The sequence below is a fragment of the Hemitrygon akajei genome, chromosome 3 (assembly GCF_048418815.1).
Source record: "Hemitrygon akajei chromosome 3, sHemAka1.3, whole genome shotgun sequence".
NCBI lineage: Eukaryota > Metazoa > Chordata > Chondrichthyes > Myliobatiformes > Dasyatidae > Hemitrygon > Hemitrygon akajei.
This window is the reverse complement of record NC_133126.1, coordinates 134,368,026-134,428,847: the sequence shown is the minus strand read 5'-3', so window position 1 is coordinate 134,428,847 and position 60,822 is coordinate 134,368,026. Positions and strand designations below refer to the sequence as shown.

At 41.6% G+C, this 60,822-nt stretch overlaps 1 long non-coding RNA gene across 1 annotated transcript; it reads right to left on the bottom strand.

The window, feature by feature from the left end:
* Window positions 1–30,876: 30,876 nt before the first annotated feature.
* LOC140723965 (uncharacterized) lies at window positions 30,877–54,985 on the bottom strand. Its single transcript, XR_012098018.1, has 3 exons — window positions 54,887–54,985; window positions 42,686–42,805; window positions 30,877–30,984 (listed from the first exon to the last, which is right to left on the bottom strand). It is a non-coding gene; the product is annotated as an uncharacterized lncRNA (long non-coding RNA).
* Window positions 54,986–60,822: the final 5,837 nt, after the last annotated feature.

Below are 60,822 nucleotides of genomic sequence, written 5' to 3'. Positions count from 1 at the left end.
CTAAGCATGGTGTAGCATTTAATGGCCGTATAAGTGTACATGACTGACACTAGTAAGAAACTGTTTGTCAACAGTTTCCAATCCCAAATAAGCTGCATGGTGTCCCAAATAAACGAAGGGAACTCGGCTATTATCTTGATTAGCTTTTGTTCTTTAAGAGTTGAAGATAAAATTATAGTAATTGGGGAAAGTGAAAATAAATATCAAAATTATTTTGAACTCCATGGAACATGTGGGGATCCTCCGATATCCAGGCAATCTTTCTTCTCTTTTCTTTCTTTCTTTCTTTTTTTCTTTAGATAAGGATTAAGGGGGGAGGGTTAAGGGGAGGGGGGAGGGTTAATATCACTTTTCTTACCATTTCATTATTACATTTATTCTTGTAATTTCTAAAAATTCAGTAAGTAAATAATATTTAAAAAAAAGAGTTGTCCCAACTAACCAGCTGCCACAATTAACCAATGGCCTAGCTAACTGGGATTCACTGTATATCCAGATTATATTCTGGAGAAATGGTTAGTCAAGAAGGGCTAGTGGACGTGGCTACAGGTGAGAAAGGTATGAAAATAGAAGATGCCATTGAAGGAGGCTCTAGCCTTTGCCATGTCAAATAGGTACAGGGCTCTTGCAATCTGGAAGCAGAGACTGCAGGAAATGCTGGATATTTCCAGCAGGTGAGGCATCATCTCTGGGAAGAGAAACAGAGACAGCCTTACTAATCAAGAACCTATCAACCTCTGCTTTAAGTATACCCAATGACTTCAATTCCACAGCTGCCTGTGGCAATGGCAATGAATTCCACAGATTCATCACCTTCCAGCTAAGGAATTCCTTCCTCATCTCTGTTCTAAAGGGACATCCTTTAATTCTGAGATGGTACCCTTTGATCCTGGATTCGCCCATTACTGAAAGCATCCTCTCCCCGCCCTACATATGCAGGCTTTCTAATATTCGGTAAATTGCAATCGAGGCCATTGAAGTCTGGAAGTGAATGGGAAGGTAGTGCTGTTTAGTGATAGCTCAGGGAATGGATGCTGTTCACTGCAGCTGAGAGCATGTCTGCTGAGCTGTGTTGTCTCTGACAGATGAGGATCTATCTTTAGGACTGGAGAGGAATGTGGAGTGGGAGGGGAATAACTCAGGCATCTTGGTCAGTAGGGGAACCGACAACACAGACAGAGCTAACGAGGTCTGGTAAAGGCACATTAACAGAACTATAAATGGAGAACCACAGAGGTAATAAAGATTATTGTTGGAGCCATTTGCAGATAATGGCAGAATCTATGCAGATGTAAATTCATTCAAGAACTTCTTATTGCTCCCTTGCTAATCAGTTTGCAACGTGGTATGATGAAGCAGGGCACTGAAATCTTTGCCCTGCCTGCATCAACTCACATTATTGCATAATGACAAACTTCCCATAGTATCTTATTTCTGTGCCCTGATTTGACTTGCTCTATCTCTCTAGGTTGCCCAATTCCTGAATATAACCCATTAGGTACCTAATGGTTGGTGCAGTGTTGGTGGGCTGAGGGGCATGATTTCCTGACTCTGAGAAAGTGACACTTGGTGTAAACAGGATCTGGGACGGTAATGAGCTGCCCATTCCAGATCAGTTATGTTGAGATGGAGCTCCACCTGCAGTGATATCTATCGGGAGTCTGGAGCTGCCGTCCAGTTTCCTGCTGGCATGGCTGGATTGTCTATCCGCAGCAAAGATGTGGTTGAAGTTTCCAGCCATGATGACTGTTAGGGACATCACCAGCAGTGGTGTGAGCTGCTGGAGGACAGATACCTGCTTGTTCAACATGGGAGAGGCACACACATTGATCAGCCAGAGCTGACTGGTAGATACTTTATTAATCCCGGAGGAAATTACAGTGTCACAGTACAAGTGCACAGATATACAAATATTAAAGAAGTAAGAAAGAATAAAAAATAAGTTACCTCAAACAGTCTAACAGGAGGGAGTCATCACTTCTCTGGCTATAGGCTGACTCATTATAGAGCCTAATGGCCCAGGGTAACAGTGACTTCATATAGTGTTCTTTGAAACAGTGCAGTAATCTTAGTCTATTACTAAAAGTACTTCTCTCTTCAGCCGAAGTGGCATGCAAAGGGTGAGAAATATTGTCCAGAATTGACAGGATTTTCCATTGTCCTTTGTTCTGCAACAGCTTCCAGTGTGTCCAGTTTGACTCCTATAACAGAGCCAGCCTCTCTAATCAGTTTTTTTGAGCCAGCTAGCATCACCAAAGTATATGCCATTGCCCCAGTACACCACCACAGAGAACTTTGTACTGGCACAACAGACTGGTAGAACATGTGAAGGAGAGGACTGCATACTCCAAAGGACTTCAGTGAAAACAAACATCAACAATTTGAATGACCATCGTCCAGTTGCCCTCACACCAATAATAATGAAGTGCTTTGAGAGATTGGTCCTCTCCCACATCAAACTCACTATCCCTGCTACACTAGACTCAAAGCAAATAGGTCTGAGGAGGATGCCATCTCATTAGCTCTTCACACTGTCCTGACACATCTGGATGGAAAGGGCACAGACGTGAGGATGTTGTTTGTTGATTATAGCTCTGCTTTTAATACTGTCATTCCCAGCAAGCTCATCTCCAAACTGCACCAGCTAGGCCTCGGCTTATCACTCTGCAAGTGGGTCCTGAATTTCTTGTCAGAGCATTCACAGGCGGTGAGACTGGGCCCTCATCTGTCCTCCACTACTATCCTGAACAGTGGTACACCATAAGGTAACCGGCACTTAACACCAATACCATCGTCAAATTTGCAGATGACACAACAGTGATCAGGTTGATCTCTAACAGAGACGAATCAGCGTACAGAGCGGGGTACAGAACTTAGTGAGCTGGTGCTCAGAGAACAACCTATCTCTTAATACAGCAAAGATGAAGGAGCTAATTAGCAACTTTGGAATGTCATGGGATGACAAGTCCGCCCTAGTCTACATTAACGGAGACATAGTGGAGAGAGTGTCCAGTTTCAGGTTTCTGGGAATACACATCTCAGAAGACCTTACACAGTCCACTAACATCACAACAATAGTTATGAAAGCACAGCAATGCTTGTTTTTTCTCAGGATGCTGAAGAAAGCTGGTTTACCTGAACAGATGTTGGTGACCTTTTACCGCTGCACTATAGAGAGCACCTTAACATACTGCATCTCTGTGTGGTATCTCAGTTGTACAGCAGCTGACAGGAAAGCACTTCAGCGGGTCGTCTCCAGCGCACACAAGATCATCAGGACACAGCTCCCAGCCCTGGAGGACACCTACAGCTTACGCTGCCTAAGGAAATCTACAAGCATCCGTAAGGACAATACAATCATCTGTTTGAACTTCTTCCATCTGGCAGACATTATAAGATTTTCTATGTCTGCACTTCCAGACTGAAAAATAGCTTTTTCTCCAGAGCTATAATTGCTCTGAACCAATCAATCAAGCATCATCCATAAATTTATTATATTGCTACTTTTAATACTGGTTTTATGGCTGTCATGCATCTGAGTTGCGCTTTTGTACTGCTGGACATTGCTTGTACTGGCTGGTTACTTGATTTTATTTATTATTTATTTATTTTATTTGATGTTTTATAGCATTGAATATGAGAGTTGCAAACTCATTTTCGCTGTATTGGTGCATGACAAATTGTACTATGCAATGACAATAAAGATATTTCATTTAATTTCTTCCTAGAAAGTAGAGGCGACTCTGGCCCTTCTTATCAGAATGACACACAAAATGATCAAATATCACTGTTTTTTGAATTAGCATCCGTTGGATAACAAATGGATAACATAACACAGGAACATGCAACTGACTTTGTTTATAAACTCTTTGCTCAGGCTGTTTCTGGCATCTCCAAGCCTGAAACCACAGTGAGAAAAATGGTTCTGAATTGCCTTACTGTTTGCCAACTATCAGTGACCCAAATCACAGCTTTTTGGTCACAAACACTTGTAACTGACACTATTTAAAAACCATTTACTCTAAGCATTCTGTAGCCTTTAATGGCCGTATAAGTGTACATGACTGACACTAGTAAGAAACTGTTTGTCAACAGTTTCCAATCCCAAATAAGCTGCATGGTGTCCCAAATAAATGAAGGGAACTCGGCTATTATCTTGATTAGATTTTGTTCTTTAAGAGTTGAAGATAAAATTATAGTAATTGGGGAAAGTGAAAATAAATATCAAAATTATTTTGAACTCCATGGAACATGTGGGGATCCTCCGATATCCAGGCAATCTTTCTTCTCTTTTCTTTCTTTCTTTCTTTTTTTCTTTAGATAAGGATTAAGGGGGGAGGGTTAAGGGGAGGAGGGAGGATTAATATCACTTTTCTTACCATTTCATTATTACATTTATTCTTGTAATTTCTAAAAATTCAGTAAATAAATAATATTTTAAAAAAAGAGTTGTCCCAACTAACCAGCTGCCACAATTAACCAATGGCCTAGCTAACTGGGATTCACTGTATATCCAGATTATATTCTGGAGAAATGGTTAGTCAAGAAGGGCTAGTGGACATGGCTACAGGTGAGAAAGGTATGAAAATAGAAGATGCCATTGAAGGAGGCTCTAGCCTTTGCCATGTCAAATAGGTACAGGGCTCTTGCAATCTGGAAGCAGAGACTGCAGGAAATGCTGGATATTTCCAGCAGGTGAGGCATCATCTCTGGGAAGAGAAACAGAGACAGCCTTACTAATCAAGAACCTATCAACCTCTGCTTTAAGTATACCCAATGACTTCAATTCCACAGCTGCCTGTGGCAATGGCAATGAATTCCACAGATTCATCACCTTCCAGCTAAGGAATTCCTTCCTCATCTCTGTTCTAAAGGGACATCCTTTAATTCTGAGATGGTACCCTTTGATCCTGGATTCGCCCATTACTGAAAGCATCCTCTCCCCGCCCTACATATGCAGGCTTTCTAATATTCGGTAAATTGCAATCGAGGCCATTGAAGTCTGGAAGTGAATGGGAAGGTAGTGCTGTTTAGTGATAGCTCAGGGAATGGATGCTGTTCACTGCAGCTGAGAGCATGTCTGCTGAGCTGTGTTGTCTCTGACAGATGAGGATCTATCTTTAGGACTGGAGAGGAATGTGGAGTGGGAGGGGAATAACTCAGGCATCTTGGTCAGTAGGGGAACCGACAACACAGACAGAGCTAACGAGGTCTGGTAAAGGCACATTAACAGAACTATAAATGGAGAACCACAGAGGTAATAAAGATTATTGTTGGAGCCATTTGCAGATAATGGCAGAATCTATGCAGATGTAAATTCATTCAAGAACTTCTTATTGCTCCCTTGCTAATCAGTTTGCAACGTGGTATGATGAAGCAGGGCACTGAAATCTTTGCCCTGCCTGCATCAACTCACATTATTGCATAATGACAAACTTCCCATAGTATCTTATTTCTGTGCCCTGATTTGACTTGCTCTATCTCTCTAGGTTGCCCAATTCCTCAATATAACCCATTAGGTACCTAATGGTTGGTGCAGTGTTGGTGGGCTGAGGGGCATGATTTCCTGACTCTGAGAAAGTGACACTTGGTGTAAACAGGATCATTGGAACCCGAGTCACCCCAACCGCAAACTGTTCCTGCTGCTACCATCCGGGAAACGGTACCACAGCATAAAAGCCAGGACCAACAGGCTCCAGGACAGCTTCTTCCACCGGGCCGTCAGACTGATTAATTCATGCTGACACAACTGTATTTCTGTGTTATATTGACTGTCCTGTTGTATGTACCATTTATTATAAATTGCTATAAATTGCACATTGCACATTTAGACGGAGACATAGCGTAAAGATTTTTACTCCTCATGTATATGAAGGATGTGAGTAATAAAGTCAATTCAATTCAACTGGAAACTCTATTGTCTGTGTTTCAGAAGATTGCGAGTTTGAGTCCACTCCAAAGACCTTGATTGGCACATTACTGAGGGAGTGCTGCAGTGTCAGAGCTGCAAATGTAATCTCAGGTGGACATGAACGATCCCCTGATTTTCCATGTCTGAAGAACTGTGATTGGATTCTATTTGCGATTATTAATTGTCATTATTTCACTGAAGTTTGTATATACTTTGTGTGTGCACATCGACTGCCCTATTTGTCTACTGGCAAAAGTGACCTTATTTCATGATCAAAGTGATTTTCTGGGATGTAAGATGCTTTAGAATGTCCTCCAAGGAACCACTCTATGTAAGCAATGGTTATTTTCCTTCCTTTGGACCATCCTCTCTCTGTACAGCCTGTGTCTTCTGTACTCATTTTATGTTGTAACTCCATTGGTGTAGATATTTCAGAATGATTACTCATGTAGAACATACCTTTGTTTTACATATGGTTCTGAAAAGCACCGTTTTGCAGTTGCTGGAAACCTCATACAGAAGCAACATATGCTGGATTTCCTCAGCAGGACTGGCAACTTTTGTGCAGCATGATGCAATGAGTCCTGAAGGAGGGTTTCAGCCCAAAATGTTATCTGTTTATTCTATTTCCTTAGATGATGCCTGACCTGCTGAGTTCCTCCAGCGTTTTGTGTGTATTGCTTTGGATTGCCAGCATCTGCAAACTTCGTTGTGTTCATAGTAAGGTGCACAGTTAATGTTAATTCCAGTGGCTTTTAGTCAGAACTATGAAACATTTGAGGTTAAAAACTGTTTTCTGATTTTGCACAATAGGATGATGAGCAGAGAACATACATCAAGCATCATAGGACATACATCATGGGAAAACCTCATGTTCTTTGGAAACTCTGCCAGCTACACTATCATCTCACCACCATAAGACCATAAGATATAGGAGCAGAATTAAGCCATTTGGCCCGTCGAGTCTGCTCTGCTATTTTATCATGGGTGACCCATTTCCCTCTTAGCCCCAGTCTCCTGCCTTTTTTCTGTAACCCTTCATGTCCTGATGAATCAAGAATCTATCAACTTCCGCCTTAAACATATCCAATGACTTGGCCTCCACAGCCACCTGTGGCAACGAATACCATAGATTCACCACATTTGTCTAAAGAAATTCCTGCTCATTCCTGTTCTAAATGGACATCCCTCTGTTCTGCTCCCAGATACCCCCTCAATAAAAAACATCCTCTCCACATCCAAACTATCAGGGCCTTTCAACATTTGATAGATTTCAATGAGATCTCCCCTTATTCTTCTGAATTCCAGTGACTACAGGCCCAGAACCATCAAATGCTCCTCATATGATAAGCCTTTCAATCCTGGAATCATTTTTGTAAATCTCCTTTGAACCCTTTCTAATGTCAGGACATCCTTTCATAAATAAAGGGCCCAAAATTGCTCACAATACTTCAAGTGAGGCCTCACCAGTGCTTTACAAATCTTCAACATTACATCTCTGTTTTTATTTTCTAGTCCCCTCAAAATGAATGTCAACATTGCATTTGCCTTCCTCACCACCAACTAAACCAGCAAATTAACCTTTAGGGAAACCTGCAAAAGGATTCCCAAGCCCCTTTACACCTCAGATTGTTGGATTTTCTTTCCATTTAGAAAATAGTCTACATTTTGAAGTTTGAAGAGGTTTGGTATGTCAACAAATACTCTCAAAAACGTTTATAGGTATGCCGTGGAGAGCATTCTGGCAGGCTGCATCACTGTCTGGTATGGAGGGGCTAATGCACAGGACCAAAATAAACTGCAGAAAGTTGTAAATCTAGTCAGTTCCATCTTGGGTACTAGCCTACAAAGTACCCGGGACATCTTTAGGGAGTGGTGTTTCAGAAAGGCAGTGTCTATTCTTAAGTACCCCCAGCACGCAGGGCGTGCCCGTTTCTCACTGTTACCATCAGGTAGGAGGTGTAGAAGTCTAAAGGCACACACTCAGTGATTCAGGAACAACTTCTTCCCCTCTGCCATCTGATTCCTAAATGGAAATTGAACCCTTGAACCCCACCTCACTTTTAAAATATGTATTATTTTCATTTTTTGCACTATTTTTAATCTATTTAATATATGTAATCTATTTATTTATTCATTTATTTATCTATTTATTTGTTCACTCACCATTATTTATTTATTTATCTTTCTTTCTTTCTTTTATATTATGTATAGCACTGAACTGTTGCTGCTAAGTTACCAAGTTTCCCGACACATGCTGGTGATAATAAACCTGATTCTGAGTTATTCTTTTATCTGTTCTACCAAAGTGCATGACCATACAGTTCCCAGCACTGTATTCCATCAGCCATTTCTTTACCCATTCACATAATCTTTCTAAGTCCTACAGATAGCCTTTTTACTTCTTCAACACTATCTGCCCCTCCACCTATCTTTGTATCGTCCATTAAGCCATCAATTCCATCATCTAAATCATTGACATATAACACAAAAAGGAGCGTTCCCAATAGAGACCTCTGTGTAACACCACTAGTCACTGGCAGTCAATCAGAAAAGGCTCCCTTTATTCCCACTCTTTTCCTCCTGCCAGTCAGACAAAGCTCTATCCATGGTAGTATCTTTCCTGTAATATCATAGAGAAATATAGAAAGATAGAAAACCTACAGCACGATACAGACCCTTTGGCCCACAATGCTGTGCTGAACATGTCCTTACTTTAGAAATTACCTAGGGTTACCCAAAGCCCTCTATTTTTCTAAGCTCCATGTACCTATCCAGGAGTCTTTTAAAAGACCCTATTGTATCTGCCTCCACCACCTTCGCCAGCAGCCCATTCCATGCACTCACCACTCTGCGTAAAAACTTATCCCTGACATCTCCTCTGTACCTACTTCCAAGCACCTTAAAACTATGCCCTCTCAAGATAGCCATTTCAGCCCTGGGAAAAAGTCTCTGACTATCCACATGATCAATGCCTCTCATCATCTTGTACACCTCTATCAGGTCACCTCTCATCCTCTGTTGCTCCAAGGAGAATAGGCCGAGTTCACTCAACCTATTCTCATAAGGTATGCTCCCCAATCAGGCAACATCCTTGTAAATCTCCTCTACACCCTTTCTACAATTTCCACATCCTTCCAGTAGTGAGGCAAACAGAACTGAGCACAGTACTCCAAGTGGGGTCTGACCAGGGTTCTATATAGCTACAGCTATATATTACCTCTATATATTACCTCTTGGCTCCTAAATTCATTTCCACGATCGATAAAGGCCAATACACTGTATGCCTTCTTAAACATAGAGTCAACCTGCGCAGCAGCTTTGAGTGTCCTGTGGACTTGGATCCCAAGATCCCTCTGGTCCTCCACACTGCCAAGAGTCTTAACATTAAACTTTGTGTCATAAAGCAAATTTTCTAACCCATTCCTCCACTTCTTCATCCAGGTCATTTATAAAAATCACGAAGACAAAGAGTCCCAGAACAGATCCCTGAGGCACAGCACTGGTCACCAACCTCCATGCAGAATATGACCCGTCTACAACCACTCTTTGCCTTCTGTGGACAAGCCAGTTCTGGATCCACAAAGCAATGTCCCCTTGGATCCCATGCCTCCTTTCTTTCTCAATAAGCCTTGAATGGGGTACCTTATCAAATGCCTTGTTCTTAATTTGTTAAGCAGTCTTATGTCAGCACCTTGTCAAAAGTCTTCTGAAAATCAAAGTACACAACATCCACTGATTCTCCGTTGTCTATCCTGCTTACTATTTCTTCAATGAATTCCAACAGATTAGTCAGGCAAGATTTTCGCTGAAGGAAAACATGCTGACCGACCTATTTTATCATATGCCTCTAAGTACTCCAAAACCACATCCTTAACAATTCACTCCAACATCTTTCCAACCACTGAGGACAAGCTTACTGGCCTATAATTTCCTTTCTTCTGCCTCTCTCATTTCTCGAAGAGTGGAGTGACTTTGCAATTTCTAGTCCTCCAGAACCATACCTATTGATACTTGAAAGATCACTACAAATGCCTCCACAATTTCTTCAGCCACCTCTTTCAGAACCCTGGGGTGTAGACCATCTGCTCCAAGTTGCTTATTACCTGCAGACCTTTCAGTTTCCCAAGCATGTTCTCCTTAATAATAGCAACTACACTCACTTTTGCCCCATGACACTCTTGAACTTTTGGCATACTACTGGCATCTTTCACAGTGAAGTGTAATGCAAAACGCTTACTCAGTTTGCCTGCTATTTCCTTACCCCCAATACTACCTCTCCAACAACATTTTCCACCGTTTGATATATGCTCTCTCCTCTCTTTTACTTTTTATATAGCTGAAGAAACATTTTGTATTCTCTTTAATATTATTGTCTAGCTTACCTTCATATTCCATCTTTTCCTTCTCTATGACTTTTTAGTTGCTTTCTCAAGTCAAGTCATCACATTTTATTGCCATTTTGACCATAACTGCTGGTACAGTACACAGTAAAAATGAGACAATGTTTTTCAGGACCACGGTGCTACATGAAACAATACAAAAAACTACATTAAATACGTAAAACAATACAAGAACTACACTAGACTACAGACCTACCCAGGACTGCATAAAGTGCACAAAACAGTGCAGGCATTACAATAAATAATAGACAAGACAATAAGCACAGTAGAGGGTAGTAAGTTGGTGTCAGTCTAGATTCTGGGTATTGAGGAGTCTGATGGCTTGGGGGAGGAAACTGTTACATAGTCTGGTTGTGAGAGCCCGAATGCTTTGGTGCCTTTTCCCAGATGGCAGGAGGGAGAAGAGTTTGTACAAGGGGTGCATGGGGTCCTTCATAATGCCGTTTGCTTTGCGGATGCAGCGTGTGGTGTAAATGTCTGTATCGGCGGGAAGAGAGACCCCGATGATCTTTTCAGCTGACCTCACTATCCGCTGCAGGGTCTTGCGATCTGAGATGGTGCAATTTCTGAACCAGGCAGTGATGCAGCTGTTCAGGATGCTCTTATTACAACCCCTGTAGAATGTGGTGAAGATAGGGGGAGTGGAAGATGGACTTTCTTCAGCCTTCGCAGAAAGTAGAGACACTGCTGGGCTTTCTTTGCTATGGAGCTGGTGTTGAGGGACCAGGTGAGATTCTCTGCCAGGTGAACACCAAGAAATTTGGTGCTCTTAATGATCTCTATCAAGAAGCCATCAATGTTCAGTGGAGAGTGGTCACTCCGTGCCCTCCTGAAGTCAACAACCATCTCTTTTGTTTTGTTCACATTCAGAAACAGGTTGTTGGCTCTGCACCAGTCCATTAGCCACTGCATCTCCCCTCTGTATGCTGACTCATTGTTCTTGCTGATGAGACCCACCATGGTCGTGTCATCAGTGAAATTGATGATGTGGTTGGAGCTGTGTGTTGCAGCACAGTCGTGGGTCAGCAGAGTGAACAGCAGTGGACTGAGCACACAGCTCTGGGGAGTCCCCGTGCCCAGTGTGATGGTGTTGGAGATGCTGCTCCCGATCCGGACTGACTGAGATCTCCCAGTCAGGAAGTCTAGGATCCAGTTGCAGAGGGAGGTGTTCAGGCCCAGTAGGCTCAGTTTTCCAATCAGTTTCTGAGGAATGATTGAGTTGAATGCTGAACTGAAGTCTATGAACAGCATTCAAATGTACGTGTCTTTTTTGTCCAGTTGGATTAGGGCCAGGTGGAGGGTAATGGCAATGGTGTCATCTGTTGAACGGTTGGGACGGTACGCAAACTGCAGGGGGTCCAGTGAGGGGGCAGCAGGGTCTTGACATGCCTCATGACGAGCCTCTCGAAACACTTCATGATGATGGATGTGAGTGCAACAGGACGGTAGTCATTGAGGCAGGACACTGAAGACATCTTTGGCATGGGGACAATGGTGATGACCTTGAAGCACGTTGGAACGATGGCGCTGCTCAGGGAGATGTTGAAGATGTCAGTGAGAACATCTGCTAACTGGTCTGCACATCCTCTAAGCACTCTGCCAGGAATATTGTCTGGTCCAGCAGCCTTCTATGGGTTGACCCTGCATAGAGTTTTCCTCACATTGGTCATGGCAAGACACAGCACCTGGTCATTGGGAGGAGGAATGGTCTTCCTCGCCACCATGTCATTTGCAGCCTCAAAGTGAGCGTAGAAGCTGTTCAGCACATCTGGGAGGGAGGCATCTCCCGCACAGTCAGGTGATGTTGTCCTGTAGTTGGTGATGTCCTGAACACCCTTCCACATGCGCCACGTGTCACCGCTGTCCTGGAAGTGGCTGTGGATTCGCTGGGCGTGTGCATGTTTTGCCTCTCTGATGGCCCGGAACAGTTTGGCCCTCGCTGTTGTTAGGGCTGCCTTGTCGCCTGTTCTGAAAGCGGAGTCACGGGTCCTCAGCAGCGCACACACCTCCGTGGTCATCTATGGCTTCTGGTTAGCACGTGTAGTAATGGTCTTGGACACAGTGATGTCATCAATGCACTCGCTGATGTAGCTAGTCACTGATGCCGTGCACTCCTCTAAGTTGGTAGAGTCGCCATCATTTGCAGCCTCCCTGAACATGTGCCAGTCAGTGTGCTCAAAGCAGTCTTGACGAGCAGAGATGGCTCCTGCTGGCCAGGTTTTCATCTGCTTCTGAACTGGTCTGGAGGGCCTGACGAGTGGTCTGTCTGCTGGGATTAGCATTACACAGATGTGGTCTGAGTATCCGAGGTGGGGGGGGGGGGGGTGGGTCTCCACCTGGTACGCATCGGGGATGTTTGTGTAAACAAGGTCCAATGCATTCTCCCCTCTCGTTGCAAAGTCCACACACATACTGATGGAATCTGGGGAGCACTGACTTAAGGTTTGTGTGGTTGCAATCACCAGCGACAATAAACAGTTCATCGGGGTGTGACTTAATTCAAAAAACTTCTGTTGTTTTTTTAAAAGTTTTCTGACACTTTCAACCAACTCTCTTGCGCAAATCATCTTTTCACATTACCTGCAAAAATAAAATAACTAGATTTAACCTGAACATACAACATTGATATTTAAAGGCCCACAGAAAACGTCAGAAGAAAAAAACAATGCCAGAGTGAGCAAACAGAAAGAATGGTCTATAGCATATGCTATTAGACTTACATGAGTATTGTAATAATGATGAACATTTGTACTTATTCAAAGCATGGGGCAAATACTTTTCAATGGAACTGAACTTTGCCTACAACATTCAATGGTTCGAGGTTCCATTAATATCAGAGAATATATGCTGTATACAACCTGAAATTCTTATTCTTTGTAGACATTCATGAAATAAAAGAATACCATAGAACCATAGAACACTACAGCACAGTACAGGCCCTTCAGCCCTCCATGTTGTGCCGACCCATATAATCCTTAAAAAAAGTACTAAACCACACTACCCCATAACCCTCCATTTTTCTTTCATCCATGTGCCTGTCCAAGAGGCAAAATACCCCTAATGTTTTAGCCTCCACCACCATCCCTGGCAAGTCATTCCAGGCACTCACAACCCTCTGTGTAAAAAACTTACCCCTGATGTCTTCCCTAAACTTCCCTCCCTTAATTTTGTACATATGCCCTCTGGTGTTTGCTATTGGTGCCCTGGGAAACAGGTACTGACTATCCACCTTATCTATGCCTCTCATAATCTTGTAGACCTCTATCAAGTTCCTCTCATTCTTCTACGCTCCAAAGAGAAAAGTCCCAGCTCTGCTAACCTTGCTGTTCTCCAAACCAGGCAACATCTTGGTAAATCTCCTCTGCACCCTCTCCATATCTTCCACATCCTTCCTATAATGAGGTGACCAGAATTGAACACAATACTCTAAGTGCGGTCTCACCAGAGATTTGTAGAGTTGCAACGTGACCTCTCTACTCTTGAACTCAATCCCCCTTTTAATGAAGCCTAGCATCCCATAGGCTTTCTTAACTACCCTATCAACCTGTGCAGTGACCTTGAGGAATGTATGGATTTGAACCCCAAGGTCCCTTTGTTCATCCACACTCTTAAGTAACTGACCATTTATCCTGTACTCAGTCTTCTGGTTTGTTCTTCCAAAATGCATCACCTCACACTTGTCCGGATTGAACTCCATCTGCCATTTTTCTGCCCAACTCTGCAGCCTGTCTATATCCTCTTCTAACTTTAGAATGAATGACAGAAAAATGTTAGAAACCCAAGGCTGCCTCTCCCCCATTCACAAGCAGCAACAAAGCATCAACCCTCTCCTTCCCTTCCCCCCCCACACATATTTCAGTAAAAAAAAATCTCCCTCCAACACCCACCATGCAATCAATAACAAAACCCCTCAAGAGACCACAATCTAGAATTATAAACAACCATCATAGCAGATAGGGAGACAGATTCGGGAAAGGAGTAATAATAACAGGGTTGTTGTGGTGGGAGATTTTAAGTTCCCAAATATTGATTGACATCTCCCTAGAGTAAGAAGTTTGGAAGGGGTAGAGTTTGTTAGGTGTGTTCAGGAAGGTTTCTTGACACAATATGTACATAAGCCTACAAGAGGAGAAGCTATACGTGATCTGGTATATGGTCAGGTGTCAGGTCTCTCAGTGGGAGAATATTTTGGAGATAGTGATCGCAATTCTATCTCCTTTTCCATAACATTGGAGAGGGATAGGAACGGACAAATTAGGAAAACGTTTAACTGGAGTAAGGGGAAATATAAGGCTATCAGGCAGGAACTTGGAAGCATAAATTGGAAACAGATGTTCTCAGGGAAACGTAAGGAAGAAATGTGGCAAATGTTCAGGGGATATTTGCACAGGATTCTGAGTAGGTATGTTCCAATAAGACATGGAAAAAATGGTGTTCCCTTATTCAAGAAAGGGAGTAGGGATAGCCCAGGAAATTATAGGCCAGTGAGTCTTACTTCAGTGGTTGGTAAGTTGATGGAGAAGATCCTGACAGGCAGGATTTATGAACATTTTGAGAGACTTAATATAATTAAGAATAGTCAGCATGGCTTTGTCAAAGGCAGGTTGTGCCTTACGAGCCTGATTGATTTTTTTCACTAAACACATTGATGAAGAGCTGTAGATGTAGTGTACATGGATTTTAGCAAGGCATTGGATAAGGTGCCCCATGCATGGCTTATTGAGAAAGAAAGGAGGCCTGGGATCCAAAGGGACATTGCTTTGTGGATCTAGAACTGGCTTGCCCACAGAAGGCAAAGAGTGGTTGTAGATGGGTCATATTCTGCATGGAGATCAGTTACCAGTGGTGTGCCTCAGGGATCTGTTCTGGGACCCCTACTCTTTGTGATTTTTATAAATTACCTGGATAAAGAAGTGGAGGGATGGGTTAGTAAATTTGCTGTGGATAGTGTGGAAGGCTGTCAGACATTATAGTGGGACATTGATAGGATGCAAAACTGGGCTGAGAAGTGGCAAGTGGAGTTCAACCCAGATAAGTGTGAGGTGGTTCATTTTGGTAGGTCAAATAAGATGGCAGAATATAGCATTAATGGTAAGACTCTTGGCAGTGTGGGGGATCAGAAGGATCTTGGGGTCCGAGTCCATAGGACACTCAAAGCTGCTATGCAGGTTGACTCTGTGATTAAGAAGGCATACGGTGCATTGGCCTTCATTGATTGTGGGATTGAGTTTAAGATCCGAGAGGTATTGTTGCAGCCATATAGCACCGTGGTCAGACCCCACTTGGAGTACTGTGCTCAGTCTGGTCACCTCACTACAGGAAGGATGTGGAAACCATAGAAAGGGTGCAGAGGAGATTTACAAGGATGTTACCTGGATTGGGGAGCATGCCTTATGAGAATAAGTTCAGTGAACTTGGCCTTTTCTCCTTGGAGTGATGGAGAGTGAGAGGTGACCTGATAGAGGTGTATAAGATAATGAGAGTCATTGATCATATGGATAGTCAGAGGTTTTTCCCCAGGGCTGAAATGGCTAGCATGAGAGGGCATAATTTTAAGGTGCTTGGAAGTAGGTACAGAGAAGATGTCAGGGGTAAGTTTTTTACGCAGAGTTGTGAGTGCGTGGAATGGGCTGCCAGCGGCAGTGGTGGAGGCAGAAATGATAAGATCTTTTAGGAGACTCTTGGATGACTACATAGAGCTTAGAAAAATAGAGGGCTATGGGTAAATCCTAGGTAGTTCTAAAGTAGGGACATGTTCGGCACAGCTTTGTGGGTTGAAAGGCCTGTATTGTGCAATATGTTTTCTCTGTTTCTATGTCTATAACCCAGCACTTTAACATATGGTTTAACCAGAAATTTATAGAGCTGCAACATTAGTAACAGTAGCTTAGTTAGGTTTTAATATACATCACATAATGGATTTTTACAGCAAAGAGGCAAGACCTCTACTTGCTAAAAGGTACTTACAGAAGTCGAGGGAGGTATGGATGGATGGCTTGTGTTTTGCTTACCACAGTTGCTGCCTAACCTACAGAATGCTTTCAACATCTTTGGTTTGCATAATGTTTAAGAGTAAAATTGGTCTCTGAAAATGACAACTTTTCAGCATCTTCCTGTATTCGCTTTTATAACCAATTAAAGAAGGAAACCAAAGTCATAACAGATATATTGCATCAGTTTTTACAGATAAGCAAACAGGACGTCCCACAGATTAAATCATACATCGAAAGTTAGCAAAGTTATCAAAAAAAATTAACAACAATAAGGTAAGTGCTGGTGCAAAAAGAATGAATGAATGGATTTCATCTCTTGCTCTAAATGAAGTAGGTAAGAGCAATGCTGATGCCCTAACAGAAACTATTCACTTAGGCATGAAAATTGAACAGTGCTCTTCTATTCATGGGCAGTGTGAGAGGTGAATAGGAAGTTATGGAGCAGTTAGGCTATTAATTGGAGAGGGTTCGACAAGGTTCACAAGGATGTTTCTGGGAATGAAAGGGTTATTATACAAGGAACGTTTGATAGCTCTGGGTCTGTACTTGCTGGAATTTAGAAGGATGCTGGGGGATTTCTTTGAAACCTTTTGGAAGTTGAAAGGCCTAGAGAGAGTAGATGTGGAAAGGATGTTACCCATGGTAGGGGATTCGAGGACAAGAGGGCACAGCCTCAGGTTAGAAAACAAACCCAGAACAGATCCCTGAGGCACACCACAGGTCACCGACCTCCATGCAGAATATGACCCATCTACAACCACTCTTTACCATGCTTTCAAAACAGAGATGTGGAGAAATCTCTTTAGTCAGAGGGTTGTGGAATTTGTTACAGCTGTGGAGGCCAGGTCGTTGGGTGTATTTAAGGCTGAGATTGATAGGTTCTTGATTGGACATGGTATCAAAGGTTACAAGGAAAAGGCTGGGGATTAGATGTGAAAAGAGGAGAAAAGGATGAGCTTAATTTCTGCCTCTATGTCTTATGGTCTAAATTAGTAAGGGTTCTGGATTTTCTGCTTTTCAAATGGGAATGAACTGCTGTCATCTACTTAATTCAATGGAGATCAGAGCTCATTCTGTTTTGGTGTCAGATGACTGCTGAGTCATACAGGCTGTCCCCAGCACATCCTTGGATTGTGTTAGTTGTCAAAGCAAACAACACATTTCACTATATGTTTCAATGTACATAAAATGAATATGACTCCTGAGCATAAGAGACATGCTTTCCACTTTGCTCGTCACTGATCCCATTGCTTGGCAAACAGGTGTTGCAGATCACCCGGAGACTTGCTTTCCACTGAAAGACAACACCTGAAGACTCACCTGAACATATAGCAGGCTCCATGGTCAGGGTCATTTCACAACAGTGTCGCTTGCATATTGCATTCAGCTGCCAGCATGATTGCCTCATTCTGCTAAGTCCCAAGCACTTTCAGGGCCAGATGATGTTCTACATCCATCAAATTTGGCTTGGAGGCTTTTGTTTGTTGAAACTTGTTGATAAGGTAGATTGAAAAAGTTAGTGTTCTATCAGTGCTGATGTTTTGAGGTATCTCTAGAGTTTGTAGTCTCTGTAGGCACCATCTTGGCCATGCTGGGGGAGACTGGGAGGGCAAAAATTAAGTGAAGAGCATGAGGGAGGGAACTGAATAATATGTTGGACTAGGTATGCCTGTGCATTTGCACTTTAGATAACTGTATGCACATTACGTTAGACATCAATATTTCAACAAGTTATAAAAATTGAACACAAGAAAATCTGCCTGTGCTGAAAATCTGAAGTATGCATGCAAAATGCTGGAGGAACTCAGCAGGTTGGGCAGCATCTATGGAACAGTTGACATTTTGAGCTGAATCCTGATGGAGGGTCTTGGACCGAAACATCAACTATTTACTCTTTTCCATAGATGCTGCCTGGCCTGCTGAGTTCCTCCAGCATTTTGTGTGTGTTGCTATAAAATTGAAATTTTAATTACAAAATTAGGAAATTGTTATCTTCCGTATTCAAGTAAACATACTGTACTTTAATTGAAAAGTTTTCAGCAATTGTTTACTAGTACATACGACACTTTCAGCTGCAAGCTTTATGGCAGAGTTAGTAAGTAAGGTAATAACTGAAATATCAATGCTTCGTCCAGGTGTGTATTGAAATAATATCCATACAAGCAGCTTTCACCTAAGAACAAGTGTGCAAAGAACTTGCTACTTAGACAAATGGTCTTCAAATCATGCTTATCATCTTCAACTCTATTGTTGGACTTCTGAATTTAATGAGAGTCAAAACAATCTTTGAGGATGGTTTCACTCCAGCTCCTCAGTGCCCAGTGATGACAGGACCTTAGTTTGCAATCCTTCTCCATGACGCCTTTGCATTGGCTATATCAAACTTTAATGCATCTGACAGCATGTGATCCTGCAGCCTGGAATGTGCCAAGTGGCAGGATTCCCTGACAGACGTCTCGTTGCATTAGATGACTAACAAGTTTCAGGCTGATGGGGTAGACCTGCAGTACTTCCAGTTCTTAATGTCTCGCAGGATCTTGCGGTCATTGAACATACATCTAAAAAGGACAATGGCAACTTTAGTTGACTCCATAGAAGCCACTTTGATCAAATATGCTGCCATCTTACTGGAATGGGGAAAACTGTGATTTAAGTGACTTTGACCATGGAATGATTGTTGGTGTCAGAAGGTGTGGTTTGGTAAACTGCTGATCTCCTGGATTTTCATGCACGCTAGTGTCTTGACTTTACAGAGAAAGGTGTGAAAAACAAAAAAAAAATCCAGTTAGTGGCACTTCTGTGGGTAAAAATGCTTTGTTAATGAAAAAAGTCAGAGAAGAATGGCCAGAGGAATGGTCAAGACAACAGGAAGATGACAGTAAGTCAAATAACCATACATTACAACAGTGGCATGCAGATCAGTATCTCTGAATGCTCAACATGTCGAACTTTGAAGTGGATGGGCTACAGCAGCACAAGGTACCTAATAAAGTGTCCACTGAGTGTAGGTTTATGTTAATATCAGCATGTAAAGTTAATGGGAGTAGTGGAAGAGGGAAAAAAGTGGAAGGATTGGGAATAAACACGTCTTTTTCCTAGGGCGGGCTGTTATTAGAGCATGCCCATGGGGTTTAGTACTGGGTTGTCAGCCATTTAATATTTATATTGTTAACTTAGATGAAAAATCAGAGTGTAACAAATTTAATCTGTTGACAACATAAAGTGAGGCAGCAAAGCAATCCCTCTGTCAGTTTGATCCATTTCCTCTCGCCACCAGCAAACGTGACAACTAAGGATTTATCTTCTGTGGGTTGTTGCCCTAATTCAAGATAGGAGTGTTCTTTGTGATCGCAGTTTGGGAGTGAGGGCCGATACAGGGTTGGTGCTGCAGCAACTGCCCTTGAAGTGACTGAACAAAACTTTAAAATCCAGCATAGCTATGTTCCTTGCTTTTGCATTTTCAAAAGCTGTCAAGGACACTGAATATTCCTGACATTCAAAGTTCAAAATAAATTTTATTATCAAAGTACATAATGGTCACCACATACAACATACACCACATACAATCATTTTCTTATGGGTATACTTAACAAATCTTTTGAATAGTAACCTAACAGAACCAATGAAAGACTACCCAACTAGGCCATTCAACCAGAACGCAGAAGAAAAAAAAATGTGCAAATGCAAATATAAATAAATAGCAATAAATAACGAGTGCATAAGATGAAGAGTCCTTGAAAGGGAGTCCATTGGCTGTGGGACAATTTCAACGATGGGGCAAATGAAGTTGAACAAAGTTATCCCCTTTTGTTCAGGAGCCTGATGATTCCCATGACAACATTTCATGTAGAAGTGCTCAATGGTTGGGAGGGCTTTATCCATGATGGCCTGGGTTGTATCTACAAGGGCACTGGTGGTTCCAAACCAGGCTGTGATGCAGCCAGTCAATATACTCTCCACTACAGAGCTATAGGAGTTTTTCAGAGTTTTCGGTGTCATGCTGAATTTCCGCAGACTCCGAAGGAAGTAGAGGTACTGCTGTGCTTTCTTCGTAATCGTATGTTCAAAAACATTCTAAAAATTATTTTAAAATTCATTCATCAATTAAGCATTTGCAAGTATATTACCAGCCTATCCCTGTGTTATTGCAGTTCAGGTAGTAGATTCTCTGCAAAAAATATTCCAAGGTAAGGATTAAAATTTATTTTTATGAAATTGATTCAAAGTTCAAAGAATATTTAATACTGAAGTACATATATGTCACCATATATAAACCTGAAATTCATTTTCTTGTAGGCAGTCACAGTAAATACAAGCAACACAATAGATTCAGTGAAATACCATACCCTGCAGGATGGACAACACCCAATGTGCAAAATAAAACAATGAATTGTGCAAACACAAAAAGAAAGATAAAAAATAACAACCATAATGATAAACAAATAAGCAATAAATATTGAAAACATGAGATGGAAAGTCCCTGCAAGTGAGTCCAGTTCAGTGATAAGTGAGTGAAACAGAGTGAAGTTATCTCCTCTGGTTGAGAGGTAATAATTGTTCCGGGCACCACAGTAACGTGGCAGTTAGTACAATGCTATTACAGCTCGGGGTGCTCCCGAGTTAAGTGTTCAGTTCTGGCACTGTTCTACAAGGTGTCACTGTATTCCTGGCCATGGAACATGTGCATTTTCTCCAGGTCTTCTGCTTTCCTCTCACAGTCCAAAGATGTACCAAGTAGCTTAATTGGTCGTTGTAAATTGTTGAGTGATTAGGTTTGGGTTAATCGGGTTTATTGTGTTGTGCTGGGGCAGCATGGCTCATTGCGCCAGAAAGGCCTACTCCCTGCTGTATTGCTAAATAAATAAAGGAACCTGGTTGTGCATGACCTGAGGCTCCTGTACCTTCTTCTTGGTGGCAGCAACAAGAAGAGAGCATAGTCTGGGTAGAAGGATCACTGATGATGGATGCTGGTTTCCTGCAACAACGCGCCATGTAGATGTGCTCGGTGGTGTGGAGGGCTTTACCTGTGATGGACTGAGCCCTATCCACTACTTTTGTAGGATTGTCTGTACAAAGGCATTGGTGCTTCCATCCCAGGCTGTACAGGGCCCTGGTGAGACCACACCTGGAGTATTGTGTGCAGTTTTGGTCTCCAAATTTGAGGAAGGACATTCTTGCTATTGAGGGAGTGCAGCGTAGGTTCACAAGGTTAATTCCTGGAATGGCTGTACTGTCATATGTTGGAAGATTGGGGCGACTGGGCTTGTATACACTGGAATTTAGAAGGATGAGAGGGGATCTGATTGAAACATATAAGATTATTAAGGGATTGGACATGCTGGAGGCAGGAAGCATGTTCCCGCTGATGGGTGAGTCCAGAACTAGAGGCCACAGTTTAAGAATAAGGGGTAGGCCATTTAGAACAGAGGTGCGGAAAAACTTTTTCACCCAGAGAGTGGTGGATATGTGGAATGCTCTGCCCCAGAAGGCAGTGGAGGCCAAGTCTCTGGATGCATTCAAGAGAGAGTTAGATACAGCTCTTATAGATAGTGGGGTCAAGGGATATAGGGAGAGGGCAGGAACGGGGTACTGATTGTGTATGATCAGCCATGATCATGGTGCTGGCTAGAAGGGCCAGGTGGCCTACTCCTGCACCTACTGTCTATTGTCTATTGATGCAACCATTCAATATACTCTCCACCACTCATCTATAGAAGTTAGTCAAAGTTTTATATGACATGCTGAATCTTTGCAAATTTTTAAGAAAATAGAAGCATTACATGCTTTCCTAGTAATGGCACTTACATACTGGACCCAGGACAGATCCTTTGAAATAACACGGAGGAATTTAAAGCTGCTGACCCTCCCCACCTCTGATCCCTCGATGATGACTGGCTCATGGATCTCTGCTTTCCTCCTCCTGAAGTCAATTATCATCTCCTTTTTTAAAAACTTTACCAAGCATAGCTTTACTTGTTATATTGATTCCCCAATAGTTTGTGCAGTGCAGGAAGAAGCCTTTCCTGAATCTCTGAAACCCCACATCAGGTGCCTCGTGTGACCTGTGACTGTTGTGTTTCTCCTTTCGGCTTTCACTCTCCAGTTACACTGCCTCTTTCTCTTGGCAGGATCGGAACATTTACCCAGGTGAAATGCTTTAGCCTCACACCATCGGCAAAGAGTGTGAGTCTTGTTCCACATCTTACCACATGACCATGTTCGCTTTCTCATTTCCCCTGAATACTCAGACTTACTGAGAGGCTGTTTTTGTGGCGTCACCCATCCAGATATTCAATCTCCCTCCTATATACTGATTCATCACCATTATTGATTCAGCCTGCTACAGTGGCATCGTCGGAAAAACTTAAATCTGGCATTGGAGCTGTGCTGAGCCTCACAGTCATAAAGATAAAGTAAATAGTATGTAAGAAAGCTAAATAAAGAAACATTTTTGAACTCATATTTCTTGATGCAGTGCAGAGAATGTGACTTCTTGTTACGGAAAATCATGACACAGACTGTTCTCCAGGAACTCAAGTTCCTGGTAATGCAGGGGTTGCTGGAACAACATTCAAAAAACAAACTATTTAAAACACTTTTAACGCAGCAGAAACATTAATACAAAGTCAATTTGTTCTCAACTCTAAATCATGTTGTGCCTTCATCTCAACCATCACTTTCCATTCAAGTTGGCTGCCTTGGTTTACCTGCAGCCAGCTGGAATGCAGCTGGGAAATCAGCTGTCGATCTCAGCAAGTAAGCTCCGTTCTCCTGGACGTACATTTCAGCAATGGAGAACAAGTTAACTCGTTACATCAGCAACACACACAAAATGCTGGTGGAATGCAGCAGGCCAGGCAGCATCTATAGGGAGAAGTACAGTTAATGTTTTGGGCCGAGACCCTTTGTCAGGACTAACTGAAAGAAAAGATAGTAAGAGATTTGAAAGTAGGAGGGGGAGGGGGAAATGTGAAATGATAGGAGAAGACCGGAGGGGGTGGTATGAAGCTAAGAGCTGGAAAGGTGACTGGCGAAAGGGATACAGAGCCGGAGAAGGGAAAGATGTTTCTCCCTATAGATGCTGCCTGGCCTGCTGCGTTTCATCAGCATTTTGTGTGTGTTGCTTGAATTTCCAGCATCTGCAGATTTCCTCGTGTTTGCTTATTACATCAGCATCTGGTACGGAGGGACCACTGCACAGGAGAGGAAAAAGCTGCAGAAAATTGTGAACACAGCTAGCTTCATCACGGGCACTAACCTTTCCGGCACTAAGGACATCTTCACAAGTTAACAAATTTCAGAGCATGTGCCATTGAAGTGAAACCTGATTCTGCTTCTGATCCATTCTTCTTGGCTGCTGGGATGACTGGCGTTGCCGACGGGCTCCACTCAACCATGGAAAGTATTCCTTCAGCCTCCATGTGATCTACGTAAATTAGTATCACAGCCAGCATGGACACGATGAGATGGAAGTACCCATTTCTGTGTTGTATACTTTAGTAATTCTATGAATGGTACAGGACTTTGACAAGACTATATCTGGACTGCAGAGTGCATTACAGGAAACAACGTAACAACATTATCAGTTAAGGCAGATTGTTTACTGGGGTGAAGAGGATGTTATTTGAGCAGAAGTTAAGTCAGATTAGCCTGTACTCACTGGAATTTAGGTGAATGAGAATTGATTTCAATCAATGATAAGATCCGGACAGGATAGAGAGGTTAGGTAATCCTCGGGCTAAGCAATCTAGAATTTGAAGCATTTTAATTGGAAAAAGGCCATCCTTCCTGGACTGAGATACAGAGGGATTACTTTACTGAGGGGTTGTAACTCTCTGTTATTCTCTGCCTTGGAACTGGATGCTGAGTCAGTGAAGGAATCAAGGTAAAAGGGGAGTAGACAAGATAGAATTTTAACGCTGATCGTGTTCAAAGTTGGAGCAGATTCAGGGGAGAAAGTGCTTTCAAAAACAATCTTTACTCATAATGATATACACAGGAAATACACTGCAGTTACTACATGCCTTTCTTTACACTCATTGCATCATCAAACCAATACATCTTTGCACAAAGTACCAATACCACTCATGTGGCCTCTTCCAACAATACATCCATCAGTACTTGACCGGTCCCTCAGTATCCGGTTTAAAACAGCCATGGATTGCAACCCTTCTACACAAAGCTTTTGTGTTGGCAGCATCAAGATTCATTGCACATTCTCCAGGATTTGATGAAGGGCCTTGGCTTAAGATGTCTACTGTTTATTTCCTTCCATAGTTGCTGCCAGTCCGGGTGTTGTTCCAGCATTTTGTATGTGTTTGTTAATATCTCCTTGTTTATGTTCCTGTAGTGGGAGCTACTGCACTTAGTGAACACTCTTGGGGGATCTGTTGGTGCCTTGATAGCTATATATGTGTAGTAAGGACACCCTACTTCAGTGAGGCTTAACTCCTCCCCACATTGCAATCTGGCTTCATCACAAGCATAGAATATAGAGAAAAGATTGAGGGAATGTTCCTCATTAGGAAGGAGATAATTTGTTTATTGTAATTGCAACAACCCGTCATACAAATAGGCCAGCTGTAACTAAATGTGCTCCAATGCCTCTTATTTCAGATCATCGTAACACTTGCCTCCTTGTCACTTTGATTCCAATGCCTCTGTGTCAGCAGTGTCAAAATGAACAGCTTTTTCTACAGCAGGACTTACCCGATCAATTTAATTAGCAAGCGTATGAAGAGTTCTTTGTAACCTGCTCTTGCAGTGTACTGGAAGCAAGTGTGTGAATCATTGTAAAACTAATGAATACTGCATTAAATATATTTAAAAAGACACCAGGAATTTCAGAGCTTGAGCTAACACATCATTGAAAATTAACAACTAAGAGAACCAGAGGCTGAAAATGCAAATACCAAACTCTTCGGGCACAGAACTGCTTTCCTTCAGATCATGAAAATAACTGTTCTTTTTAAGCCTAAGTTATCCTGTGGGACATTTCAAGTGAAACTGAAAGAGGGATTAAATCAAGTTTTTGAGGGGTCAACGCAGAACTGCGAATGGATAAGTGAATTCTAGGAAAGCCATAACGTATGAAAGAACCCAGACCTCAAAGACAGGAAACGGAAATTTTACGAATTATGCAATGGAAATTCAGTGAAAAGTAAATTCATTCCCTCTCCTCATACAACTTAAGAAATAAACACTGTTCTTTAACTCAGCAACTTGCAGTCATTTACAATCAGTGTAAAGATACATGTCTTTTCCTTGAGAGCATAAGTGAGTTTGTAGGCAAATAGGATGTTTATGATCCTTAGGCCAGTGGTTTGAAGGACTGAAAATGGCAACATTGTGTGATAAGCACAAGAGATTCAGCAGATGCTGGAAATCAAGTGCTAACTACACAAAATGCAGCAGGAACTCAGAAGGTCAGACAACATCCCTGGAGATGAATACAGTCAAAGTTTTGGGCTGAGACCCTTCTTCAGGACTGGAAAGGAAGGGGGAAGACACCAGAATAAAAAGGGGGGAGGGAAGGGGAAGGAGGACAAGTGAGAAGGCGATAGGTGAAACCAGGTGGGTGGGAAAGGTAAAGGGATGGAGAAGGAGGAATTGGATACGAAAGGAGAGTGGATTATGTGAGAAAAGGAAGAAGGAGAGGCCCTAGGGGCAGGTTAAGTGCAGGTGAGGGGAAGAGGTAAAAGACCAGAGTGGGGAATAGAAGAAGAGGGAAGGGGGAAGAAAAAAAAAGATGGAGAAATCAATGTTCATGTCATCAGGCTAGAGGATACTCAGATGGAATATGAAGTGTTGCTCCTTCAACCTGAGAGTGGCTTTGTCATGGCAGAAGAGGAGGCCATGGACCCACACGTTGGAATGGGAATAGGGATTGGAATTAAAATGTTTGGCCATCTGGAAATTCTGCTTTTTATGGAATGAGTGAAAGTGCTCAATGAAGTGCTCCCCCAATTTATACTGGGTCTCGTCAATGTAGAGGAGGTCGCATCAAGAACACTGAGTACAATAGATTACCCCAATAGATTTGCAGGTGAAGTGTTGCCTCAACTGGAAGAATTATTTAGGTAAGGAAGGAGGTGAATTGATAGGAGTAGCCATTCTGTTGTTTGCAGGGTTATGTGCCAGGAGGAAGATTAGTGGGGAAGGACAAATAGATGAGGGAGTCACAGAGGGAGAGAACCCTGCAGAAAGCAGAGATTGGAGTGGGGTAAGACCTAGTTGAAGATCGCAGAAGTTATGGAGAATGATATATTTGATGCAGAAGCTCATGGGGTTGTAGGTAGCACAAGAGGAACTCTATCACTGTTAAGATGGTGGGAAGATGGGGGAGGGATGTCTGGGAAATAGAGGAGATACAGGTGAGGGCAGGAATGGTGAAGGAGGAAGACATCATTGATGAACTGGAAAATAAAGCTTCATCCCAGGAATGGATCCAGCAGAGACAAAGGAACTGAGAAAAACGAATAGTATTTTTAAAAGAGACAGGGTGGGAAGAGATATAGTCAAGATAGCTGTGGGAATCTGTAGGTTTATAAAAGATGTCGGTAGACAGTTTGTCACCAGAGCTGGAGACAGGGAGATCAAGAAAGTGAAGGGAGGTGACAGAAATGGACCATGAATTTAAGGGCAGGCTGGAAGTTGGAGACAAAGTTGATGACATTGACGAGCTCAGCATGAGTGCATAAAGCTGCAGTAATGCAGGCATCAATGTTGTACAAGAAGAGTTGGGGAGCGTTATCAGGGAAGGCTTGGAACGCGGATTGTTCCATGTAGCCTAGGAAAGTGAAGGCATAGCTGGGGCCCATACAGGTGCCCATGGGTACCCTTTCAGTTTGGGTAACGTGGGAGGAGCCACGTGAAGACTAGTTCTACCAGTCAGAGGAGGGTGGCGGTGGAAGGGAACTGGTAGGGTTTTCTGTTGAGAAAAAGCAGGGAGCTATAAGACCACCTTGATGGGGATAGAACATCCATGGTGAACACGAGGCAGTTAAAGTCAAGGAATTGAATGTTGTTGAGGAGATCGAGTCTCACCGATGTAGGTGGGAAAGGATTGAAACAAGGCAGGTAGAACGGAGTCGAGATATGTGCGCATGAGTTCAGGCAGAGACAATGGGTCTATCCGGTCAGTCGGGTTTGTGGATCTTGGGCAAGAGGTATAAACAAGCAGTGCCTGGCATGTGGTGGTGGAAGGGAGTTCCCCACAGTTCATGAGGAGACAATTTTCTGGTAGCTTGTGAGGTAAGAGGAGGTGTCTGAGAGCTGCCACCTGGCCTCAACAAGGTAGAGGTCAGTGCGTCATACTACAACACCATCCCCTTTGTCTGTGAGTTTGATGGTGAGGTTAGGATTGGTGCAGAGAGAGTGGAAGGCAGTGCGTTCAGTGGGAGTAAGATTTGAGGAGGAGAGAAGCGTGCTGAATTTGAGTCGGGTCATTGTCTCTTTGGTAATTTGAGATGAAAATATCCAGACGAGGTGGAGAACCAAGCTGGGTGTCCAAGAAGAGGAGGATGGTTGGATACAGTAGAAGAGGTCTTCAGTGCAGGGTGGGGAATTCTTGCCAAAGAAGTGGGCCCGGAGATGGAGGCGACAGAAGAAGAGCTCGGCATCATGGTGGGTGGAGGCGAAGGGTGACAAAGGTAAAGCCACTGCTGAGGACAGAACATTCTACCTCAGCGAGGGGAAAGTTGAAGAGTGGTGAAGACACAGCAGGGATTAGAGCTGGGATCAGAGGACCAGGAGAGTGGGAGGCATTGAGGGGTGGGAGGGCTGGGGTGTTCAGGGAAGATAGGATAGGAGGAAGTTAAAGGTTCTGAGGACCCAAGAAGTGACAGGGGAGCCTAAGTGATCGGGGTTTGGAGAGTGGTGGTAGGGGAAGGGCCCAGTGGCAGTGAGGAAGGTTTTGGCCTGAAGCTGATGGCAGCAGAGTCTGGGCTGGAATCAGAGCTAGAGGCCACGTAATTCGAGGTTTGAAGGCTTCCAGTATCGTTGGAACCAGAGTTGGAGATGGCAGGATCCATTGCCTGGAGACAGGTGATTCTTTTATCTTTCCTGGATGTAAAACAGGTGAAAACTGGCAATTGAAGGTGTGGATCCAGCAGTGGATGAAATTACTCCATTGTGTAATTCTGCTTTCCTTTTCAGAATTATACATTCCCTCTATATTGTCACTATTTTGCCTTGCAGGTTTTAAAATTAAACACAGTAAAATGTAATTCTTGTCGAAGTGGACCACTATCAATCATCTTTCATCTGATCTTCCTTATCTAAATGAAACTGAGAAATAATGCCTGAACTGATGTGTGACACTGAAATATTACTAAATATTATAACATGTGAAATGAAGCTTCAAAGCAATGGTTGCCGTAAGTTTCATATTACTGTTTTTATTTTCAGGTTTGTACAGCTTAACATGAATCCTTTCTGAACTGAATTGTGGTAACAAGACTTCCTGGTTCGTTCTGTGACACTGGAAGTGTGATGTAGTTGTCATAGGCGTGAGTTACTGAGCATTTCTATACAAAGGTCACAAGGTGCGGCATCACCCGTGCACTCTTCTCTTTTTAGACCATGTGGACCATTATGTCTGGCACTTCCCAGTCCCTGGTCTTCTCAGTGTATCACTGGGGTAGTCATCTGCTCAGGCAAAATCTTAAAACCCGATCTGACAACAGACAATCTGAAACCTTACACTTCCTCCACCCTGCAATCGCCACTCCAACCCATCACCCTCCATCTCCAAACTTCCACTCCAATACCCCTCCCTCCACATCCAATCCACCAGTTCAATCACACTTCCTCCACCCTTCAAATCAACACTTCAATCCCCCTTCCTCCACCCTGAAAACTACCGTTCCAATACCTCTAACTCTACTTTCCACCCTCCCCATCACTCCAGTCTTCTTATCTCCACCCTCCAAACTACTGCTCCATACGTCCTCCCTCCACCCTCCAAACTACCACTCCATATGTCCTCCCTCCACCCTTCAACTCACCACACCGCTCCACTTTCTGCCAATCTTCAAACTACCACTGAACGCCTTCTGTCCTTCCTCCAATCCTACTCTAATCCCCCTCCCTCTGACCTCCAAACCAACACTCTAATCACCTTCCCTCTACCCTCCAAACCATGACTTCATTACTCTCCCTCCAACCTTTAAAACAGCACTTGAAACTTCTTTCCTGCAAAGTTCCATCTGTGTATATTGTCCCATGCTTGCCTCTCTTCAGATATTAAGTAGTTTCCTTCAATTTATAATAAAACATGACATCATATGATGTCATAAAACTTCTACGTTACATGCACAGATGATGTGTTTCATTAAGCAAGAGTAACATGGTTACAGGATAAAGCTACAAGACCATATGACAAAGGAGTAGATTTAGACCATTCGGCCCATCGAGTCTGTTCTGCCATTCGTTCATGGAGGATTCATTGTCCTTCTTAACCCCAATTCTCCTACCATCTTCCCTTTCTTTTGAAGCCCTTCCTCATCAAGAATCTATCAACCTCCACTTGAAATATCAGTTGGCCTCCACCTTCATCTGTGGCAATTCACAATTCACCTCCCTCTGGCTGATGAAATTCCCCCACATGAAGATGCAGAGATGATTGAAAGAAATGGATTGGAGTCATGATCTAATTACCTGGTAGAGCGAACCTCAGGAGAAGGCTTACTCCAGTCATTGACTACCTCAGTTATCATGAGCTCCTTGCTTCCTGTGGGGTTGAACACTGAGTTATGATGCAAAGCTCATGCTCTTTTCTACAAGTTTTCTTTGGTCTAAAATAATTACGAATTTCTACAGAAGCAAAATAATAAACAACTGCATCCAGACAACAGTTTCCATTAGCCAGACAAATAGATATACGAACAAAAGTGCGAACAATATCCTGCTTTACACAATCTTGTCCTGAGTTCTCAAACACAAATTGAAGAAAATATCCTAAATGAAAGGGCAAATTGCAAATGAAAAAAGTGGCTAGGTTTGTAGCAATGATTGCTATGGTTTTGCTAAACCGAATACTTCCATAAGATTCTATTTTTCTTTTGCGAAGTGTTGTGATAATCTGAAATGAGCAGAAACTCAAAATGATAGCAGGAATTATAAATCCAACCAGCTCAATGACGACGACAATCCAGGTGCTGGAAGGTTCCTGGGACTTTTTGTTAAAGCATTTGTGGTGGTCTTGAGCTTTTATGGTTAACTGTATTTGCAGAGAAATTCTTATCAGACTCACCAAAGTCCAGGTTATACCACATGCAATCGCAGCTTTCATTGGTGACCTATAACGAACTGCATTTAATGGGTACTTTATTGCAATGTATCGATCCACGCATATGCAGACGGTGGTGTAGATACTCACATACATGTTCAGAAAATAAAGACATTCAAGAAATGCACAGAAGTCTAATCCGAGATTCCAGTCATGCTTGTAGCTGTATACCTTGAAAGGTAAAGATAGGAGCACCAGCGTATCAGCCACAGCCAGGTTGGTCATGTATATTGTGGTCTCTGTCCACCTCCTGAGCTTCCAGCAGAACACCCACAGGGCCATTGCATTGAACGGTAATCCCAGTAGAAATATTGGGATATACATGTAAAACTGAAAACTGTTGTTAGTCTCTGTAAAATTGCACGACATTTCTTCCAAACTGCCAAACTGTAAGAGAGTAACACAATATATATACAAAGTAAGATGTGTATTCAATGAAGCTTTAAATACTCACAACTTCTTAACTGAGTTTCTTCAATAAAGGCTTCCTTTGACAACATTAATTGAACTGTATGCATGAGATCCTTTACTAATAACAGAATATCCATTCAATACATGCTCATACATTTGAAATTGCCTGTCTTGTTAAGGATGTTTTAGGCAGTGGGGTATAGTTTATAGACAGTTTATCAGAGAAGGCATTAGGAACTAACAATTATAAAATTCTGAAGTCTCCAGGTCTGAAACCTGGGCAAAAAATAAATTGCTGGTAGAACTCAGTGGGTCAGGCAGCATCTGTGAAGGCCTTTGCTCTGCCCATCTGGTCAAAAGCTGATGACTACTGTTAGGGTTAATTCGAGACTGCCATTACAGGTCAGGAGTGGCTCACGTAATATTAGGAGGCCGGAATGCCGAGGGAGGGGGGAAGCGAAACTGGGGATTCCGCTACACCGAAACTACTAGTGTCACGCGATTCAGTAAACAAAAGAAACTCGTGAGTGTATGGCATCGGGCCAATAAGATGGACACAAGTGCCCGATATTACCTAATATGTAGCGGGGGGTTGTGCTGGGGGGAAAAGGGATATAAATAAGAACAGATTGTAAGGGGAAGTCGGAACGCGCCTTCTCCAGTGACTCCGTGGATTCGCTGTGCCAGTTACGGATTCTGCAATAAACCCAAGTTTTGTAATATTCCGGTGTTGGTTGTCTCTCTTCCTAAACGAACACAGGGCAGAATTTCAAGCCCAACACTACCCTCCTTAACAACAAGAGCACCATCAGTGTTAACGTCATCTGCACCCTTACTGATCATATTTTTTCAGATTCACATCCAGATGGTTAATGTAAATGACAAACAGTAAGTGTCCTAGCACAAGTCCCCATGGTCATAGGCTTGCAATCATTAAAACAAACCTCAACTGTCCCCCCCGGGTTCCTATCACCAAGTCAATTTTGAATCTAGTTGGCTAAACTGCCCTGAATCCAGCAGGCTCTCAATTTTTGTTTTTTATATTTTATTTTTTATTGAGGTACAGTGTGGAATATGCCCTTCTACCACTGTGAGACACACCACCCAGAAATCCCCTGATTTAATCTCAGCCTAAATCACGGGACAATTTACAATGACCAATAAGCCTACCAAGCGGCCATGGGAGGAAAGTAAACTGCCCTGAGGAAACACAAGTGGTCATGGGAAGAACGTACAAATGCATTATAGGCTATTTCTGAATCGCTAAGTTTGTGCCTTCAGGCTCCTGCATCTCCTCTCTGTTGGTAGCAATGGGAAGAGGGCATATCCTGGGTGACAGGGGCTCATAGTGACGGGTACCGCCTTTTCGAGGCATCGCTACTTGAAGAGGTCCTCATGATGCAGCTGACTGAATGACAACTTTGTGCCATTTATTTTGATCCTGTGCAGAGACCCCTCCATACCAGATGTTGATGAAACCAGTTAGAATGCTCTCCACAGTGCATCACTAGATGTCTGTGAGTGTCTTTGGTGACTTACCAAATTTCCTCAAACTCCTAATGAAATATATCCGCTGCCTTGTCTTCTTTGTAGCTGCATTGATACGTATGGCCCAGGATAGATCGTCAGAGATGTTGAAACCAGGAACTTGAAATAACTCACCCTTTCCAGTGCTGATCCCTTGATGAGGACTGGTGTGTGTTCCATTGTTCTAACCTTTCTGAACTCCACAATCAGTTCTTTGGTCTTACTGATGCTGATTTCAAAATTGTTGTGATATGAATCAACCAGCTGACCTATCTCACTTCTGTATGCCTTCTTGTCACCATCTGAATTTCCGCTAACAATAATTGTGTCATCAGCAAATGTATAGGTGGCATTTGTTATTATAGGCTGTGCTTATCCACACACTCATGAGTGTAGAGAGAATTGAGGAGTGGGCTAAGCAGACATCCTTGAGGTGTGGCAGTGCTGATTATCAGCGAGGTTGAGATGTTATTTCCAATCGACATAGACTTTGGTCTTCCAGTGAGGAAGTTGAGGATCCAGTTGCCGAGAGAGATATAGAAGCACAAGGTTTGGAGCTTCTTAATCCAAACTGTAGGAATGATTGTGTTAAATGCTGAGCTGTACTCAATAAACAGGATCCTGACATAAGTAGTAATATTGTCCCGCTGATCCAAGGCTGCATGAAGAGCCAATGAGATCGACCTGCACAGGATCAAAATCACTGTCGACCTATTGTGGTGATAGGCAATTTGTAGTGGATCCATGTCCTTGCTGAAACAGGAGTTGTTTCTATCCTTAATGAACCTCTTGAAGCAGTTCATCACTGTAGATGTGAGTGCTACTGGACGATAGCTGTTTAAGGCCTCTCACCCTACTCTTTTTGGGTACTGGTTTGATTGCTGCCCTTTTGAAGCAGGTGGGAACTTCCGACTATAGTAATGAGAGACTGAAATATTCTTTGAGCATACCCTCAGGTTTTCAGAGCCCTACAGCACTGGGTTCTACCACACTGCGAGGGTTTACTCTCCTGAAAGATGTTCTGACATCGGTCTCCAAGGCAGAGATCACAGGTCACCGGATGCTGCCTTTCCTCAGAGCTGTAGTTTTATTCTTCCTTTTGAAGCATGCATAAAAGTCATTGAGCTCATCTGGGAGTGAAACATCACTGCCATTCATGATGTTAGGTTTCGCTTTGTAGGAAGTACTGGCCTGTAAACCCTGACAGACCTGATGTGCATCTGATTCCACCTCTAAACTCAATCAGAATGGTATTTTGCTCTTGAGATAGCTCTCTGTAAGTCGTATCTGGTCTTCTTGTCTAGTCCTGGATCACCAGACTTGAATGCCACAGATCAGCAGACTACAAATCTCCTGCCTTATCCAAGGCTTTTGATTCAGATGTGTAGAGTACGTTCTTGTAGACACACAAATTTTAAGAAGGTCAGTGATAACTGTGGTCTACTCTTTCAGACTTGAAGCTGAATCCCTGAATACTGTCTAGCCCACCAACTCAAAGCAGTCCTGTAAATGCTTCTCTGCCTCCCTTGTCGATACCTTCTTGGTCCTCTCTACTGGTGCTACAGTCTTCAGTTTCTGCCTGTCCTCAGGGAGTAGGAGTGCAGCTGCTAGGTGATCAGACTGTCCCAAGTGTGGGTGTGGGATGGCATAGTATGCATTCTTGATGGTAGTATAATTGTGGTCCAGTGTGTTAAGTGGTTCCACAAGCGGGGGGGGGGGGGACATCACGTGATGACGTAGGATCGAGACGCAGGGACCCAGCTCTCCCGTAAAATGTTAATGAATTAATGTTTAAATGAAGAAAAGTTAGTCAATACTTTCTAAAGTTACTTATAAACGACTCCGGACTGTGTCAAGCTATGCCTCAAAGAAGGAAGATGAAGAAAACTAATACCGGGAAGACTACGCAAGTTGGAACAAGAACAAGGCCCACGTCTACCGAGGAACCGCGGTCTCAGGTACATTATACCACCGGCGATACGGAACAGGAGATTGTGGCAACATTGGCCAAAGGAAAAGACCACCGTGAGCTGCGCAAACGCGAAGGATGGAGCATGCGCAAACGGGAGCAACAAGAACTACAAAGCCCAGCTACCACTGCAACTGAAAGTGATAGCGAATCGGAGGGAGAGTCAAATCTCTCGGAAGGATCAGCTGAAGAAGGAGGCAAAAGTCCTTCTAGAAATATAGAAAAGACTTTGAGGCAAATAATGCGTAAATTAGACACATTAAAAGTAACTAAAAATAATCAAAAAATACTCGGAAAAAAAATGACCAATATGGAGACTATGCTTGATAAAATGGCAAAGAGACAGGAAAAAATGGAAAAAAGAATTACGGACTTGGAAACTACAACGGAAGATATGGTTGAAAGAATGGACAAAATGGAAAAGGAAAATACGGCTTGGACATCAGAAAGAAAACAATTTATGGAAAAAATTGATAAGCTTGAAAATCTCAGTAGACGAAATAATATTAAAATTGTTGGACTTAAAGAAGATATAGAAGGAGAAGATCCAATAAATTTTTTTCAAAAATGGATCCCTGAAAAATTGAAAATGGAAAGAGAAACTCCAATTGAGATTGAAAGGGCGCATAGATCTTTAAGGTCAAGACCTCGAGCTGATCAAAACCCACGATCAATTTTGATAAAATGCTTACGACACCAAGACAAAGAAAAGATCCTGAAGGCCGCTGCCCAAAGTGCCAAAAATAGAAACGGGCCATTGATGATAGCAGGGAAACCAGTTCTTTTTTATCCGGATATAAGTTACAACCTGTTGAAGAGAAAGAAGGAATTTAACCCAGTGAAAAAAGCCTTATGGGAAAAGGGTTATAAATTTACAATGCGTCATCCAGCAACACTGATAATTTTTTTGGAGGAGGGAAAAATTTTTTTTTCCGATTATCGAAAAGCGGAGGAGTTTGTACAAGAACTTCCATCTATTCGCTAATTACACATAGAGGCTTCCAAACGTAATGGATTAAAGATGAAGATAGACCCAAGGAACAGAAGTGATGGACATTTATGGATATTATAGAAGAGAAAAGCAAAATTTTAGAAATACTAAATGAGAACAGTATTTTTTTTTCTCTTCTTATACATATACTTTTTTATGTTGCGGGGGGGCTAGGAGGCTGTGGATCGGTTACTGCGGGATTCACATGTGTAATCATGGCAGTTGCCATGACCCGTACAGCAGAGGGGGGTAATGTTGTGTTTTTTTTTTCCACAACATTAGTAGGGGGGTATTTTGGTTTTTTTTTTCTTTATACTTTAATTTTTTTCTATCTTTTTGCCTGGATGATTGGTGGGGACACACATAGCAACACGGAGATTTTTATAAAGATTTCTCAGGATACCACGAAAGTGGAAAGATTAGGTATTATTATAGATTGGAGTAATATAATAAAAAAAAATAATGACTAATCTACTAAATTTTCTAAGTTTTAATGTTAATGGGCTTAATGGGCCAGTAAAAAGAAAAAGAATTTTAACATATATTAAAAAAAATGAGAACTCCGTGGAGCATGTGGGGATCTTCCAACACCCAAGCATTCCCCTTTTTTTTCCTTTCTTATTTTTTTAATAGGGATGTTAGGGGGAGGGGTTAAGGGGAGGGGGGCTGGGTAACACTTTTTTTTCATACACATTTATTCTGTAACTATTTAAAAACAATAAAAAAAAGTTTAAAAAAAAAAGTGGTTCCACAAGCAGACATCCCACCTCTCCCGGAAGTTCCAGGAGTCTCCCACATATTGATAGCGGCTCCCTGACACCCACAAATTATATCCCGGAAATCGATTTTTTTGAGAGCAAGGGAGTGAGAGGGGGAGAGAGAGAAAGACAGAGTGAGTGACAGACGTAGCGAGGGAGTGACAGGGAGAGCATCCTGATTGGACTCTCTTCGTGCTAAGTAGATCTATCAGTTTTCTCTGTGGGTGGGCTTTACAATCGACCTCTCTCTCTCTTTCATTGCCAATCAGTTCAGTTTAGTGTCCTGCTGCGCCATGGCAGAGTGTTCCAAAAAAAGAAAATATAAAACGTACTTCATCCCAGACTACACTAAAGTGTACCCCTGCCTCATAGGGGTCAAAAATAATGACAGTGTTGCTCACTGCACTGTTTGCAACAGTGACTTTTCTATTGCCCATGGTGGGTTAAATCACTGTAAAAGACATGTTGAGGTGAGTTTAACAGGTGTCATTCATTCATTAGCATAGCTAACATTATTTAAACTAGCTGGCTAGCTGCTAAGGAGCTACTCTATTGATGTCCTACGTGATGAGGCAAAACTCCCTGTAGACTCGCTTAAAGTTGTAATAGAATAAAAAAATGACTCCATGATAATATAATATAAGTAGATATTTTAATGTCACGTTTCTGCATAAGACAAAATAATAAAGATACACCTCATGCTTTTATTTCTTTTAGGGACCACACATATTAGGGAGGCTAAGCGCAGGGAAGGCTGCTCAAGTATTTCACAGTTCCTTTCAGCAGAAAACCAAAATCTGACAGTCACTAGAGCTGAGGTGTACTTTACATCTTTCATCATTGAGCATAACCTGCCATTCCAGGTGAGTAAGCACACAGGCAAAATATTCAGGAAAATGTTTCCTGATTCAGCAATAGCAAAAACACTATGCCTGCTCATCAACCAAGACAGCAGCTATTGTGAACATGGCACTGGAACCTGAATGTTCAGAGGATCTATACAAGTTCATCTGGACAGAAAAAAGGCCATACAGTATTTTGGTTGACAAAGGCAACGATATCATGTGCGAGAAGGAATGTGCCATTTTAGCCAGGTACTGTAATGAAACACAGGATGAGGTAACAGATGGATTTGTAGACATGCCAGTGTGCAATGATGCCAAAGCTGAAAACATATTCAACTGCATTGCATCATCCATGCATGACAAAGGCCTTGAATGGTCTAATTGGGTAGGATTTAGCAGTGACAACTGCAATGTGATGACTGGCAAAAACAACTCTGTCTTATCAAGAGTGAAAGCACAGGCCCCTCATATTTACAGCGTTGGCTGTCCAAGTCACCTGGTCAACATTTGTGCCAAAACTGCTGCTAAGGAGCTCTCAATGTCACCTGAAGAACTGCTCATTGACATCTACTACTACTTTGAGAAAAGTTCCAAATGAAGAGAAGACCTAAAACAGTTTCAAGAGTTCTGTAATGTTGCCCAGCAGAGAGTACAAAAGCATTGTCCTACACGTTGGCTTTCTTTAGGAAAAGGTCTGGACCATCTGCTCCACCAATGACCGGCCTTTATTTCAATTTTGAGTCAAAGAGTGAGAATCAGAAGTCATCTCATGCTCAGAAGAGGCTGAAGACCCCCAAATAAAAACATACACATGCTTTCTCCATAATGTCACACAATGTTTTGACAAATTCAATTTGATTTTTCAAAACAAGGCACCTATCCTCTTCAAGTTGGATCAGAGTGTGGAAGAGCTCCTGCATGACATAGCAAGCAGATTTATTGAGCCAAAGGTATTGAGAGAACAGAGCATTCAGGAGATAGATGTGAGCCACCCTGAGATTCACTGCCCAGATGAAGAGCTTTTTATTGGGTACCTGGTAAGAAGGCAGTTGCTAAGTGAGGAAGCACAAGAGATCCACCCCCCTTACAACACAAAGCAGTTCTTCAAAGATGCCAGAACATTCTATGTCAGGTGCTTTCAAAAAATCCTGGGGAAGTTCCCAATGAGAGACCAAATCTTGAAAAATCTGTCAATGGTCAATACAGAGAACCAAGATGAGGTGAATCCAGAGCAGATTTTGACTTTGGGAGATAGATTTCCAGTTGATGAGTTCTGGGGGAGGCTGTCCAAAGTAAAATCTGTGATCACAGGGCTGTTGAGATTCAAAGAGCTCTGCCGGTTGATGAAGCTGCTTTTGGTGCTGCCAGATTCTAATTGTGATGTAGAAAGGGCATTCAGCATGGTGTGTCACATTGAGACGGAATTCAGAAGTCAGCTGTCTTACAAAACACTTGTGAATCTAATGTCTTGCAAAACTAACAAATTTGTTGACGCAGACTGCGATGAGGTTGAGACTTCCGCCAAAATGCTCAAATCTGCTAAGCAAGTCACATCACAGTACAAGGAAAGTTTGCAGAAGGGATAGAAAAACTATTTGCATTAGCATTTAGCTATTAGCATTGAGACCACCAACAAGATACTCAACAAACAAGGAATGTGTGTGTGTGTGTGTGTGTGTAAATAGTTTCAATATGTGATCAAATGAATTGTTGTGTTCTTTCATAATAAAATGTCCTGTATACATACACCCTTGGAGGTTGACGGGGGGTTGGTGGTGCTATCTCCCTGAAATTAGTTTTTGCAGGGTGGGATGTCTGGACAAATGATATTTGGGTGATAATTACTTTTCATTCTGGCCTTGTTAAAATCCACCCAAATGGTGGGAAAGGCATCAGGATGTGCTGTTTCATGCCTGTTGATTAAGTCGCTCAGTTCGTCTAGAGCTTGTTTGGCACAGGCCTGATTTGGAATGCTACCAGGATGATGGCTGAAAACTCCCGCAGGAGACAAAATGGACGACACTTGACTGCCAGATGTTCCAGGTTGGGCGAACAGGACTGGGAAAGAACTGCCATGTTGGTGCACAATGAAGAATTAATTAAAAAGCATCCTCCTCCTCTCCTGCCTTGAAAGACTCAGCTGTACTATCTTGGTGGTGAAGAGTGAAACCAGTGAACTGTATCGCTGCGTCCAGAACGGCAGGGGATATCCAAGCCTCCGTGAAACAAAAAAAGACATAGCACACTCATGTTCCTCTGGTACAGCAGTCTTACTCTGAGGTCTTCGGATTTTATTTTCAGAGTCTGTACGTTTGCCAGCAGAATAGATCATAATGGAAGTCAGAACCCTCTTCACTTAAACGAACTTTTAATCCAGCGCGCAGCCTGTTTTGAAGGGGTACTGTACTTGTGACCGTAGACTTTCACCCGTGGTAGATTTTTAAAATGCCTTAAAACGTTGTTGCATACTGTATTTTCCATGGCCACAGCTGTGGATTTCAGTTGTAGCTTTCTAAAACTGAAATATTTGAAGATCTCTATCAGCCTGCTCGCATAAGCCACCTTCTTATTTGCACCACGGAGGTTCTCCTGTCTTTGTAAGACAATCTTTCTCCGTATGGTTTTGTGCTGCAGTATCAGTAACTGAGGCAAAGTGACAGTTTCAATGAGTGTAGCAATTGGCAGCTAAATGAGACTACCCTCAGCCCACACCCCACAGGCTCAGAGATTCCCTGAACGTTCATCCCTTAGTCCCAATTTCTAATCACTATGTCCATCCCAATTCCTACCACCACTCCGACCAGCCTCCCACCTTACCACTATATCCCTCTCTTTGTTTCTCCGAGCACATCACTGCTTCAGGAAAACTTTTTGCATCATTACGTCAAATGTTGCAGATTCCTTTTTTGGGTATACCTAGGATCATTGAAATAAAAAAAATGAAATTTAACTGAAGTCAGTTAACTTAAACAAACCCAAAGATTTCAAAATGTAACATTTCAAGCAATGGTTTTAGCTGTACAAGAAATTTCAGATGTCAACTTGTCCTACTGATTTATGGCACTTCTCAGTAAATCTTTGTTAATTACAGCTACGGACCTACTTAATCAGCAGCATTATCCTTTTCTGAGATTTAATCTTTCCTGCTCTCTGTTCTTCTTTATTGTTCTCTCTTAACTTAAGTTAAAACTTGCCCAATGCTGATAAATTTCTATCAATGTGAATTGTTAATTTTTTTTCCCCTTCAACAAATTTTGACCATGACAGAGAACTTGCCAAGTTGCTGCCATTCCACACTGTGAGCCTCCAGATGATCCTTTGTCTTTTCTGGCCAAGAAAGATCTCCAACCTTGCCCTACTCCCTCAACATAACCTAGAGGACATGGCCACCATCATCATCATCATCACGAGAAAAGGCTGGAGATGGATTGGGCAAATGATGAGAAGACAGGCCAACTCTATCATCAAGACAGCACTTCATTGGACCCCCGAAGGGCAGAGGAAACATGGAAGACCAAAGAAAACTTGGCGCTGTACCATGGTGACAGAAATGAGGATGCCGAATCACACCTGGGGCACAATAGAGAAAATGGCCAAGGACAAACAGATGAAAGACCTTCATTACTACCCTAAACATGAGCAGCATAACTGGCAAGAAAGAGAGAAATAATGACCAGTTGAGTATTTCTAGAATTTTCTGTCTTACTTAGGACTTTTATTGTAACATGTTTCTGATTATTTGACAGTGAACATATTTCCAACATCTCTATGAAACATTTCAAACAATTTCAGTTTTTAATTACACTCACCAATACATGAGTACCTTGCTTGTTAAGTGTATGCAAAGTGAAGTGATGCAGTGAAAGTTTGCTTGTTCCCCGTGTTTTTCCAGACAAGAAACTTTGTATCTGCAAAGCCATCTCAGTGATAACCTCAGCTGACTCTACTCCGATGAATATTTTGAGGAAGTGGTACAACCACTAAGGCCCCAGTGTTGCTAAAATTTCTAATCTTAACTGCAATGCAATGTTCCTTTTTGACAGGTGCTTGGGGTTGAAGATGCAATTGTTTCCTCTCCCATTTTGCAGGTTCTGAGCGGCAAGACCAATTTTATAGCCCATTCCTAACTCTTCCTGAGAAGGTAGAATGAGTGCTAACTTGTAACTCTGCAGTCCTTCTCGTGAAGGACCACAATGATGGGTATGTTGGTCTATGATAGGATGCTGATGTTGACTTGGTTTCGTATCTAGTGATTTGGAGGGGTTTTGCAGAGATAGTTTTGATGGTGCCTCTCCAGTGCTTTGAGATGCCAACTGTAGGAAGTCCATGTTTCAGAAACTCAGAGGAGGTCAATGATAACTGCTTGATAGGTCATGAAGTTTGTGAGTTTGAAGTTTTGATCCTCAAATACTCTTTTGCTTAATCCACCAAATACTGTCCTACCCACTGAAGGTGGTAATGAATATCATCACTAATATCTACCTTCGTGGCTCTTGAAATATGGGTAGTATTACTTATTATCCAGGGGATGATTATAGATCAATATTATTAGGGAAGTGTGTTGTGATTGAGGGCAGGTTGATAGATGACCTTTGCTTAATGGATTTTTAGCAATACACAGTATATCTCATATACAAACTTTTGTATTTTTGCAGACAAGTCAATACTTACTTGTATATAATCCTCCGTAACTTCCGCCACCTCCCACGGGATCCCACCACGAGACACATCTTCCCCTCCTGCCCCACTCTTGGCTTTCCGCAGGGATCACTCCCTACGCGACTCCCTTGTCCATTCATCTCCCCCAACCCTCCCCACCAACCTCCCTCCAGACACTTATCCCTGCAAACGGAAGATGTGCTACACCTGCCCCCACACTTCTTCCCTCACCACCATCCCAGGCTCCAGACAGTCCTTTCAGGTGAGGCACCACTTCACCTGCGAGGCAACTGGGGTGATATACTGTATCCAGTGCTCCCGATGTGGCCATTTATACATTGGGGAGACCCGCCGCAGACTGGGAGACCGTTTCACCGAACACCGGCGCTCAGTCCTCCAGCAGTGGCGGGATCTCCCTGTGGCCACACACTTCAATTCCACAGACCACTCCCACTCCGACATGTCTGTCCATGGCCTCCTCTACCGTCAAGATGAGGCCACATACAGGTCGATGGAGCAATACCTTATCTCCCGCCTAGGTAGCCTCCTACCTGCCGGCATGAACATTCAAATCACAGACCTCCATTGATACCCTTGCCTTCCCCCCTTACTCCATCCCTATCTATAATTTTAGTCTGGTTCTTTTTCTCTCTCTTTCCCCCCCTCACTATAATCTCCCCCCAGCCCTACCTTTCTTTCTCTTTTATTTCCCATAATTCTCCACCTTCCCCCTAGCCCAGTTCCCTTTAGCCTGTCACTTCCCAGCTCTCTACATCCCTCCCCCCCACTTCTTATCCCCCCTTGACCATCCCATGTTACTTCAACTCCTGATGAAGGGTTTCGGCCCAAAACGTCGTCACTACCTCCTCCCATAGATGATGTCTGGCCTGCTGAGTTCTACCAGCATTTTGTGTTTTTAAATACTTACTTGAAATTCAGCCTCCAAATGTACTCATGCAGTTCGAGCAACCTCGGTACTGGAGTGAGTGTAATGTTGATCAAACAGTTTTCTCTTTGTCCTGGCAATTAGCTCCACTTCAGCAGGAATCTTTTTGGAGGCAAAGCGGGTGGGGTTGAATAAATTAGACTGGTTTGATTTGATCATATTGTCATAGGTACAGTGATACAGTGAAAAAGGTGTCTTGCATACTGTTCGGACAGATTGATTCATTAATAACAATACCTTGAGGTAGCATGAGGTAAAACGATGCTGGAATGCAGAATAAGGTCTTACCGAGAAAGTGCAGTGCAGGTAGATAATAAGAAGGTAGATTGTGAGGTCAAGGGTCCCTCTTATCATACTAGGGAACTGTTCAACAGTCTTAAAATTGATTAAAAAATTAATAGGATTAAACTGGTCTGCATTGGGATTGAGTTTGTAATGGCCATCATACAGCTGAGGTGAGATGGAGACATGACCTGTGAGAGGATGCTGACTGCAGAATCAGAATGGTTATAGAGCAGAGCAAGATCATTTAATTCATTGAGTCCACACCAGTTCAGTACAAAAAACAACTCACTAGGTTCATTAATAACAAATCTGTCTTCACTTCCATTCCTGGTAGTACAACTGGCCACTTATAGCTTAAATAGGTTTTCCTTCATGTTGCTGTTTGTTCTTTTGCCCTTCTCTTTTATTCTCTGTCAAGTGGTTCTTGATCCCTCAGTGAATAGAAACATTTATGCTCTGTCTACTCTGGCCAATCCTACTATGGTTTTAATATCTGAATCAAATCTTCTCAATACCTTCTCTCTTTCAGTAAGACCAACCCTAGTCTCTCCAGTCTATGCACATATGGCAAGCTCCTCATATCTGAAATAAATCTCTCCAAAGCCTTCATAACTTTTCCAAACTGTGATGGCCAGAAGAAGGCACAGTGCCCAGTTCTGGTGGTAACAGAGTGCTGTAAAATTTAACTCTGAATTTCGGGCTGAAACCCTCCTGATGAAGGGTTTCGGCCTGAAACGTCGTCATTACCTCCTCCCATAGATGCTGTTTGGCCTGCTGAGTTCTGCCAGCATTTTGTGTTTTTAACTCTGAATTTGTTGTTTTTTTTTCCCTTGTCTCTTTATTAGGCTCAGGATTCTATGCACTTTTTTAAAAAACTACTTTCTCCCCCTGCCCTACCACTTTCAAAGAATTATGCAGCGATACCTGAAACTGCTCAGTCCTTATGCTCCTTGTCAGAACCAAGCCCTCCAGTTTTCATTTCTCATTATTCCTACAAACACCTACTGACATTACATTTCAACCATTTGAAGCAATCATTCCACCAAACTATTCAAATCTCCTGGAAATAAAAAAAAATACTTCAAGGACTAAAAATCCAAAAAACGAAACACAAAATACTGGAAGAATTCAGCAGGTGGAAAGGGAGAAGCAGTTAATAGTTCAGATACTGGACATGTCTGATATGGGATCCTTCATCAGAACCTGAAACATTTATTCCTCTTTTCACAGATGCCTGATTTGCTGAGTGTTTCCAGACTTTTTCTGTGTTTGTTTTAAATCTCCTGGAAGTCCATTGCTGTTCTCTTCATAGTTCATAAGTCTCCATATTCTCTGTCATCTGTAAATTGGGAATTATATCTAATATAAAAGTGAAAGAGTTGTGGAATCAAATGGCGTAAAAGCATGCCTTTGACCCACTGATTCCACGTGGAATGTTGAACATTCATTGTTCACTAATCCTACCCGTCAATTTGCTTTCAAATTCTATGATCTATTCTAAGGTCAATGTACAGCAGTCAATTAAACTGCCTCTGGCACACTTTCAGGAAGAAACTGGAGTGCCAGAGAAAATCCATGTAGTCTTAGGGAGAACATGCAAACTCCATATAGACAGCATCGAAGGGCAGGATTGAACCCAGGTGACTGGTGTGAGACACCAGCTCTTCTGGCTGCAGCGGGCTATTGACTTAAACAATCAGCAAGCTTTGAAGAATAAATATGAAATAATAATCATCCATATACAAAAATGAAAATGCTGGAAGTTCAAAATGAATCTTCTATTGCCTTTACTTCTTGGGATTCAATCATCTCCAACATTTTAGATGGAAGCTCAGCCAGTTCTAGGAACTTCTTAACCGAACCCTGGGGAGCTTCACTGTAGACCTTCCCCTATTTTCAGAAATGGCTTTTATCTACAGCTCTCAGTTTCCTGTTACTTAGCCAATCTTCTATCTGTGTTGCTGCAGATGCTGTTTTTTCCATCACCTTTTATGTGGTGCTTTATCAGATGCCAGTTGGAAGCACATTAACTCAGATTTCAAGATTACTAAAATTTTGAATTTTATTTGCAAACTAAGGTGATAGCTCCTTCCTGTTAGCATAAATAGAACAATGGTTCAACCCAGTGCCTAAGAAATTTTCAAATAAACCAATTACTTTAAAATTGTAATTATTTACATTAATATTATGATTATTGAAGCCTGTAAAATTCCCACAAAGTTCCTACACATTTATATATGAACATCTAAATCCTGGCCAGTTTGATCTTATATACTCATTTATCTATCTATCTATCTATCTATCTATCTATCTATCTATCTATCTATCTATCTATCTATCTATCTATCTATCTATCTATCTATTTATTTATTTATTTATTTATTCGTTTATTCAATTTATTTATTTATTTGTTTATTTTTGTATTTGCACAGTTCATCTTTTTTTGCATATTGGTTGTTTGTCAGTCTCTGGTGTTTAGTTTTCATTAATTTTATTGCATTTCTTTGTTCAGCTGTAAATGCCTGCAAGAAAATTAATCTCAGAGTAGAAAATAGTGACTTATACATAATTTGATAGTAAATTTACTTTGAACTTTGAACTTCTACTAAATAAAAGTTGACAAGGAAATTATATAATTGTTTTTGCAACCATTGTTGTTGTTCTAAAGATGTAAGGCTAATTTAAGATTCAAATATCTTGTGAGAAAGGTTAATCCTGTGAATAGAGTATTCTAATTAAAGATAGACAATTACATTGTAAAATATATGAATCTTTTCTATTGATTCATCAGGCAGGTGGTTATCAGTTGCGATTCAGGTAATGTCTACAATACATCTGGGTGGAAAATTACTGATAGAAAAAGCAAACTCTGTATTCATCAGCTCCCAATGATGAAAGATATGAATTGCAAAATTGCTGGGACTCCAGTGATGACAAAATCACTTCAATGAAAATGATTTCAAATGATCATTTGGTGCAGAGTCACGTTATGAGATACCAGGGTAGATAGCTAAAATCTTTCCATACAGCTAATTTTTAAGGAAGGTTTTAAGGAGATGGAGAAATGGAGATGTTTACTGAGGTAATTCCAAAACTCAAGGTCTTGATATCGGAATGCATTATATCTAACTGTAGGGTGATTAATTAAAATTGAGGATAATTAAGAGTGTCACCTGACTGTACTGCTGGGGGATATTAATGAGGTAATGAAGTAAAGAAGGACAAGGCCATGGAAAGACTTGCAAGTTAAGGATAAGATTTTAACTTAGAGACATTAAACTGAAAGATGAACAGAATGCCATAAGTCAGGAGCAGCCAAGTTTTGTAGAAATGGAAATACCAACCATATATATATTGTGAATTTGCAAGGTAATCTGTGAGTGTTTCAATATTATGTGTTTGAGATGGGGGGATGCAGATGATCGTAATACTATAGAAATGAAAATCAGAAGTATTAGAGGTGTGTGGTTAAAAGCCCATCACATGGTCTAATTCAACACTCATTCAGTTTCAGCTGTTTCCAGGCCTTTGATATCCCACAAGTTTAGCTGGAGAGCAAAGCATCTGCTTTAGAACTTGTGAGGAAACTATCACAAGACACCACAAACCATGTCTGTTCTCACTTCATGAGGGAAGGAGAAAGAGTCAGCACGTAGAGCTGGGGGTCGATTCTGAAGCGAGGCTTGCAAGGATCATAGGTGCTCATGGCTATCCTGCAAAGCTGTCTGCAATATAAACCAGCAGCCTCTACTCCAGTGCTGCCTCAGCCAGAGCACTCAGGCACGTAAGAATGGAGAAGACAGGCATTAAGCAATCCATAAGATTGCATAATCGTCAATTTTAACAATTGTGAATATTCATGTTTCTAAATTTGATTTAGAATACTTATTTATTCAGTAGCTACAATAGCTAAGTAAATGTTGTGATGCTTAGTGACAGGAAATGAAAGATATAGAGCTGTGGATTTGTGAAAATATAGAGTCACAGTTACTGGTAAAAAAAAAGGTGCTTGAGGTCAAACTTGAGAAGGGCTGTTGATGCTGCCTTCTGCCTTCTGGTTCCATCTTTCCCCCTAATTTCTGCTTTGAGCTGCTTGCATATACCCCAGCTCTCGTGCCTTTGAGCACTCATGCTCAGGAGGTTGCTCAGTGTACACCTTGAGGCACACATTGTTGAATACAAAAGCATTCTAAAACTGCTGAGCTGGAGAATTATTCTCGAAACATATAATTAGTGCATAAGCCCGGAGCATCCAGAAACATCTCTTTGGCTGATAATGGTGGACAAACCACAGGTGGCAGAGTGAGTTACAATATAGCTGTTGCCAGGATATGGAACTGATGAATCAATTTTTGCAGTCACTGATCAGCTGGACACTGATAAAATAGAATCTCCTTCAACTGATTATGTACTTTGAGTTGGCTCACCCCCACAAACTGACACAGAGGCATCTGTCCTTGCAATTCTTGCAATGGCTTATGCTTATTCCTCCTGCATTTCTCACTCAAGGCAGAGAATCGATAAGATCCCTTATCTTGCTTATGAGATAGCAGACAGCAATCTGTAAGGTACTGCAATGTCTTCTAAACCAATCTGGAAGTAACACAATGCATGAAACAGTGAGTTGCCCTACTGCTTTGAAATAGGATTAGATGAAGTCAAGGAACACTTGCAAAATGCTGGAGGAACTCAACAGGCCAGGCAGCATCCATAGATAGGTTCCCAACCTGGGGTCTATGGACCTCTTGCTTAATGGTATTGGTCCATGGCATAAAAAAAGGTTCGGAACCCCTGGAGTAAACAGTCAATGTTTCGGGCCAAGATCTTCATCAAGACTGGTGAATCCATGTGACAGCATATGAGGTCACATGTTTCAGGGGAAATTTTTACAAAGAATTTTGCGGAATTAAGCATGAATACCTCAAACAATGGAGTTCAAGGAACAGAATGTTTCAGTGTAGACAGACTCCTTGTTTCCCTCTGTCTTTATCATCTTTTAGCAGCTTGTTCTGCTCTGTGTGCCCTCACCTACTCTGTACTACTAACTACCAATATGCTCATGTTTCAAAGAAACCTTATGCAGAGAAAATAACTTCCTTCATTATCTGCCACACTTTCCCCTTTATTGAGTTTAACATCATTAGTGATGACCAACAAGAGAAGGATCATAAGACATAGGAGCAGAATTAGGCCATTCAGCCCATCAAGTCTGCTCTGCCATTCCATCATGACTGATCCCAGATCCCACTCAACCCAATACACCTGTCTTTTCGCCATATCCTTTGATGATCCGGGACAAGAGATTCTGCAGGTGTTGGAAATCTTGAGCAACACACACAAAATGCTGAAGGAACTCAGCAAGTCAGATAGTATTTATGAAGGGGAATAAACAGTTTAAATAAACAAGATCTGATGAAAGGTCTCAATTCTAAATGTCTACTGCTTATTCTGCTCCATAGATATTGCCTCTCTTGCTGAGTTCTTCCAGCATTTTGTGTGTGTTGTTTAAACTAAAATAGCTACACATTGGTTTCTTTGTTTTGTGGCTGCCTGTAGGAGTCAAAATCGTAAGTTTGTTTATAGTATACATGCTTTGATAATAAATGTACTTTGAAATTTGGTGCTGGTAGGTTGAGGATGTGAGGGGTTTGCTGAGATCTTTCACGCCTTGAGAATATTTTTACTGTCGCCTGTCAGCTGAACAATTGAGCCCCGTGCTGGTGTCAGTAAAATATTACTGCTGCATATTGATTGGTGCCATCTTCTAATGGCCACCAGCCACTCATGTGCCAGTACCCTCACCAAGTGACAGCTAGCACACCTTACTGCCACAGTTTTACTTGAAGCAGGTGACCTATAGTGGAACCCTGAGGGTCCAAAGAACAGGTGCTACATAGCTCAATTTTGTGGCTGTAGAGCCTTTGTTTGCTGGTATTATTTTTACCCAAGTATGTGAATATGAAGGATTTAGTTATGTGCACACGTCATTTACTGAGTGCAAGAAAGAACAACAATGGTGTAAAGTGTGGTTTGGTAAAAATACATCTTTCAGTTTAAGCAGGCTACTAAATTCAGGTGAAATCAGAAAATGGATGTTAACAAAAAGACTGAGTAAATTGCTATGATTTGTTTTTAAGATTCTGAAAGATCAGTTGATACATTGCCAGTAGAGGTGGGGTACTGCAGATCCCGTACTAGTCACTGACTGTATGGAATCAAGATGCTTGAACAGTACAGAATGTTTTTAAAATGTCATTTTCTATCTGATTGTATCTTTAGTGCTAGGAGTACAAGGTGTTAGTTGATTGGTTGCTCTTGATACTTCAAGTATTTACCACCGTAATCAGATGAATTTGTGCATCTGCAATGTGACACAACCAGTTGAAGATATACTGATATACATCACTGAGGCATTATCAACAGAAATGAATCAGATTGAAAGATCCATTGAAAAGCTGATAAGGGTAATGACTTCTACATTTTGTGTGGCTTTTATGATTGTCTACATTTTAATATAGATTGAAGTACATCGTAGAATAAACTGATGCACACATGAGACCCGAGAAGCTCACACAAGAGCTCTCTATCTGGTTGTGGGTGACGTTCAAAGCAAATACACTGAAAGCACAAATAGAAATAAGAATACAGGTTGTCTCCAGGTAATAAACAAGTTCCATTTTTACAGGTGTCCTTAAGTTGATTACAGACCATCTTTGTCTATTTTCAAAAAGTTAAAGATGTTATCAAATTTAAAGGAAAAGCATTTAATAGACTTGGGAATCAGATAAGAATATGTAAAAGATCAAATACAATCTCAAAGATTAATAAGGAAGTAAAATTGGGATAAAATATAAGAACAGATGATAAGAGTTTCATTCAAAAATGAAAACAGTTAACGAGATAGTAAGTGAAGTTATGACTGAACTAGGTAATTAGCATCTCTTTTAATACATGTAACATTTCAAAAATAACTGTCAATCAGGACTGAAAAGGAGTGAGGAACTTAGGAATATTACAGACTGACAGTGGTTCTGAATAAGTTACAAGAGCTGTGAGATGACAAGTCTATGCACTTTGATGAAGCTCATTTGAGGATCGTTAAGAATATTGCTGGTGAGATAGAAAATACTTTGGATTTGATTTTCCCAAGTTCTCTTGATTTAGAAAAGGTTCAGAAAGACGGGAAAATAATGAAAGAAGCTATGCAAACATGGAGGAAGACAGAAAGTAAGGAACTACAGGCACATCAGCATCATATGGAAAATAATGGAAATTATTATTAAAGATATTACAACAGTGCATTTAGAAAAATTCAAGGTAATCGGGTAAAGTCTACATGGATGTGAGAAAGGAAAATTGCATTTGACTGGTTTATTGAACTTTTTAAATTAAGTATCATGTGCTGTACATGAAAAAGAACTGGTTATGGTACTATAAATCTCCAGAGAGTATTTGGTAAGGGTTTGATGAGGTAGGCAGTAAGATACTAACATGAAAAGAACATTGTTAGGCCAATTGGGAATGAAACAGAGGCATTAATGAACGGTACTTCTGGTCAGCAAAATGTAATAAATGAAGTGCTTCTGAAATAAATCCCGGGATCTCAATCTTTTTATAATTTTTGGAAATAACTTTGATAGAGGTACCAAATAAAAACCTACGATAAGCAAAGCTAGTTAAGAAAGTAATTATGAAAAGAAGTTAAGGGGGTTACAAAAGGACAGATTTAGTAATGGGTAACAATGCTGCAAATGGGGTACAAATTGGGTAAATATGAAATTATTGATTTTGATGGCATTCTCTTCGACCTGATAGCAATGAGGCTCAGGACCCATGGAAAATTGGCTGCGTGAATTTGGAATTAGCAGGGGGTTGTAGTGATGTAGTGGTAGTATTCTGCCTGGATGTCAATGACTTACGGTATTCCGAGAGGATCTGTTCTGAGACCCCCCCCCCCTCTTTTTGATTTTTATAAATGACACAGATGTGGAACTGGAGGGGTGAGTTAGTAAGTTTGCAGATGACATAAAGGTCGAAGATATGGTGATAGTTCAGAAATTTGCTATAGGTTATAACGGGATATAGACAGGACGCAGAGCTGAGCAGATGGAGTTTAATCCAGAAAATTATGAAGTGATAGACTTTAGAAGATCAAACTTGAAGATTGAATACATGGTTAATGACAGGATTCTCAGTAGAGTGGTGGAACAGAAAGATCTTGGAGTGAAGATAGGTAGTTTTTTTTTACGCAGTGGTGGGAGCCTCAGACACACTGCCTAGGGTGGTGGCAAAGGCTGATACAATAGAGACATTTAAAAGGCTCTTAGGCATATGGATGCAAGAAAAATGGAGGGTTATGGGCTGTGTAGGAAGGAAGAGTTAGAATGATCGTGGTGAAGGCCTATAGTGGTCAGCACAACGTCGTGATCCAAATGGCCCATACTGCGCTATACTGTTTTGTGTTCGATATTCTATGAAAGGAATAATATTGCATTACCAACATATTCCTCATATCTAGGCTAAAGGCATCAGCATGAACTATTCCTTTTCTAAGGGTAAACTTTATTTTTGTATAGGTCAGCGACACACACAGACCTTTGTTCCTATTTTTTTGTCATTAGTTATCCCTTCATTCTACCCGGAGATGTATCATGCCATGTAATGGCACCAATTTCAAACTGCCCTTTGTGAAATTCTTTCTTGAATCATTAATGTTGAATGCCTAATCTCATCATGAAAGTAACTTGCACTCTGCTTTTGGAATTTAGCCTCATTTACATAAATAAGGCTGAATTCTTGAAGGGGAATATGATAGAACTGATAGAAGAGTGCAGAGGAGATTTACAAGGACGTTGCCTGGATTAGAGGGTGTACCTAATGAGAATAGGTTCAGTGTACTTGGCCTTTTCTCCTTGGAGCAACAGAGGAGAAGAGGTCACCTGAAAGAGGTGTATAAGATAATGAAGGGCATTGATCATATGGATAGCCAGAGGCTTATTCCCAGGGCTGAAATGAAATAGTTTTATGGTGCTTGGAAATAGGTACCGATGGATGGCAGGGGTAAGTTTTTCACACAAAAAGTGGTGGGTGCGTGGAATGCACTGCCAGCGCCAGCAACGGTGGTGGAAGTGGATATAACAGGGTCTTTTAAGAGCCTCTTAGATACGTACATGGAGCTTAGAAAAATAGAGGAAATTCCAGGCCATCCTTAGAGTAGGTATCATGGTTGGCACAACATTGTGGGCCTATAATATGCTGTAAATTTCTATGTTCTGTGTTCTATGTTCTACCCCGAAACCTCGTCCTTAATAATAGATTAAATTAACTTATTGTATGGAGACCATTTCAGAATTTGGAATTGATGGCTTTGTGACCAAATTTGCAGACAATACGAAGATAGGTGGAGGGGCAACTAATGTTGAGGAAGCAGACAGTCTACAGAAGGACAGTCAGATTTGATGGGCCAAAAGGCCTACTTCTGCTTTTATATCTTAAGGTCTTATAATGTAAGACTTTCCATTCTTTTTCTCTGATAATCTCAAAGTATCATGTGGCACACATGAAAAAATACCCCTGCAATTTTGAGACCATACAAACATAAGGAAAATATGAATGAAATTTTATTACATTGCCATGCATTTTATCATATTAGCCCTGTAGATTATATAATTACGTACAACAAAATAATGAATAAATTAATTACAACTTAGGTCAGTATTTTCTTAAAATGTTGAATAGGGATATATATCTATTTAAATTCATCATCATATTTGCAATGGTAGACCATAAGACAATAAGACATAGAAGCAGAATATACTATTCAGCTCATTGTGTCTGCTCTGCCATTTCATCATGGCTGATCCATTTCTCTCTCAACCCCATTCTCCTGCCTTCTCCCTGCAATCTTTCAGAGATTACACTGTAACAATATTTAATTAACTGCAAAGTGCTTTAGAAAGTCCTGACGTCACAAAGAATACAATTATTTCTTAATGCAAAATCTACAATCAGTGTTAGCATCGTTAAGTAACTGGAAATTATGTAACAAATGTTTTTTCTTATTTAGAAGTACTTAACATGGTAAATTAAGTCACTAGGATTCTTTTGGACATTTTATAATAGAGTGAGCAGTGCAGTTGCAAATAGGCTTCCATTTTACCTCTTGTTTCTGTTGACTACAGCATGAAAAATCTAAATGTTTTGCTAGACAAGTTATAGATCTTTTTATCGAAACAAGTCCAAGATTTTAATGTAAAGGATAGGAAATATAGAAGGGATCTGAGAAATATCTCCGTGATTAAATTCTGAAATACAATGTTTTGTAGATTGGTGAAAGCAGGTACTCTCAGAACATTGAAAACATATTTAGGTGAAAACTCAAAACTCCATGGTAGAGAAAGCTATACGTGGAATGCAGAGCAATAGAATTAGGATGGGTAGGTACTTGATGATAGGCATGGACACATAGGCCGAAGAGCCTGTTTTCACGTTGTATGATTCTATAATTATTGCACTCTATTTCAAAGACAATTGTTTGCAGTGACTCACCATTCACTGACCCCCGCCTGTCTTTCTGTGGTATGGGTATGGAATGAATTAAAGGTTAAGGAAACAAATAATAATATACACAAGGCTTAAATGATGTAGGTTCAAACTAAACATTTAATAGTTGTAATTTATCAGTGAGTATTTTATCCTGTTATTTTATTTGTTCCTTTGAACTGACAACACTTATTATGATACTCACATTGAACGCTACAATCATTACCAATTGTCAAAATTTTGTCAAGGTAATTTGAGTGTCTTATTAGATACCGTTTTACATTTTTAATTTGATGGTTATAATCTGCAGCAGTTCTTACAGTTGTATTACATATCCAACTGTTGTTTAATAGATAGATAGATAGATAGATAGATACTTTATTCATCCCCATGGGGAAATTCAACTTTTTTCCGATGTCCCATACACTTGTTGTAGCAAAACTAATTACATACAATACTTAACTCAGTAAAAAAAATATGATATGCATCTAAATCACCATCTCAAAAAGCATTAATAATAGCTTTAAAAAGTTCTTAAGTCCTGGCGGTAGAATTGTAAAGCCTAATGGCATTGGGGAGTATTGACCTCTTCATCCTGTCTGAGGAGCATTGCATCGATAGTAACCTGTCGCTGAAACTGCTTCTCTGTCTCTGGATGGTGCTATGTAGAGGATGTTCAGAGTTATCCATAATTGACCGTAGCCTACTCAGCGCCCTTCGCTCAGCTACCGATGTTAAACTCTCCAGTACTTTGCCCATGACAGAGCCCACCTTCCTTACCAGCTTATTAAGACGTGAGACGTCCCTCTTCTTAATGCTTCCTCCCCAACACACCACCACAAAGAAGAGGGCGCTCTCCACAACTGACCTATAGAACATCTTCAGCATCTCACTACAGACATTGAATGACGCCAACCTTCTTAGGAAGTACATTCGACTCTGTGCCTTCCTGCACAAGGCATCTGTGTTGGCAGTCCAGTCTAGCTTCTTGTCTAACTGTACTCCCAGATACTTCAGATAATTCAGGATGTCTAACAGTTCAAATTCAAGTTCAGATTTAATTGTCATTCAAACATGCATGCATACCACGAATACAGCCAAACGAAACAGCCTTACTCTGGGGCCAAGGTGCAAAACATAGTTCCAACAGTCTCACATACACAGCATAAGGCGCATATAGCTCATTATGATAGCAGTAAAACACAGTCATACAATAAATATATATAGTTCAAGTCCCCGAGTCCATGAATGTTGCAGCAGTCTGCAGTTAAACACAGTACAGCTTGTCTTCTGCTGAGCAAATGCTGGTACAAATAATAGAAAACAAGGATGATAGGTAAAGTTTCAATTGCTTACCAAAAATGTATTAGAAAAGAACTTCTTTAACTGCACTTTCCAGCCTTCCACCTCATACATTTACAGAACTGTGTAGCAGAAGTAAAGACTAAGTATCTGATGATAAATGTAAGCAACTAGTTCCTTTTTCATTAAGATGATAACCACATCCGTTGGCTGATAACTTGAAATTAAATGTCATAGTAACATGAAATCCTGTATGAAGAACTTCATGAGTCAGTTATCTTCATTAAACATCTATAACCAAGAACATAGATGAGATTAATAGCAGAACCAAAGAAAATTCATCTCCCACCCCTTCTGATTGTTACCATCAAGATGAGTGTGCCAGTTGTGGCAAGTTATAGTGTGTGGCTATTTGCCTTCCAAGCATCGCAAACCAGTCTGCCCATTTCCCACTGATGTCACTCATTAACAAGACATTACTGCCCACGGAACTGCTGCTCTCTGGCTGCTTTTTGTTTATCGCACTATAGTTGTTCACAAAAAAAATGAGGTGAGGTGATTTATGTTAAGAAAAAAATATAACAACTCATTTACTGTAATCCAAAACACTGAAAACAAAGAGCAGTAAACTACTTCACATAATTGCATCATCATGTCACACCAGCCTCTTGTGAAATCCAATTCAACGTGAATTATGTGTGTTACCAGCAATTACTTTACCCTGCACAGGACCTCCCAGAATTCACTAAAACTGGCATTGCGAGCCTGTCAAGTGATTGAACAAGCCACCTAGCTTGGGGCTTATGTCCCATAGGTGGAGGATCAGCAGGTGCCTTTGGCTAATCCAGAGGTATGATGACACACTTATGGTCATCTTGTCTCTGCAGGGGCATGGTAACTTAATCCTCCAAATCTTAGTAGGCCACTTTAATGCAATCTAGTGAAAGACATTCAGGGTTACCCCTCTTATCTGTGATAAATTATTTTTCTCCATTCCAAAACGTGGAACAGGCTATCAAAAGGGGCCAATGGGGACGTTGGTGTGTGTTGTGGCAGACAAAATCAAACAAGGCAAACTGTAGGTCAACAGGAATCCGAGAGTGCAATATGTCATGATGGGAGGTAGGAGAAGGTGTAAAGGAATTGAATTTACTGAGGAGTGCGTTGAGTTGCTGTTGAGACGCCAACCAGGCAGTCGTGGCATCAGGAATGACATCATCTGCACTCGTAATGGCTGTCTGTATAGTAACTCAGCTGTGGGCAACTGCAGGTCCTCTTTTGGAGCTGTTCTGATCTCCAAGAGGACCCACGGGAGATGATCATATTATCACTCATTGGTCAGGGAATCCCTCAGAGCAGCCTTTAAGAGGCAATGAAACTGCTCGCATAGGCTATTGGACTGTGGGTAATGTGCCGTGGTGTGATGTAGCCCAACACTGAGGTTCTGGCCCATCGTAACTCAGAGCTCTGATATGAATTGGGACTGTGGTCAGAGGAAATATCAAATGGGGTGCAAAACTGTGCAACTCAGGTGCTGATGGATGCCACATGTGGCTGTTGTCGATGCTCGGGGGACGACCTCTGGCCTCCTAGTGGTACAGTCCACCATGGTAAGGAGCTGTGTGAAACCGTGGGAGGCGGGAAGAGGACCAACAAGATCCACATTGAAATGGTGGAACTGTCGCTCAGGGACCTAAAAAGGAGCCAATGTAGGTTAATTTCTGTCCGCTGCAACACCACACAGGCTGCAGTCCAATCACACATGTCCTTTTGAAGGCCGTGCCATACAAACTTTAGTGCAACCATTTACTGTGAGGCCTTTTGTCCCGGATGTGAGAGGCCACATATGGAGCAAAAAACAGTCCGCCTCCAGCTTGGAGTGAGGGTGACTGGTTAAGACATCGCACAGGAGAGAAACCCCAGCTTCACTGAACTTTATTTAAGCCAACTGCAGGCCCATGACTGCTGTTCTGTAAGTCCGTACTTCTGGATCAGTGGCATAGTCATCTGCCATACCAGCATAGTCAACCTCTGTGTGTATGGCCTCAATATCTGGCAATGAGAGGCAATCAGCTACGGCATTTTTTTTTCCCTTGATCAGTTGTGAACTCTGATATGTGGGACAGTTGGCATTGCTGCTGTGCAGACGAAGGGTCTGATATTTTGGCTATCACATGCATGAGGGGTTTGTGGTCAACGGATGCTGTGAAATGGAATCCCTCTAGATAAAAAAAACAAAAATGGCAGACATCCAGATAGAGACTGAGAAGCTCACAGTCAAATGCGCTGTACTTCCTTTCATGGGGATGGAGCAACAGCTGCCGGCTGTAGAAGATGGACTAATAGTCCTTGAGCACCCAGGAAACCTGCACTGGGCAGAGGTCTAGCCACTTTTGCCAGGATGGACATCACCCACTGAAGCAAAGCAGCACCTGTCTTGTACTGTATGTCTGGAACCTGCTGCCACTGGTGGCCTCCAGCGAGATTGCACCGGTCTTTGCCTTCTGATCAATAGGCGATGGTGGCAGCACACTCACTTGAGCACCCGTGTCACACAAGAAAGAAGCATTGCCTTGAAAGCATGTCTGTAATGAACAGTAGATATCCCTGGCAGCTGGAACCCACAGTGTTCACAGAGCTCTGATATCCCGATGTGCTGGCACTGTCGAAGTTGCAAAGGTGGTCAGCATTTCCTAGCGTTCATACCAAAGTGAGCATGGTAAAAACCAGACCCGGCACTGTATTTTTCGCAGCTGAAGATGTCCTTGCGTTGGAGGCCTTGCTGACCGGGTTTCAGGCAGGGAAAGGAGAAGGAATGATGTTCCTCTGTCTGGCTCAGTGTAGACTATCAGCCATTTTAGCAAGCTCCCTATAGTCCATCATAGGTGCGTTAGCAAGGGCTATGCAAACTGGATCAGGCATTTGCTGCATGAAGAATTCTTTAAGAATAAAATAAGGATGGTGATTTCTCAGGAAGGACAACTTGTGGTCCATTAGCTCTGATGGCTTAGCATCTCCGGGGCTGGGCAAGGAGAGCACTGTTTGGTGAGCTCAGACTCTGATTGTCCAAAAGTCTGTAAAAGGTGAGTTTTCAATGATCGATATTTATTGTGTTCAGGTGGCTGTTCAACGAGTCTCACCACTCAATGCTCTGGAACTACTGAACAAGGCCACCGCGTAGTAGAACTTGGTACTGTTCGCGGTGATCTCTCGCAGTGCAATTTGGGCCTCGGCTTGTACAAACCAAGCAATGACATTTTGCTCCCAAAACTGGCAGCTTCAAAGCAACTGCGTTGGCTGATACCTTCAATTAGCCTGGAATCGTCCTAGAGCATCAAGGTCACCGATATAGATCTTTGTAAGTAAAACAACGTGAGGCATCTTATGTTGAAATAAAATCATAACAAAACTTATTGTAAAGCAAAACACTGAACATAGAGAGTAAACAGTACTTTGCATAATTACCTGCCTCTTAAAGTGAACCCAACTCAATATTGGCGATTGTGATTTATGTACGTTTTCATCAATTATGTTACCCTACAGTATCTCTAGAGACTGTTGTGCATGAAAATCCCAGGATATCAACAGTTTCTCAGATACTCAAACCAGCCCATCGGGCACCAACAATCATTCCATGGTCAAAGTCACTTTGATCACATTTCTTCTGCATTCTGATGTTTGCTCTGAACATCCTTCGATTATGTGCCACACAAAAAGCTATCAAGCAAAATTAGAGCACATGATATTGGACGTCTTACATTTGCATGCATTATGGGTTGGCTACCAGACAAAAGAATAGGAATAAACTAATCTTATTTTGGTTTGGGAGCTATCACTCACTGGGTGTTGGAGGGATTGGTGCTGGACTATCGTCTCATAAATAATACAGCCAAGCTTGCTGATGACATAAAACTGGATGAGTGATAGTGCAAGCTTTGAGGTAGAGGCAGAAAGTTTCAGTGCGGTAAAGGATGTATATGTGAAAGGGTGGAGACGTGGTAGGTGAAATTCAATATGGTAAATGTGGTGTTTATTTCAGAAGAAAAAGGAAAAATCATTATGCTTTTTCAATGATGAGAGATTGACTGCATTGATTTTCACACACCCTGGGTGCACTTAGATGGTGCAGTGGTGCAGCAAGTAGAGACACTTCCTCACACTGCTAGATATTTTGGCTCAATCCTGACATCAGGTGCTGTCTGTGTGGAGCCACGAGACAAACAATGGCTTCTACCACAGTCTGAAGACATGCTGATTGGTAGATTCATTGGACATTGTGAACCTGGGTGAGTGGGAGAATCTGCAGAGAATTAATGAGAATAAATAAATAATGTAGGACTAGCAAATGGGTGGCTGATAATCAGGGCTAACCTGATGGGCTGAAAGGTCCGTCTCCATGCTTTGCCTCTCTATGACTCTAACCATGGCACGTTTCAGATACATCCAGGAATTATGAAGGCAAGTATAATGTGACCCTTTACAGCAAATGGAGTTGAATACCAGTAAAAAGACATCTGCTATCATAGATTACATCCACAATACTGAGAGAATGTTACTAGGATAATTAAATATGGCCTACAAGCTCTCTTTGACCATATACAACATTTGAAGTAGCACAGTGGGTTGTGTAACACTATTACAGTGCCACCTGTAAGATCAGGGTTTAACTCCCACCTCTGACTGTAAGGAGAGCGTACACTGGGTTTCCTCCAAGTTCATCAAGTTTCCTGCCATGTTCATAAATCATATGGGTCAGGGTTTGTGAGTGATGCTGGTGCCAGAATCACGTGACACTTGTGGGCTGCCCAGCACAATCCTCACTGATTTGATTTGACACTTTGCTGTATGCTTCATTTTATATGTAACAAAGAAAGCTAACCTTTAATCTAATCTTTATCATCCAAGTGTGCAAAGGATATAAATACTATGGCTACAAAGGCAGATCAGATTTCAGTATCCTGTGGGGAACTCCTAAAGCCTTTGTACTATCCGCAAGGAATAAGTTTAGGAATGTGATGGAATATGCTCCAGTTCCTTGGATGTAGTACAACTCCAGCAATGTTCAAGAAGCTCAACACTGCTGAAGATATGTTCTTAGTTAACTTCCCTTCCACAATCTGGGAAATTCCCTTCCTCTGTCACTGAGCTGTGGTTGTTATATGGTGTATCATCCACAAAATACTCCAGATCAACTCGTCAAGCACCTTACAAGCCCACTTAGAAAGTGTGTAACCATTCCTTCATTGGTACTAGTTCAAAATTTCAGACCACCTTACTCAACGGCATTTTGAAAGAAGAAATGTGAAAATCAATAAACTGTGTGTAGATGTTGTAAATCTGATATAAAAGCAATATATCTGATATATAAAGTAAGTGTTGAGCAGGGCAGATAGTAACTTTGGAAAGTGAAATAAAGAAGCTAACATGATGCATTTTCTGTTATTATTAAAACACTATAATAGTGCCCTTATATGGACTATACAGAAGTTCACAAAGAGGATTTCACAATTTTCCTAAAGACAATTAGGGATGGCCACTAAATGCTAGAATTGCCCCTAAGTCTACAGTAAGAAAATGCTTATTTAGATTGATAGTCCCAATTGGGAAAATAAGTCACTTATGCTTAGCTTTGCAAAGAAAGCCAGTATCTGGAAATGGATCAACCTGTTTCCTTAATAACTATACAATCTACCTGTGTTTTTATTTTGATTGAAGGAACTTGAACAGTGCTAAATCCAAGAAATAAAGTGGCAATCTACAGTAGGAGTGGCAAGGGGTCAATGAAAGATTTTCAATTGTGTTATATTATGAGCAGAATAACAGCCAAAACCCTAGGAATATGTGAAGTAGCAAAATAAATTCTACAAATAATTGGATGACCTGACTAAACCTTAGTGTTTAATTTTCTCCTTTATACGAACATAAGATCTTAAGAGCATCAGAACTAGGTAATTGCTTATCATTCAATAAAATCACAATGTTGGCTTGAA